Raw genomic sequence first — 72,089 nt, 5'->3', positions numbered from 1 at the left:
AAGTATAAGAGTTTGAGATAGATGTGGAGAGTTTAAAAGCCACTTATAACCATTTTGTCCCAAAACAGGCTAAAACCAAGAAAACATTGCTTAGAAGCTGTAAACAGCTATGTTAGTGTTTATTGGGTTAAAATGTGTCTTAATCCAATGCAACTAACTAATTATAAGAGTTTGAGATAGATGTGGAGAGTTTAAAAGCCACTTATACCCATTTTGTCCCAAAACAGGCTAAAACCAAGAAAACATTGCTTAGAAGTTGTAAACAGCAATGTTAGTGTTTCTGGGGTTAAAATGTGTCTTAATCCAATGAAACTAACTAATTATAAGAGTTTGAGATAGATGTGAAGGGTTTAAAAGCCACTTATACCCATTTTGTCCCAAAACAGGCTAAAACCAAGAAAACATTGCTTAGAAGTTGTAAACAGCTATGTTAGTGTTTCTGGGGTTAAAATGTGTCTTAATCCAATGCAACTAACTAATTATAAGAGTTTGAGATAGATGTGAAGAGTTTAAAAGCCACTTATACCCATTTTGTCCCAAAACAGGCTAACAGCAAGAAAACATTGCTTAGTAGCTGTAAACACCTATGTTAGTGTTTATGGGGTTAAAATGTGTCTTAATCCAATTCAACTAACTAAGTATAAGAGTTTGAGATAGATGTGGAGAGTTTAAAAGCCACTTATACCCATTTTGTCCCAAAACAGGGTAACAGCAAGAAAACATTGCTTAGTAGCTGTAAACAGCTATGTTAGTGTTTATGGGGTTAAAATGTGTCTTAATCCAATGCAACTAACTAATTATAAGACTTTGAGATAGATGTGGAGAGTTTAAAAGCCACTTATACCCATTTTGTCCCAAAACAGGCTAACAGCAATAAAACATTGCTTAGTAGCTGTAAACAGCTATGTTAGTGTTTATGGGGTTAAAATGTGTCTTAATCCAATGCAACTAACTAAGTATAAGAGTTTGAGATAGATGTGGAGAGTTTAAAAGCCACTTATAACCATTTTGTCCCAAAACAGGCTAAAACCAAGAAAACATTGCTTAGAAGCTGTAAACAGCTATGTTAGTGTTTATTGGGTTAAAATGTGTCTTAATCCAATGCAACTAACTAATTATAAGAGTTTGAGATAGATGTGGAGAGTTTAAAAGCCACTTATACCCATTTTGTCCCAAAACAGGCTAAAACCAAGAAAACATTGCTTAGAAGTTGTAAACAGCAATGTTAGTGTTTCTGGGGTTAAAATGTGTCTTAATCCAATGAAACTAACTAATTATAAGAGTTTGAGATAGATGTGAAGGGTTTAAAAGCCACTTATACCCATTTTGTCCCAAAACAGGCTAAAACCAAGAAAACATTGCTTAGAAGTTGTAAACAGCTATGTTAGTGTTTATGGGGTTAAAATGTGTCTTAATCCAATGCAACTAACTAATTATAAGAGTTTGAGATAGATGTGGAGAGTTTAAAAGCCACTTTTGTAAGACTTTGTAGAATAAAGAAGAGAATCAAGAGATTGATGAGAGATATCGGTAGACAAAGAGAATGAGGAAGAAGAAAAGATTAGGTTATTGTTCCATAAGAATACATATTACAATGTAGGCTAAAGTCTATATATATCAAGGGAAAATTAGGGCTACACCCTCTACCAACCGATCGTATAAGTGATAGGGACAAGGAGAGAGATAGAACTAATCCCAACGGTGATAGTGACCCGTCCTAGTCTCCTTAAACACAACATAACCCGTGACTCCACTTGTTCCTCCTCTCTAACGGCTACAAGCGACATTCTAGATCCTTCTCATGGGCCTAAGGAGAGCAGGCCTCCTCATTGTCTTTACACACTTACATGACTCGGCCTTATTGCTTGGTTGTACGGACGGCCCCATAATTGTACGGACGGCCATGGCTGCCTTAGGCTTATTCTCTTGATCAATACTCCCCCTCAAGCTTAGCCGAGTGAAATGGCTAAGCTTGGAACCCGTGAAGCAGCACCTCATTAAAAACCTTGACTTAGAAAACCTCATGGGACAAAACCAAGTCAAGGGAAAAAGAGTGTGCTGTCCACGGATTAGGGAAGCTTGATCATGGCCGTGTAATGTCTACAAGTCCAAGTTTGCTGTAGATGTGATCACAAACCTTGGAGCTTGCAGACTTGGTGAAGATGTCAGCTAGCTGATCTTGACTCCTTGTGTGGCATGGTAACACCACTCCTTCTTCAATCTTCTCTCTCACCTTGTGGCAATCGCTTTCTATGTGCTTGGTCCTCTCATGAAAGACTGAGTTTGTGGCAATGTGGATAGCCGCTTCATTGTCGCAGTGCATGGTCATGGGCTGCTTTGTCTCGATGCCTAAGTCCTTGAGTAGGCCCTTCAGCCATGTCATCTCGTTAGTGAGCTTCCTCATAGCTCTATACTCGGCCTCGGCGCTAGAGCATGAAACCACCTTTTGTTTCTTAGACCTCCATGTAACCAAGTTGCCTCCAACAAACGTGCAGTACCCAGTGGTGGATCTCCTATCCAGCGTGTCGCCATTGTAATCCGCATCACAATAGCCAACGATTTCGGTGTTGTCATTCTTGCCCATCCAAATACCTTGACCCGGACTGCCCTTGAGATAGCTTAGGATCCTTTCGACTTGACTCCATTGGTACTTGCTTGGTGCCTTCATATGTTGGCTAACCTGATTCACAGCATAGGATATGTCAGGTCGTGTGATAGTAAGGTATATCAGCTTACCTACAAGCCGGCGGTAGCGTGTGACGTCTAAGAATGGCTCGTCCATTGGTTCCTTAGGTCGGCCTTCTTTTGCCCGTAAGCTCTCCCCCTTTCGCTTGAGCTGGTAATCTTCATCAAGGGGCGTAGCAACCGGAGACACACCAAGCTTGCCAGTCTCCTCTAACAAGTCAAGAGTAAACTTGCGTTGTGAGAGGAAGAGTCCTTCCGGTGAGCGACAAATCTCAATACCAAGAAAGTATTTGAGTTCCCCAAGGTCCTTGATGTCAAATACCGACTTGAGAGAGTCCTTGGTGTCCTGAATGGCCGCCTTATCATCACCAGTCACGATGATGTCGTCGACGTATATGAGCACCACCACCCAACCAATAGAGGTGCGACGCGTGAAGAGAGTATGATCAGCCTCCGATCGCGTAAAACCATCAGTCTTGAGAGTGGAGCTTAGTTTGTGGTACCACGCTCGTGGGGACTGCTTAAGGCCATAGATGGCCTTACGTAGCCTCAAGACTTTTCCGGGTGTAACCATGTCTTCAAGGCCGGGAGGAGGCGTCATGTACACTTCTTCATCAAGTTCACCTTGAAGGAAGGCGTTCTTCACATCCATCTGCCATAAGTCCCATGAGAGGTTGACAGCAAGAGACAGCACAACCCGAACCGTATGGAGCTTGGCCACGGGTGCAAAGGTGTCCGTGTAGTCCGCGCCATAGGTTTGGGTGAAGCCACGGGCCACTAACCTGGCTTTATGCCGTTCAATGTCACCATTGCTCAAATACTTTATGGTAAACACCCATTTGGAGCTAACTGCCCGCTTGCCTTGAGGAAGATCCGATTCGTCCCACGTATGATTCCGGATCATGGCGCCAGTTTCATTCTTGACCGCATCTAACCAAACTTGATGTTCCTTAGCTTCATCATATGTCTGCGGGATCCAATTGGCGTCCACTTGGCCGAAGAAAGCTTGGTGATCAGCAGGTAACAGCTCAAGGGAACAAACGGACTGAATGGGATGAGCGACAGCTTGGCTGTTGTAATAGACACGCTTGTTCTTCCAAGTGGAGGGATCTGATCGAGGTCTGGTGCTCCGACGCAGGACTGGTGCCGGAAGTGGATCCACGCTAGGCAACACGGTGGACGTACCGTCCGTAGGAGCCGTCTCCGTGTTTTCCTCGGTAGAGGCCGCCGCCGGAGCATGCGTGTCCGTTGTAGGGCCAGGGACGGGAACACCGGTTATGGGTAGGCCAGACCCGAGAGATTCACCATCTTGGGCTGAACCATTGTCATTTGCATCTCCTTGGTCAGACCCACCATCGGTAGAAATTTGACTTAGTGTTGGCCGCACGGCACCCGTTGGTGGAGATGGGTTGCCAAGGTGATCAAGAAGGAACCGTAGACTCGAAGCTCGGTCATTAGGTGAGTGAGAGAGATCTTTAAGGCTGTTCCAATCCCTCTTGTCATGGTAGCCCACATGTTCTAGAAACCGGACGTCTCGAGAGACATATAGTCGACTTGTGGCCGGATCATAACATTTGTACCCCTTTTGTGTGGTGGAGTAGCCAATGAACATACACTTTGTACTTTTGGCATCCAGCTTACTCCTTTGTTCTCCTGGTACTAACACAAAACAAACACAGCCGAAAACTCGTAAGTGATCAAGAGATGGTTTAAATTTGTTTAGTACTTCAAATGGAGATAAGTCATGAAGAACTCTAGTTGGTGTTCGGTTGATTAGGTAGCATGCAGTCATCACGGCATCACCCCAATATCGTTTAGGAACACTCGAATGGAACATGATTGCCCGCGCCACTTCCATGAGGTGCCGGTTCTTCCTCTCGGCCACACCATTTTGTTGTGGCGTGTAGGGACAACTAGTTTGATGGAGAATGCCATGCTTGGAGAGATGTTCTTTGAACTTGCAACTTGTGTATTCCCCCCCATTATCAGACCTAAGTACCTTAAGTTTAGCATTGAAGTGATTAGTCACATAATTTTGAAAATTGATAAAGGCATCAAATACTCTATCTTTAGATGGCAACAAGGTAATCCAAGTGTATTTTGATTTTTCATCAATAAAAGTCACAAAATACTTGTTATTATCTCTAGATAGGCATGGTGATGTCCAAACATCTGAGTGAACCAAATCAAAACAATTCTCATAAATAGTAGTTGACTTAGGAAAGATAGACTTGCAATGTTTTCCAAGAATACAAGGTTCACAAGTAGAATTATCAAAAGAAATATTAGGAAACATCAACCCTAAAGCACGTGAATGTGGGTGGCCTAGCCTAGCATGCCACACCATATTCGAATCAACAACAAAACAAGACTTAGTAGAGGATAAATTTGGATCGGTTTTCTCTAGGACATAGAGATCTCCACTCCCTTGCCCTTCTCCAAGAACCTTTCCAGTCTCAATATCCTGAAAATAAACATTGTTAGGACCAAAGATTGCATAACAATTCAAATCATTTGTGGCCCTCTTAACCGATAGTAAATTGGAGGTAAAGGTAGGCATAAAGAAAGCTTTTGAGGTTTTATCAAATAGTTTCAAGTCCCCTATTCCCTTTACTGGTATTTGTTCTCCATTTGCAATAACAACATTTCCTAAGGCCGGTTTTATGTTGTCAATTAAACTAGGGTTACTAATCATATGATGTGAGGCTCCCGAGTCAATAACAAGCGATTTGCTAGGCCTAGAAGTAAAGAAAGAGATACCAGACTCCTTGAGTGAAGCAATGGAGCGGATGAGAGCCTCAAGGTCTGACTTCCTCACCACATCTCCGTAGGCTGCGGTCATGGCCACCTCATCTCCCTGCTTTGATGATCCGGCTCCTTTATCGCTAACCGCTTCCTTTGAGAGGTTGGCTTTGAACTTGGCCGGCTTGAGATGAGGATGGAGAACCCAGCACTTGTCTTTCAGATGACCCCGCTTCTTGCAGTGGTCGCACACCAACAACTTCCTCTCCTCTTGCTTGTACATTCCTTTGTTGGCCGAAGCAAGCTCCCCCTTACCGCTAAACAAGTCAAGGGATCCTTGCTCTTTCTGAATTTGGGAGCAAATATCCTCAAAGGAGGGGAGCTTCTCTGCCCTTAGGATGTGCTTCAAGAGGTCGTTGAAGGACGGGTTCAAGGTAAGTAGGAGTCCGAAGACTTTGTCTTGCTCCTTTCTTTCGTTTAGCACACTTGCCTCAAGTGTACTTGGCCGCAACATGTCAAGCTCGGACCATAGTGCACGGAACTTACCAAGATGCTTAGTGAACTCCACATCATCTTGGTTAAGATCATTTATGGCCTTCTTGACCTCAAAGACTCTAGTCATGTTAGAGACATTACCATACACGCCTTTAAGTGTTTCCCACAGTTCCTTGGCCGTCTCGCAATATGAGTAGGCCTCAAGGATAGGCGTGTCCAGAGAGTTTTGGAGAACAGATAGGACAACTTGGTCTTCTTGGAACCATTTGGCCTTCCTCTCGCTCTCTTCCTCCGCTTCCGCCTCGGAAGCGTCCTCTCCTTTGGGGTTTTTCTTTGGGACATAGTCGGACTCGACATGACTCCAAAGGCCACGACCTCCAAGGGCGGTTCTTGTGGTTCTTGTCCACAGCAAGTAGTTTGTCCCCTTTAGGACAACCGGTGAAACAATGGGCTTGGCGTTTTCCATGGTCGGATTTCTATGGACCGATGGGTAAAGCTTTTACCCGGAGAATAAATGGGATGCGAGTAAGAAGAAACGAAGATAAGGAGACTAGAGTGTAGAAATGAGTAGGAGAATGAGATTAGACTGTAGAGAATCGAAGAACTTGCTCTGATACCATGTAAGACTTTGTAGAATAAAGAAGAGAATCAAGAGATTGATGAGAGATATCGGTAGACAAAGAGAATGAGGAAGAAGAAAAGATTAGGTTATTGTTCCATAAGAATACATATTACAATGTAGGCTAAAGTCTATATATATCAAGGGAAAATTAGGGCTACACCCTCTACCAACCGATCGTATAAGTGATAGGGACAAGGAGAGAGATAGAACTAATCCCAACGGTGATAGTGACCCGTCCTAGTCTCCTTAAACACAACATAACCCGTGACTCCACTTGTTCCTCCTCTCTAACGGCTACAAGCGACATTCTAGATCCTTCTCATGGGCCTAAGGAGAGCAGGCCTCCTCATTGTCTTTACACACTTACATGACTCGGCCTTATTGCTTGGTTGTACGGACGGCCCCATAATTGTACGGACGGCCATGGCTGCCTTAGGCTTATTCTCTTGATCAATAACTTTTACCCATTTTGTCCCAAAACAGGTTAAAACCAAGAAAATATTGCTTAGAAGTTGTAAACAGCTATGTTAGTGTTTCTGGGGTTAAAATGTGTCTTAATCCAATGCAACTAACTAATTATAAGAGTTTGAGATAGATGTGAAGAGTTTAAAAGCCACTTATACCCATTTTGTCCCAAAACAGGCTAACAGCAAGAAAACATTGCTTAGTAGCTGTAAACAGCTATGTTAGTGTTTATGGGGTTAAAATGTGTCTTAATCCAATGCAACTAACTAAGTATAAGAGTTTGAGATAGATGTGGAGAGTTTAAAAGCCACTTATAACCATTTTGTCCCAAAACAGGTTAAAACCAAGAAAACATTGCTTAGAAGATGTAAACAGCTATGTTACTGTTTATGGGGTTAAAATGTGTCTTAATCCAATGCAACTAACTAATTATAAGAGTTTGAGATAGATGTGGAGAGTTTAAAAGCCTCTTATACCCATTTTGTCCCAAAACAGGTTAAAACCAAGAAAATATTGCTTAGAAGTTGTAAACAGCTATGTTAGTGTTTCTGGGGTTAAAATGTGTCTTAATCCAATGAAACTAACTAATTTTAAGAGTTTGAGATAGATGTGAAGGGTTTAAAAGCCACTTATACCCATTTTGTCCCAAAACAGGCTAAAACCAAGAAAACATTGCTTAGAAGCTGTAAACAGCTATGTTAGTGTTTATGGGGTTAAAATGTGTCTTAATCCAATTCAACTAACTAAGTATAAGAGTTTGAGATAGATGTGGAGAGTTTAAAAGCCACTTATACCCATTTTGTCCCAAAACAGGGTAACAGCAAGAAAACATTGCTTAGTAGCTGTAAACAGCTATGTTAGTGTTTATGGGGTTAAAATGTGTCTTAATCCAATGCAACTAACTAATTATAAGACTTTGAGATAGATGTGGAGAGTTTAAAAGCCACTTATACCCATTTTGTCCCAAAACAGGCTAACAGCAATAAAACATTGCTTAGTAGCTGTAAACAGCTATGTTAGTGTTTATGGGGTTAAAATGTGTCTTAATCCAATGCAACTAACTAAGTATAAGAGTTTGAGATAGATGTGGAGAGTTAAAAAGCCACTTATAACCATTTTGTCCCAAAACAGGCTAAAACCAAGAAAACATTGCTTAGAAGCTGTAAACAGCTATGTTAGTGTTTATGGGGTTAAAATGTGTCTTAATCCAATGAAACTAACTAATTATAAGAGTTTGAGATAGATGTGAAGGGTTTAAAAGCCACTTATACCCATTTTGTCCCAAAACAGGCTAAAACCAAGAAAACATTGCTTAGAAGTTGTAAACAGCTATGTTAGTGTTTCTGGGGTTAAAATGTGTCTTAATCCAATGCAACTAACTAATTATAAGAGTTTGAGATAGATGTGAAGAGTTTAAAAGCCACTTATACCCATTTTGTCCCAAAACAGGCTAACAGCAAGAAAACATTGCTTAGTAGCTGTAAACAGCTATGTTAGTGTTTATGGGGTTAAAATGTGTCTTAATCCAATGCAACTAACTAATTATAAGAGTTTGAGATAGATGTGGAGAGTTTAAAAGCCACTTATACCCATTTTGTCCCAAAACAGGGTAACAGCAAGAAAACATTGCTTAGTAGCTGTAAACAGCTATGTTAGTGTTTATGGGGTTAAAATGTGTCTTAATCCAATGCAACTAACTAATTATAAGACTTTGAGATAGATGTGGAGAGTTTAAAAGCCACTTATACCCATTTTGTCCCAAAACAGGCTAACAGCAATAAAACATTGCTTAGTAGCTGTAAACAGCTATGTTAGTGTTTATGGGGTTAAAATGTGTCTTAATCCAATGCAACTAACTAAGTATAAGAGTTTGAGATAGATGTGGAGAGTTAAAAAGCCACTTATAACCATTTTGTCCCAAAACAGGCTAAAACCAAGAAAACATTGCTTAGAAGCTGTAAACAGCTATGTTAGTGTTTATGGGGTTAAAATGTGTCTTAATCCAATGAAACTAACTAATTATAAGAGTTTGAGATAGATGTGAAGGGTTTAAAAGCCACTTATACCCATTTTGTCCCAAAACAGGCTAAAACCAAGAAAACATTGCTTAGAAGTTGTAAACAGCTATGTTAGTGTTTCTGGGGTTAAAATGTGTCTTAATCCAATGCAACTAACTAATTATAAGAGTTTGAGATAGATGTGAAGAGTTTAAAAGCCACTTATACCCATTTTGTCCCAAAACAGGCTAACAGCAAGAAAACATTGCTTAGTAGCTGTAAACAGCTATGTTAGTGTTTATGGGGTTAAAATGTGTCTTAATCCAATGCAACTAACTAATTATAAGAGTTTGAGATAGATGTGAAGAGTTTACAAGCCACTTATACCCATTTTGTCCCAAAACAGGCTAACAGCAAGAAAACATTGCTTAGTAGCTGTAAACAGCTATGTTAGTGTTTATGGGGTTAAAATGTGTCTTAAACCAATGCAACTAACTAAGTATAAGAGTTTGAGATAGATGTGGAGAGTTTAAAAGCCACTTATAACCATTTTGTCCCAAAACAGGTTAAAACTAAGAAAACATTGCTTAGAAGCTGTAAACAGCTATGTTAGTGTTTATGGGGTTAAAATGTGTCTTAATCCAATGCAACTAACTAATTATAAGAGTTTGAGATAGATGTGGAGAGTTTAAAAGCCACTTTTACCCATTTTGTCCCAAAACAGGTTAAAACCAAGAAAATATTGCTTAGAAGTTGTAAACAGCTATGTTAGTGTTTCTGGGGTTAAAATGTGTCTTAATCCAATGCAACTAACTAATTATAAGAGTTTGAGATAGATGTGAAGAGTTTAAAAGCCACTTATACCCATTTTGTCCCAAAACAGGCTAACAGCAAGAAAACATTGCTTAGTAGCTGTAAACAGCTATGTTAGTGTTTATGGGGTTAAAATGTGTCTTAATCCAATGCAACTAACTAAGTATAAGAGTTTGAGATAGATGTGGAGAGTTTAAAAGCCACTTATAACCATTTTGTCCCAAAACAGGTTAAAACCAAGAAAACATTGCTTAGAAGATGTAAACAGCTATGTTACTGTTTATGGGGTTAAAATGTGTCTTAATCCAATGCAACTAACTAATTATAAGAGTTTGAGATAGATGTGGAGAGTTTAAAAGCCTCTTATACCCATTTTGTCCCAAAACAGGTTAAAACCAAGAAAATATTGCTTAGAAGTTGTAAACAGCTATGTTAGTGTTTCTGGGGTTAAAATGTGTCTTAATCCAATGAAACTAACTAATTTTAAGAGTTTGAGATAGATGTGAAGGGTTTAAAAGCCACTTATACCCATTTTGTCCCAAAACAGGCTAAAACCAAGAAAACATTGCTTAGAAGCTGTAAACAGCTATGTTAGTGTTTATGGGGTTAAAATGTGTCTTAATCCAATTCAACTAACTAAGTATAAGAGTTTGAGATAGATGTGGAGAGTTTAAAAGCCACTTATACCCATTTTGTCCCAAAACAGGGTAACAGCAAGAAAACATTGCTTAGTAGCTGTAAACAGCTATGTTAGTGTTTATGGGGTTAAAATGTGTCTTAATCCAATGCAACTAACTAATTATAAGACTTTGAGATAGATGTGGAGAGTTTAAAAGCCACTTATACCCATTTTGTCCCAAAACAGGCTAACAGCAATAAAACATTGCTTAGTAGCTGTAAACAGCTATGTTAGTGTTTATGGGGTTAAAATGTGTCTTAATCCAATGCAACTAACTAAGTATAAGAGTTTGAGATAGATGTGGAGAGTTAAAAAGCCACTTATAACCATTTTGTCCCAAAACAGGCTAAAACCAAGAAAACATTGCTTAGAAGCTGTAAACAGCTATGTTAGTGTTTATGGGGTTAAAATGTGTCTTAATCCAATGAAACTAACTAATTATAAGAGTTTGAGATAGATGTGAAGGGTTTAAAAGCCACTTATACCCATTTTGTCCCAAAACAGGCTAAAACCAAGAAAACATTGCTTAGAAGTTGTAAACAGCTATGTTAGTGTTTCTGGGGTTAAAATGTGTCTTAATCCAATGCAACTAACTAATTATAAGAGTTTGAGATAGATGTGAAGAGTTTAAAAGCCACTTATACCCATTTTGTCCCAAAACAGGCTAACAGCAAGAAAACATTGCTTAGTAGCTGTAAACAGCTATGTTAGTGTTTATGGGGTTAAAATGTGTCTTAAACCAATGCAACTAACTAAGTATAAGAGTTTGAGATAGATGTGGAGAGTTTAAAAGCCACTTTTACCCATTTTGTCCCAAAACAGGTTAAAACCAAGAAAATATTGCTTAGAAGTTGTAAACAGCTATGTTAGTGTTTATGGGGTTAAAATGTGTCTTAATCCAATGCAACTAACTAATTATAAGAGTTTGAGATAGATGTGGAGAGTTTAAAAGCCACTTTTACCCATTTTGTCCCAAAACAGGTTAAAACCAAGAAAATATTGCTTAGAAGTTGTAAACAGCTATGTTAGTGTTTCTGGGGTTAAAATGTGTCTTAATCCAATGCAACTAACTAATTATAAGAGTTTGAGATAGATGTGAAGAGTTTAAAAGCCACTTATACCCATTTTGTCCCAAAACAGGCTAACAGCAAGAAAACATTGCTTAGTAGCTGTAAACAGCTATGTTAGTGTTTATGGGGTTAAAATGTGTCTTAATCCAATGCAACTAACTAAGTATAAGAGTTTGAGATAGATGTGGAGAGTTTAAAAGCCACTTATAACCATTTTGTCCCAAAACAGGTTAAAACCAAGAAAACATTGCTTAGAAGATGTAAACAGCTATGTTACTGTTTATGGGGTTAAAATGTGTCTTAATCCAATGCAACTAACTAATTATAAGAGTTTGAGATAGATGTGGAGAGTTTAAAAGCCTCTTATACCCATTTTGTCCCAAAACAGGTTAAAACCAAGAAAATATTGCTTAGAAGTTGTAAACAGCTATGTTAGTGTTTCTGGGGTTAAAATGTGTCTTAATCCAATGAAACTAACTAATTTTAAGAGTTTGAGATAGATGTGAAGGGTTTAAAAGCCACTTATACCCATTTTGTCCCAAAACAGGCTAAAACCAAGAAAACATTGCTTAGAAGCTGTAAACAGCTATGTTAGTGTTTATGGGGTTAAAATGTGTCTTAATCCAATTCAACTAACTAAGTATAAGAGTTTGAGATAGATGTGGAGAGTTTAAAAGCCACTTATACCCATTTTGTCCCAAAACAGGGTAACAGCAAGAAAACATTGCTTAGTAGCTGTAAACAGCTATGTTAGTGTTTATGGGGTTAAAATGTGTCTTAATCCAATGCAACTAACTAATTATAAGACTTTGAGATAGATGTGGAGAGTTTAAAAGCCACTTATACCCATTTTGTCCCAAAACAGGCTAACAGCAATAAAACATTGCTTAGTAGCTGTAAACAGCTATGTTAGTGTTTATGGGGTTAAAATGTGTCTTAATCCAATGCAACTAACTAAGTATAAGAGTTTGAGATAGATGTGGAGAGTTAAAAAGCCACTTATAACCATTTTGTCCCAAAACAGGCTAAAACCAAGAAAACATTGCTTAGAAGCTGTAAACAGCTATGTTAGTGTTTATGGGGTTAAAATGTGTCTTAATCCAATGAAACTAACTAATTATAAGAGTTTGAGATAGATGTGAAGGGTTTAAAAGCCACTTATACCCATTTTGTCCCAAAACAGGCTAAAACCAAGAAAACATTGCTTAGAAGTTGTAAACAGCTATGTTAGTGTTTCTGGGGTTAAAATGTGTCTTAATCCAATGCAACTAACTAATTATAAGAGTTTGAGATAGATGTGAAGAGTTTAAAAGCCACTTATACCCATTTTGTCCCAAAACAGGCTAACAGCAAGAAAACATTGCTTAGTAGCTGTAAACAGCTATGTTAGTGTTTATGGGGTTAAAATGTGTCTTAATCCAATGCAACTAACTAAGTATAAGAGTTTGAGATAGATGTGGAGAGTTTAAAAGCCACTTATAACCATTTTGTCCCAAAACAGGTTAAAACTAAGAAAACATTGCTTAGAAGCTGTAAACAGCTATGTTAGTGTTTATGGGGTTAAAATGTGTCTTAATCCAATGCAACTAACTAATTATAAGAGTTTGAGATAGATGTGGAGAGTTTAAAAGCCACTTATACCCATTTTGTCCCAAAACAGGTTAAAACCAAGAAAATATTGCTTAGAAGTTGTAAACAGCTATGTTAGTGTTTCTGGGGTTAAAATGTGTCTTAATCCAATGCAACTAACTAATTATAAGAGTTTGAGATAGATGTGAAGAGTTTAAAAGCCACTTATACCCATTTTGTCCCAAAACAGGCTAACAGCAAGAAAACATTGCTTAGTAGCTGTAAACAGCTATGTTAGTGTTTATGGGGTTAAAATGTGTCTTAATCCAATGCAACTAACTAAGTATAAGAGTTTGAGATAGATGTGGAGAGTTTAAAAGCCACTTATAACCATTTTGTCCCAAAACAGGTTAAAACCAAGAAAACATTGCTTAGAAGATGTAAACAGCTATGTTACTGTTTATGGGGTTAAAATGTGTCTTAATCCAATGCAACTAACTAATTATAAGAGTTTGAGATAGATGTGGAGAGTTTAAAAGCCTCTTATACCCATTTTGTCCCAAAACAGGTTAAAACCAAGAAAATATTGCTTAGAAGTTGTAAACAGCTATGTTAGTGTTTCTGGGGTTAAAATGTGTCTTAATCCAATGAAACTAACTAATTTTAAGAGTTTGAGATAGATGTGAAGGGTTTAAAAGCCACTTATACCCATTTTGTCCCAAAACAGGCTAAAACCAAGAAAACATTGCTTAGAAGCTGTAAACAGCTATGTTAGTGTTTATGGGGTTAAAATGTGTCTTAATCCAATTCAACTAACTAAGTATAAGAGTTTGAGATAGATGTGGAGAGTTTAAAAGCCACTTATACCCATTTTGTCCCAAAACAGGGTAACAGCAAGAAAACATTGCTTAGTAGCTGTAAACAGCTATGTTAGTGTTTATGGGGTTAAAATGTGTCTTAATCCAATGCAACTAACTAATTATAAGACTTTGAGATAGATGTGGAGAGTTTAAAAGCCACTTATACCCATTTTGTCCCAAAACAGGCTAACAGCAATAAAACATTGCTTAGTAGCTGTAAACAGCTATGTTAGTGTTTATGGGGTTAAAATGTGTCTTAATCCAATGCAACTAACTAAGTATAAGAGTTTGAGATAGATGTGGAGAGTTTAAAAGCCACTTATAACCATTTTGTCCCAAAACAGGTCAAAACCAAGAAAACATTGCTTAGAAGCTGTAAACAGCTATGTTAGTGTTTATGGGGTTAAAATGTGTCTTAATCCAATGCAACTAACTAATTATAAGAGTTTGAGATAGATGTGGAGAGTTTAAAAGCCACTTATACCCATTTTGTCCCAAAACAGGCTAAAACCAAGAAAACATTGCTTAGAAGTTGTAAACAGCAATGTTAGTGTTTCTGGGGTTAAAATGTGTCTTAATCCAATGAAACTAACTAATTATAAGAGTTTGAGATAGATGTGAAGGGTTTAAAAGCCACTTATACCCATTTTGTCCCAAAACAGGCTAAAACCAAGAAAACATTGCTTAGAAGTTGTAAACAGCTATGTTAGTGTTTCTGGGGTTAAAATGTGTCTTAATCCAATGCAACTAACTAATTATAAGAGTTTGAGATAGATGTGAAGAGTTTAAAAGCCACTTATACCCATTTTGTCCCAAAACAGGCTAACAGCAAGAAAACATTGCTTAGTAGCTGTAAACAGCTATGTTAGTGTTTATGGGGTTAAAATGTGTCTTAATCCAATGAACCTAACTAAGTATAAGAGTTTGAGATAGATGTGGAGAGTTTAAAAGCCACTTATAACCATTTTGTCCCAAAACAGGTCAAAACCAAGAAAACATTGCTTAGAAGCTGTAAACAGCTATGTTAGTGTTTATGGGGTTAAAATGTGTCTTAATCCAATGCAACTAACTAATTATAAGAGTTTGAGATAGATGTGGAGAGTTTAAAAGCCACTTATACCCATTTTGTCCCAAAACAGGCTAAAACCAAGAAAACATTGCTTAGAAGTTGTAAACAGCAATGTTAGTGTTTCTGGGGTTAAAATGTGTCTTAATCCAATGAAACTAACTAATTATAAGAGTTTGAGATAGATGTGAAGGGTTTAAAAGCCACTTATACCCATTTTGTCCCAAAACAGGCTAAAACCAAGAAAACATTGCTTAGAAGTTGTAAACAGCTATGTTAGTGTTTCTGGGGTTAAAATGTGTCTTAATCCAATGCAACTAACTAATTATAAGAGTTTGAGATAGATGTGAAGAGTTTAAAAGCCACTTATACCCATTTTGTCCCAAAACAGGCTAACAGCAAGAAAACATTGCTTAGTAGCTGTAAACAGCTATGTTAGTGTTTATGGGGTTAAAATGTGTCTTAATCCAATGAACCTAACTAAGTATAAGAGTTTGAGATAGATGTGGAGAGTTTAAAAGCCACTTATAACCATTTTGTCCCAAAACAGGTTAAAACTAAGAAAACATTGCTTAGAAGCTGTAAACAGCTATGTTAGTGTTTATGGGGTTAAAATGTGTCTTAATCCAATGCAACTAACTAATTATAAGAGTTTGAGATAGATGTGGAGAGTTTAAAAGCCACTTATACCCATTTTGTCCCAAAACAGGTTAAAACCAAGAAAATATTGCTTAGAAGTTGTAAACAGCTATGTTAGTGTTTCTGGGGTTAAAATGTGTCTTAATCCAATGCAACTAACTAATTATAAGAGTTTGAGATAGATGTGAAGAGTTTAAAAGCCACTTATACCCATTTTGTCCCAAAACAGGCTAACAGCAAGAAAACATTGCTTAGTAGCTGTAAACAGCTATGTTAGTGTTTATGGGGTTAAAATGTGTCTTAATCCAATGCAACTAACTAAGTATAAGAGTTTGAGATAGATGTGGAGAGTTTAAAAGCCACTTATAACCATTTTGTCCCAAAACAGGTTAAAACCAAAAAAACATTGCTTAGAAGATGTAAACAGCTATGTTAGTGTTTATGGGGTTAAAATGTGTCTTAATCCAATGCAACTAACTAATTATAAGAGTTTGAGATAGATGTGGAGAGTTTAAAAGCCTCTTATACCCATTTTGTCCCAAAACAGGTTAAAACCAAGAAAATATTGCTTAGAAGTTGTAAACAGCTATGTTAGTGTTTCTGGGGTTAAAATGTGTCTTAATCCAATGAAACTAACTAATTTTAAGAGTTTGAGATAGATGTGAAGGGTTTAAAAGCCACTTATACCCATTTTGTCCCAAAACAGGCTAAAACCAAGAAAACATTGCTTAGAAGCTGTAAACAGCTATGTTAGTGTTTATGGGGTTAAAATGTGTCTTAATCCAATTCAACTAACTAAGTATAAGAGTTTGAGATAGATGTGGAGAGTTTAAAAGCCACTTATAACCATTTTGTCCCAAAACAGGCTAAAACCAAGAAAACATTGCTTAGAAGCTGTAAACAGCTATGTTAGTGTTTATGGGGTTAAAATGTGTCTTAATCCAATGAAACTAGCTAATTATAAGAGTTTGAGATAGATGTGAAGGGTTTAAAAGCCACTTATACCCATTTTGTCCCAAAACAGGCTAAAACCAAGAAAACATTGCTTAGAAGTTGTAAACAGCTATGTTAGTGTTTCTGGGGTTAAAATGTGTCTTAATCCAATGCAACTAACTAAGTATAATAGTTTGAGATAGATGTGGAGAGTTTAAAAGCCACTTATAACCATTTTATCCCAAAACAGGCTAAAACCAAGAAAACATTGCTTAGAAGTTGTAAACAGCTATGTTAGTGTTTCTGGGGTTAAAATGTGTCTTAATCCAATGCAACTAACTAAGTATAAGAGTTTGAGATAGATGTGGAGAGTTTAAAAGCCACTTATAACCATTTTGTCCCAAAACAGGTTAAAACCAAGAAAACATTGCTTAGAAGCTGTAAACAGCTATGTTAGTGTTTATGGGGTTAAAATGTGTCTTAATCCAATGCAACTAACTAATTATAAGAGTTTGAGATAGATGTGGAGAGTTTAAAAGCCACTTATACCCATTTTGTCCCAAAACAGGCTAAAACCAAGAAAACATTGCTTAGAAGTTGTAAACAGCAATGTTAGTGTTTCTGGGGTTAAAATGTGTCTTAATCCAATGAAACTAACTAATTATAAGAGTTTGAGATAGATGAGAAGGGTTTAAAAGCCACTTATACCCATTTTGTCCCAAAACAGGCTAAAACCAAGAAAACATTGCTTAGAAGCTGTAAACAGCTATGTTAGTGTTTATGGGGTTAGAATGTGTCTTAATCCAATGCAACTAACTAAGTATAAGAGTTTGAGATAGATGTGGAGAGTTTAAAAGCCACTTATAACCATTTTGTCCCAAAACAGGTTAAAACCAAGAAAACATTGCTTAGAAGCTGTAAACAGCTATGTTAGTGTTTATGGGGTTAAAATGTGTCTTAATCCAATGCAACTAACTAATTATAAGAGTTTGAGATAGATGTGGAGAGTTTAAAAGCCACTTATACCCATTTTGTCCCAAAACAGGCTAAAACCAAGAAAACATTGCTTAGAAGTTGTAAACAGCTATGTTAGTGTTTCTGGGGTTAAAATGTGTCTTAATCCAATGCAACTAACTAATTATAAGAGTTTGAGATAGATGTGAAGAGTTTAAAAGCCACTTATACCCATTTTGTCCCAAAACAGGCTAACAGCAAGAAAACATTGCTTAGTAGCTGTAAACAGCTATGTTAGTGTTTATGGGGTTAAAATGTGTCTTAGTCCAATGCAACTAACTAATTATAAGAGTTTGAGATAGATGTGAAGAGTTTAAAAGCAACTTATACCCATTTTGTCCCAAAACAGGCTAACAGCAAGAAAACATTGCTTAGTAACTGTAAACAGCTATGTTAGTGTTTATGGGGTTAAAATGTGTCTTAATCCAATGCAACTAACTAAGTATAAGAGTTTGAGATAGATGTGGAGAGTTTAAAAGCCACTTATAACCATTTTGTCCCAAAACAGGTTAAAACCAAGAAAACATTGCTTAGAAGCTGTAAACAGCTATGTTAGTGTTTATGGGGTTAAAATGTGTCTTAATCCAATGCAACTAACTAATTATAAGAGTTTGAGATAGATGTGGAGAGTTTAAAAGCCACTTATACCCATTTTGTCCCAAAACAGGCTAAAACCAAGAAAACATTGCTTAAAAGTTGTAAACAGCAATGTTAGTGTTTCTGGGGTTAAAATGTGTCTTAATCCAATGAAACTAACTAATTATAAGAGTTTGAGATAGATGTGAAGGGTTTAAAAGCCACTTATACCCATTTTGTCCCAAAACAGGCTAAAACCAAGAAAACATTGCTTAGAAGCTGTAAACAGCTATGTTAGTGTTTATGGGGTTAGAATGTGTCTTAATCCAATGCAACTAACTAAGTATAAGAGTTTGAGATAGATGTGGAGAGTTTAAAAGCCACTTATAACCATTTTGTCCCAAAACAGGTTAACACCAAGAAAACATTGCTTAGAAGCTGTAAACAGCTATGTTAGTGTTTATGGGGTTAAAATGTGTCTTAATCCAATGCAACTAACTAATTATAAGAGTTTGAGATAGATGTGGACAGTTTAAAAGCCACTTATACCCATTTTGTCCCAAAACAGGCTAAAACCAAGAAAACATTGCTTAGAAGTTGTAAACAGCTATGTTAGTGTTTCTGGGGTTAAAATGTGTCTTAATCCAATGCAACTAACTAATTATAAGAGTTTGAGATAGATGTGAAGAGTTTAAAAGCCACTTATACCCATTTTGTCCCAAAACAGGCTAACAGCAAGAAAACATTGCTTAGTAGCTGTAAACAGCTATGTTAGTGTTTATGGGGTTAAAATGTGTCTTAGTCCAATGCAACTAACTAATTATAAGAGTTTGAGATAGATGTGAAGAGTTTAAAAGCAACTTATACCCATTTTGTCCCAAAACAGGCTAACAGCAAGAAAACATTGCTTAGTAACTGTAAACAGCTATGTTAGTGTTTATGGGGTTAAAATGTGTCTTAATCCAAAGCAACTAACTAAGTATAAGAGTTTCAGATAGATGTGGAGAGTTTAAAAGCCACTTATAACCATTTTGTCCCAAAACAGGTTAAAACCAAGAAAACATTGCTTAGAAGCTGTAAACAGCTATGTTAGTGTTTATGGGGTTAAAATGTGTCTTAATCCAATGCAACTAACTAATTATAAGAGTTTGAGATAGATGTGGAGAGTTTAAAAGCCACTTATACCCATTTTGTCCCAAAACAGGCTAAAACCAAGAAAATATTGCTTAGAAGTTGTAAACAGCTATGTTAGTGTTTCTGGGGTTAAAATGTGTCTTAATCCAATGCAACTAACTAATTATAAGAGTTTGAGATAGATGTGAAGGGTTTAAAAGCCACTTATACCCATTTTGTCCCAAAACAGGCTAAAACCAAGAAAACATTGCTTAGAAGCTGTAAACAGCTATGTTAGTGTTTATGGGGTTAAAATGTGCCTTAATCCAATGCAACTAACTAAGTATAAGAGTTTGAGATAGATGTGGAGAGTTTAAAAGCCACTTATAACCATTTTGTCCCAAAACAGGTTAAAACCAAGAAAACATTGCTTAGAAGCTGTAAACAGCTATGTTAGTGTTTATGGGGTTAAAATGTGTCTTAATCCAATGCAACTAACTAATTATAAGAGTTTGAGATAGATGTGGAGAGTTTAAAAGCCACTTATACCCATTTTGTCCCAAAACAGGCTAAAACCAAGAAAACATTGCTTAGAAGTTGTAAACAGCTATGTTAGTGTTTCTGGGGTTAAAATGTGTCTTAATCCAATGCAACTAACTAATTATAAAAGTTTGAGATAGATGTGAAGAGTTTAAAAGCCACTTATACCCATTTTGTCCCAAAACAGGCTAACAGCAAGAAAACATTGCTTAGTAGCTGTAAACACCTATGTTAGTGTTTATGGGGTTAAAATGTGTCTTAATCCAATTCAACTAACTAAGTATAAGAGTTTGAGATAGATGTGGAGAGTTTAAAAGCCACTTATACCCATTTTGTCCCAAAACAGGCTAACAGCAAGAAAACATTGCTTAGTAGCTGTAAACAGCTATGTTAGTGTTTATGGGGTTAAAATGTGTCTTAATCCAATGCAACTAACTAATTATAAGACTTTGAGATAGATGTGGAGAGTTTAAAAGCCACTTATACCCATTTTGTCCCAAAACAGGCTAACAGCAATAAAACATTGCTTAGTAGCTGTAAACAGCTATGTTAGTGTTTATGGGGTTAAAATGTGTCTTAATCCAATGCAACTAACTAAGTATAAGAGTTTGAGATAGATGTGGAGAGTTTAAAAGCCACTTATAACCATTTTGTCCCAAAACAGGTTAAAACCAAGAAAACATTGCTTAGAAGCTGTAAACAGCTATGTTAGTGTTTATGGGGTTAAAATGTGTCTTAATCCAATGCAACTAACTAATTATAAGAGTTTGAGATAGATGTGGAGAGTTTAAAAGCCACTTATACCCATTTTGTCCCAAAACAGGCTAACAACAAGAAAACATTGCTTAGTAGCTGTAAACAGCTATGTTAGTGTTTATGGGGTTAAAATGTGTCTTAATCCAATGCAACTAACTAAGTATAAGAGTTTGAGATAGATGTGGAGAGTTTAAAAGCCACTTATACCCATTTTGTCCCAAAACAGGCTAAAACCAAGAAAACATTGCTTAGAAGTTACAAACAGCTATGTTAGTGTTTCTGGGGTTAAAATGTGTCTTAATCCAATGCAACTAACTAATTATAAGAGTTTGAGATAGATGTGAAGAGTTTAAAAGCCACTTATGCCCATTTTGTCCCAAAACAGGCTAACAGCAAGAAAACATTGCTTAGTAGCTGTAAACAGCTATGTTAGTGTTTATGGGGTTAAAATGTGTCTTAATCCAATGCAACTAACTAAGTATAAGAGTTGGAGATAGATGTGGAGAGTTTAAAAGCCACTTATAACCATTTTGTCCCAAAAGAGGCTAAAACCGAGAAAACATTGCTTAGAAGCTGTAAACAGCTATGTTAGTGTTTATAGGGTTAAAATGTGTCTTAATCCAATGCAACTAACTAAATATAAGAGTTTGAGAGAGATGTGGAGAGTTTAAAAGCCACTTATACCCATTTTGTCCCAAAATAAGCTAAAATCAAGAAAACATTGCTTAGAAGCTGTAAACAGCTATGTTAGTGTTTCTGGGGTTAAAATGTATCTTAATCCAATGCAACTAACTAATTATAAGAGTTTGAGATAGATGTGGAGTGTTTAAAAACCACTTATACCCATTTTGTCCCAAAACAAGCTAAAACCAAGAAAACATTGCTTAGAAGTTGTAAACAGCTATGTTAGTGTTTCTGGGGTTAAAATGTGTCTTAATCCAATGCAACTAACTAATTATAAGAGTTTGAGATAGATGTGGAGAGTTTAAAAGCCACTTATACCCATTTTGTCCCAAAACAGGATAAAACCAAGAAAACATTGCTTAGAAGCTGTAAACAGCTATGTTAGTGTTTATGTGGTTAAAATGTATCTTAATCCAATGCAACTAACTAATTATAAGAGTTTGAGATAGATGTGGAGAGTTTAAAAGCCACTTATACCCATTTTGTCCCAAAACAGGCTAACAACAAGAAAACATTGCTTAGTAGCTGTAAACAGCTATGTTAGTGTTTATGGGGTTAAAATGTGTCTTAATCCAATGCAACTAACTAAGTATAAGAGTTTGAGATAGATGTGGAGAGTTTAAAAGCCACTTATACCCATTTTGTCCCAAAACAGGCTAAAACCAAGAAAACATTGCTTAGAAGTTACAAACAGCTATGTTAGTGTTTCTGGGGTTAAAATGTGTCTTAATCCAATGCAACTAACTAATTATAAGAGTTTGAGATAGATGTGAAGAGTTTAAAAGCCACTTATGCCCATTTTGTCCCAAAACAGGCTAACAGCAAGAAAACATTGCTTAGTAGCTGTAAACAGCTATGTTAGTGTTTATGGGGTTAAAATGTGTCTTAATCCAATGCAACTAACTAAGTATAAGAGTTGGAGATAGATGTGGAGAGTTTAAAAGCCACTTATAACCATTTTGTCCCAAAAGAGGCTAAAACCGAGAAAACATTGCTTAGAAGCTGTAAACAGCTATGTTAGTGTTTATGGGGTTAAAATGTGTCTTAATCCAATGCAACTAACTAATTATAAGAGTTTGAGAGAGATGTGGAGAGTTTAAAAGCCACTTATACCCATTTTGTCCCAAAATAGGCTAAAATCAAGAAAACATTGCTTAGAAGCTGTAAACAGCTATGTTAGTGTTTCTGGGGTTAAAATGTATCTTAATCCAATGCAACTAACTAATTATAAGAGTTTGAGATAGATGTGGAGTGTTTAAAAACCACTTATACCCATTTTGTCCCAAAACAAGCTAAAACCAAGAAAACATTGCTTAGAAGTTGTAAACAGCTATGTTAGTGTTTCTGGGGTTAAAATGTGTCTTAATCCAATGCAACTAACTAATTATAAGAGTTTGAGATAGATGTGGAGAGTTTAAATGCCACTTATACCCATTTTGTCCCAAAACAGGATAAAACCAAGAAAACATTGCTTAGAAGCTGTAAACAGCTATGTTAGTGTTTATGTGGTTAAAATGTATCTTAATCCAATGCAACTAACTAATTATAAGAGTTTGAGATAGATGTGGAGAGTTTAAAAGCCACTTATACCCATTTTGTCCCAAAACAGGCTAACAACAAGAAAACATTGCTTAGAAGCTGTAAACAGCTATGTTAGTGTTTATTATTAGAATGAAAGAGAGAGAGGCCGGTAAGGCCGAGCTATGGAAGAAGATGAGAAGCGGCCGGTAAGGCTGCCAACACAAGAAGAGTGGCCGGTAAGGTCATAGGAGGAATAAGAACAGCCGGTAAGGCCGTGAGTGCAAGGAGAGAGGCTGGTAAGGCCGTGAGCACAAGAAGAAGGTCGGTAAGGCGATGTGGGCCGAATGAAGAATGAGAGAGGCCATAATTGCAATGTGAGAAGAATTGTGAAGCAAAAGCCTTATAAGAAGAAGAGGCCCAAGAAGAAGTCTCACAAAGGGAAGGAAAGAAGGAAGAAGGAAAGGAAGGAAAGGAAATATCTCACAAGGAAAGGAAGGGAAGGAGAATCACGTGTGTAAGGAAGGAAGGAGAATCTCGTGTGCCTTTGGTAGGTGAAAGAAAGGAAGAAGTCGCTTTCACCTTCACCAACTCGAGACAAACGGCTATATGTCACTATCAGCTTCCATCTCCTCTCTAACGGATATATGGCATCTTGTATTCCTATATTAAGAAGTGTAATTCAGCTCATATGTAATCAACACATTCTATTGAATAATAAGAGAATCAATTTCCCTTTCTACACTTGTTCTTGTTCTTATTTCCAATGTAGAGTGTTTAAGGGATAAGGTTAGAGGCTGCCCTTAAGGCAGCCGATTCTCTTCTCAATTATCACCTAAACTCTTCTTTATTTACTGCTTTACTTAGCCTAGATTATGAGGAGTTCATCACAAGTTGATGACCTCTTCTTCTTCTTGAGATCGAGTTAGTTTGTTGTGGGTATAAGGAGATTCAATCATTGGGAGTTGTCTCTCCTTTATCAAGAGCTATCTCTCTTGAAATCCCAACATGGTATCAGAGCAAGTTATGTTCTTGGTGACTCAAACTCGATCTTGTTCAGTCCTTTAATTTGTCTTAGGTTCTAGGTGCTAATCCGCTTAGCTTAGGCTCTTTAGAGGTTTAATTTTGGTTTAATTGTTCAATCGATTCTCTAACAGCTCAATATTGAGTAAGCTTGGTCTCTTGTCTTGTTAGAATTTGTAGACCAAGTGTGTGAAAAGAAATCGAGTTTAAAAGCCCCATCCTTAAGCTTTACCGATTTGGTAATAGCCTTGTTTAAATGAGGAAGTGATGAACCATTGAGCAAATTGTGTTGTTCATGGTGAGGATTCACGGTTCTTGTGTGCTTGTATAAGCCACGAAATTCTTAGGATTTAGTTCTCTTAGGATTCTCTTAGGATTTAGTTCGCTAAAGCTTAGTTTCCTTTAAAGGTTTAATTTTGCTTTAGTTGCTAAATCGCTTCTCTTTCTTCTCAAGGTTGAGAAAGCTTTGTTTCTGGCCGTATGGTGTGTCCAGATTCGAGCTTGAGGAAGAAAGAGTTCTTGTTTTTCGCATATATGGCCCGCTTGGTCAAATAGATTAAAGCTGGTCCAAGATGCATTCTTTTAACCGATGGACAAAAAGGTTGTTTCAAAGGTTCTTTTAGCTTTTATTTGAATCTGACCACAAACTCATCTTCCATATGATATTTTGTGGATCTTGTTCATTTAAAACCATCGAAAATCACTTGTTCATGTGGTATTTCGTGGTTCTTAAATCTTTAAGCTCTTGGAGAACACTTTGTTTAAGTGATTCTACTATGAGAATGTCTTTAACCATTGGATAAACAAATTATCCATATGGTCCATGTGTTTCATCCATTAAAGCACCAAAAGCTTTTTGATTCTCGGATGCTCTTGGCTGTCAAAGCTTCTGCAAACTCAAGAAAACAGAGAAGAACTCTGTCCATAAGAACTCTTGAGCAAATTCTCTATTCTACTCTCCATTCACCTTATACTCTCACCATATTCTTACACTCTATACTCTTTGGTTACTAATACTCTCGGTTACTCTATACTCTCTACACTCTTGGATACTCTATACTCTATTCTCTAATCACTCACCATCTTTTGTTTAGAATCTGCCTTAATCTTAAACAGGTTCGTTATTTAAAGATGGTGAGGTTCGTGTTACAAACACTTTCGGCAACAAGCAAAATCTCTGCCGAAACGTCTTAAAGATCGACTCGTACGGATGCCTTCCACTGCGATTCAGCTTCCGCGTTCTTCACCAAAGTTCTAGAACATAGAGTCATATTGCCAGTGGAAGTAAAATCATCCCCATCCGAGTAGCCGATCAAAAGTTATGCCCGATTCTGTGGGCATATATCATTCCGGCGCATCATCAATGCTTGGAGTTAGAACCAATGGCCATCAAGTTTCATAGACGAAATCACCATGGTAATAAACTCTGGCGGTATAAGGTTTACCCGAGGGGAGCAGAAGACTCCTTTGAGCGAGGTGACCTCTTTTAAGACTGACCAAGAGAGATAAAGCTTTGGGTATTAAACTCCGGCGGTAAGATTCACTAGAGGAGAGCAGAAGACTCTTTTGAGCGAGGTGAATCTATTTTTAGGCTGACCAAGAGAGATAAAGCTATGGTGGAAGTTCTAGTGAAGAGAGCTGGTGGAAGGTGATGAATCAGCTTCAAAGCAAAATGTTGGTTAAGTGAAGTTAAGAAGTGACAAGAAGGGTGTGTACAAACCTTCAAGATTGGTCATCGACACATACGGAGATCTTCCACTCTTTTCCAGCTTCCGCGCCCTTCACAAATATTGTAGACAATTGAGTTGTCTGTCCACCGGAGGTAAGATCATTCCTTGGAGCAACCGTTAGCGAGTTATGCTCGTTTAAGTGGAGATATATCAGTCTGGCGCGACTAAGAAGAAGCACTCGACCATTGAAATCAGTTTAGGGTCGAGTGGCCATTGAATGGACACGTCCAAAGCATGTGTGGTAGCGCAAAAGATTGAAAGCTGGATACAAATGGAGGAACTAAAAGCTTACGGGGGAGCTAGTCAACATTCATGGTGTCCAACCAAGTCAAATCTCAAGGCATCACCAAGAGGAATGTCCACTTGCGTTTTGAATCAATCTCACGTTTGATGAGTGTCAAGTTATTGATCGGATGTGCACAAGTCTTTAAGGAAGTGATGCACAAGGTTTCAAGTGAAATGATGAGGTTTTAGCCCATCATCAAGTAAAGGTTGCGGGGGAGATCAACTTTCAAGTGGCTTCACCGCACCTCACAGTCTATGATTTCAAATTTTTTGCAACAAGCAAAAGCTTTACCAATGCGTTTCAAAGATCGATACGTACGAAGGTCTTCCACTGAGATTCAGCTTTCAGGTTCTGCATAAGAGTTACAGAAACGTGAGTCCTCTTTCCAGTGGAAGTGAAATCAGGTTCATACGAGCCACCGACCAAAAGTTATCCTCGATTCAGTGGGCGTATATCATTCTGATGCGGGTTTTTAAAGAAGCAGTCTCAAGAAGAGAGTTCAAACCGCAACAAACACCAAAAAGGCTGTGCTCTAAACTCTACTCTATTTAAATTTCTTAAATTCATGTTTTTAGCTCTATGTCTTTACACTTTCATATGATCTCTTAAATTGTCACTTTTGAAATTGTCTTTGATATTCTTCATATACTTGTTTAAAAGTAGACTATGAGAGCCTCAAAGAAATTTGCTTTGATATTCCTCATACCATATATACTTGTTTAAAGCAGACTATGAGAGCCTCAAAGAAATTTTCTTTGATATTCCTCATAACATATATACTTGTTCAAAGTAGACTATGAGAGCCTCAAAGAAATTTGGAAAATTGTCTTTGATATTCCTCATAACATACACTTATTCTTGCTTCTTTATCACTTGTTAAAGGGTAAAGGAGATTATGAGAGCCTCAAAGAAATTCGAAAAGTGCAAGGATGGAGATCATAAGGAGTGTGTTAAAGGCAAGATGGGCTAAGAAAGAGTAGCGGTTCAAAGTCATGAAGATAAGAGAGCTGGTTCTTTACAAACCAAGATCAAGAGACATCAAGGATAGTGAAGGCTATACTCTTTTTCCCTTAACAAAGTTTTATCCCAAGAGGTTTTCTTTGTTAAGGTTTTTAATGAGGTAGACGGACACTAGTCCACTCTTGATCTTTGGTCCTCATGGTGTCCCGACGATCAAGCGTGCGGGGGAGTATTAGAATGAAAGAGAGAGAGGCCGGTAAGGCCGAGCTATGGAAGAAGAAGAGAAGCGGCCGGTAAGGCTGCCAACACAAGAAGAGTGGCCGGTAAGGTCATAGGAGGAATAAGAACGGCCGGTAAGGCCGTGAGTGCAAGGAGAGAGGCTGGTAAGGCCGTGAGCACAAGAAGAAGGTCGGTAAGGCCATGTGGGCCGAATGAAGAATGAGAGACGCCATAAGCGCAATGTGAGAAGAATTGTGAAGCAAAAGCCTTATAAGAAGAAGAGGCCCAAGAAGAAGTCTCACAAAGGAAAGGAAAGAAGGAAGAAGGAAAGGAAGGAAAGGAAATATCTCACAAGGAAAGGAAGGGAAGGAGAATCTCGTGTGCCTTTGGTAGGTGAAAGAAAGGAAGAAGTCGCTTTCACCTTCACCAACTCGAGACAAACGGCTATATGTCACTATCAGCTTCCATCTCCTCTCTAACGGATATATGGCATCTTGTATTCCTATATTAAGAAGTGTAATTCAGCTCATATGTAATCAACACATTCTATTGAATAATAAGAGAATCAATTTCCCTTTCTACACTTGTTCTTGTTCTTATTTCCAATGTAGAGTGTTTAAGGGATAAGGTTAGAGGCTGCCGTTAAGGCAGCCGATTCTCTTCTCAATTATCACCTAAACTCTTCTTTATTTACTGCTTTACTTAGCCTAGATTATGAGGAGTTCATCACAAGTTGATGACCTCTTCTTCTTCTTGAGATCGAGTTAGATTGTTGTGGGTATAAGGAGATTCAATCATTGGGAGTTGTCTCTCCTTTATCAAGAGCTATCTCTCTTGAAATCCCAACATTTATGGGATTAAGACACATTTTAACCCCAGAAACACTAACATAGCTGTTTACAACTTCTAAGCAATGTTTTCTTGGTTTTAGCCTGTTTTGGGACAAAATGGGTATAAGTGGCTTTTAAACTCTCGACATCTATCTCAAACTCTTATAATTAGTTAGTTGCATTGGATTAAGACACATTTTAACCCCATAAACACTAACAAAGCTGTTTAGTGCTTTTAAGCAATGTCTTCTTGGATTTAGCCTGTTTTGGGACGAAATGGGAATAAGTGGCTTTTAAACTCTCCACATCTATCTCAAACTCTTATAATTAGACAGTTGCATTGGATTAAGACACATTTTAACCCCAGAAACACTAACAAAGCTGTTTACTGCTTCTAAGCAATGTTTTCTTGGTTTTAGCCTGTTTTGGGACAAAATGGGTATAAGTGGACTAACATAGCTGTTTACAGCTTCTAAACAATGTTTTCCTTGTTTTAGCCTGTTTTGGGACAAAATGGGTATAAGTGGCTTTTAAACTCTCCACATCAATCTCAAACTCTTATAATTAGTTAGTTGCATTGGATTAAGACACATTTTAACTCCAGAAACACTAACATAGCAGTTTACAGCTTCTAAGCAATGTTTTCTTAGTTTTAGTATGTTTTGGGACAAAATGGGTATAAGTGTCTTTTAAGCTCTCCACATCAATCTCAAACTCTTATAATTAGTTAGTTGCATTGGATTAAGACACATTTTAACCCCAGAAACATTAACATAGCTGTTTACAGCTTCTTATTAGAGAGTAAGGAGGAAGAGAGAGGAGAGGCCGGTAAGGCCGAGCCTTGAAGGAAGAGGAGAAACGGCCGGGAAGGTCGTGTACACCAAGAGAATGGCCGGTGAGGCCATGGGAGGCATGAGAGTTGCCAGTTAGGCCGCGAACAAGAGAAGAAAGGCCGTGAAGGCCCATGGAGGCACATGTGAGATGTGCCAATCTCGTGTCCGTACGGTCAGCCTTCCCTTATGTCCGTACGTTCGTGCCTTTAGGGCTGCTCTTGGTCCATGAGATAGAAAGGCCGAGTTTGAGAGGCTTGGGAGAAAGGAAAACGAGGCCTTACAAGAGAGAGAGGCCCATGAAGAAGAAGGAAAAGGAAGGAAGAAGGAAAAGGAAGGGAGATTCACGTGTGCTTTTGGTTAGGTGAAGGAAGAGAGAAGTCGCTCTCTTCTTCCTCTACTCGAGACAAACGGCTACAAGTCACTTTCATACCTTCCCCTTCTCTCTTTGTGTCTAACGGCCATATGACCTTGTTTCTCCTATATTAAGATGTAATCTCTCATATGTAAAAGACATCACAACATTATCTAATAGAAGAGATCCGATTCCCTCTCTACACCTTGTGTTCTTGATCTTATTTCCAATGTAGAGAGTTTAGGATTAGCGGTTAGGGGCTGCCCTTAAGGCAGCCTATTCTCTTCTCAAATCCCACCTAAACTCTTCTTATTTATTGCTTTACTAAGTCTAGTTTATGGGGAGTTCATCACAAGTTGATGTCCTCTTCTTCCCCTTGAGATCGAGTTAGTTTGTTGTGGGTAAAGGGGGATTCATTCACCAAGTGCTTGTCTACCCTCTCTTGTGAGCTTTGTCTCATAAATCCCAACATGGTATCAGAGCAGGTTCTGTTCTTGGTGACTCAAACTCGATCTAAAGTCAGTCTTTTGATTTGTCTTAGGTCCTAGGTAATCCGCTTAAGCTTAGGAGTCTTTAGAGGTTTATTTTTTGTTTAATTGTTCAATCGATTCTTTAGCAGCTCAATGTTGAGTAAGCTTGGTCTCTTGTCTTGTTAGAGTTTGTAGACCAAGTGAGTGAAGAGAAATCGAGTTTAAAAGCCCCATCCTTAAGCTTTACCGATTTGGTAATAGCTTTGTTTAATTTGGGATGGTGGGGAAGTGATGAACCATTGAGCAAATCGTGTTGTTCATGGTGAGGATTCACGGTTCTTGTGTGCTTGTATGAGCCACGAAATTCTTAGGATTTAATTCTCTTAGGATTTAGTTTGCTAAAGCTTAGTTTCCTTTTCCTTTTAGGATTCTCTTAAAATTCTCTTAGGATTGAGTTTCCTTTATAGGTCTAATTTTGCTTTAGGTTTCTAAATCGCTTCTCTTTCTTCTCAAGGTTGAGAAAGCTTTGTTTCTGGCCGTGGTATGTCCAGATTCGAGCTTGAGGAAGAGAGAGTTCTTGTTTTTAGCATGTATGGCCCGCTTGGTCAAATAGATTCAAGTTGGTCCAAGATGCATTCTTTTAACCAATGGACAAAAGGTTGTTCCAAAGGTGTTTCTTCTTTTATTTGAATTTTGAACATGGAAAGCATCTTCTATATGCTATTTCGTGGTTCTTGAAGGTTTTTAATCTTGGAGAACACTTTGTTTAAGTGATTCTACCATGAGTTATGCCTAAACCGTTGGTGAAATTAATTTTCCAAACGGTTCATTGTATTTCAGCCATTAAAGCACCAAAAGAGATTGTCTTCTTGGTTGTTCTTGGCTGTCACAGCTTCCGCAAACTCAAGAAAACGGAGTATAACTCTGTCCATTGGAACTCTTGAGCTCTATTCTACTCTCCATTCACCTTATACTATCGCCCATTCTCTCCTTTATACTCGCTTATACTTGGTTACATATACTTGGTTACTTATTCTCTATTCTCCATTTATACTCTTATTTATTCTCTAAATTCTCTATTTATTTTCAGTAATATTCTCTATACTCTAATCTCTCACAATCTCTTGTTTTAGAATCTGTTCCATTGAATTTGGTTTCAGTTTCAACCTTGAAGATTGTGTGGAGCTCGCTTACTATCTCAAGAAGAAGTGGCGAGGTTGAAGGCTACAAGAAAGCCATGAGGAGAGCGCAGCACAATGCCTGGAGTTAGAACCAAGGGCCACCAAGTCTTTGTTAAGCTGGTGGAAGGTGATGAATCAGTCCAAGAGCATGTGTGTTAGTGCCAAGTTGTTGATCGAATGTGCACAATTGTCTTTGAGAAAGGTGATGCACAAGGTTTCAACTGAGATGATGAGGAGAGGCCCATCATCAAATAAAGGTTGCGGGGGAGATCGACTATCAAGTGACTTCACACCGCACCTCACAGATTCTGCTCGGTCAGAAGCAAAAGTTTTTACTTAAAGCTCAGCCGAAGCGTCTTAAATATCGGCTCGGACGAAAGCCTTCCACTGCGATTCAGCTTCCGCGTTCTTCACAAAAGTTCTAGACCATAGAGTCATCTTGCCAGTGGAAGTGGAATCATACCAATCCGAGCAGCCGTTCGAGAGTTATGTCCGATTCAGTGGACATATATCAGTCTGACGATAAAACTGGCCTGGTTAAAAACCATGGCTAGAGAAGCGGTCTCAAGAAGAGAGTTTAAACCGCAACAATGATAAACTCTCTTCTTCCTCTCCATCAAAACACCATAAAGGCTGTGCTCTAAACTCTACTCTATTTAAATTTCTTAAATTTATTATCTTAGCTCTATTACTAGTCTTTACTCTTTAATATGTTCTTTTAAAGTTTTCTTTAGAATTTTCTTTGATATTCCTCATAGCAAACACTTATTCTTTTCTTCTTTATCACTTGTTTCAAGGGTGAAGGAGACTATGAGAGCCTCAAAAGAAAATTCAAGAAGTGCAAGCTTGGAGAGATCATATGAAGTGAGTTCAAGGCAAGAAGTGCTAAGGAGTGTAGCGGTTCAAAGGCCTGAAGAGGAGAGAGCTGGTTCTTGACAAACCAAGATCAATGGGACATCAAGGACCGTGGAAACTACACTCTTTTTACTTAACAAAGTTTTTCCCAAGTGGTTTTCTTTGTTAAGGTTTTTAATGAGGTAGTCGACACGAGTCCACCCTTGATCTTTGGTCCCCATGGTGCCCTGCAGATCAAGCGTGCGGGGGAGTATTAGAGAGTAAGGAGGAAGAGAGAGGAGAGGCCGGTAAGGCCGAGCCTTGAAGGAAGAGGAGAAACGGCCGGTAAGGTCGTGTACACCAAGAGAATGGCCGGTGAGGCCATGGGAGGCATGAGAGCGGCCAGTTAGGCCGCGAACAAGAGAAGAAAGGCCGTGAAGGCCCATGGAGGCACATGTGAGATGTGCCAATCTCGTGTCCGTACGGTCAGCCTTCCCTTATGTCCGTACGGTCGTGCCTTTAGGGCTGCTCTTGGTCCATGAGATAGAAAGGCCGAGTTTGAGAGGCTTGGGAGAAAGGAAAACGAGGCCTTACAAGAGAGAGAGGCCCATGAAGAAGAAGGAAAAGGAAGGAAGAAGGAAAAGGAAGGGAGATTCACGTGTGCTTTTGGTTAGGTGAAGGAAGAGAGAAGTCGCTCTCTTCTTCCTCTACTCGAGACAAACGGCTACAAGTCACTTTCATACCTTCCCCTTCTCTCTTTGTGTCTAACGGTCATATGACCTTGTTTCTCCTATATTAAGATGTAATCTCTCATATGTAAAAGACATCACAACATTATCTAATAGAAGAGATCCGATTCCCTCTCTACACCTTGTGTTCTTGATCTTATTTCCAATGTAGAGAGTTTAGGATTAGCGGTTAGGGGCTGCCCTTAAGGCAGCCTATTCTCTTCTCAAATCCCACTTAAACTCTTCTTATTTATTGCTTTACTAAGTCTAGTTTATGGGGAGTTCATCACAAGTTGATGTCCTCTTCTTCCCCTTGAGATCGAGTTAGTTTGTTGTGGGTAAAGGGGGATTCATTCACCAAGTGCTTGTCTACCCTCTCTTGTGAGCTTTGTCTCATAAATCCCAACACTTCTAAGCAATGTTTTCTTGGTGTTAGTCTGTTTTGGGACAAAATGGGTATAAGTGGCTTTTAAACTCTCACATCTATCTCAAACTCTTATACTAGTCAGTTGCATTGGATTAAGACACATTTTAAAACCATAAACACTAACATAACTGTTTACAGCTTCTAAGCAATGTTTTCTTGGTGTTAGCCTGTTTTGGGACAAAATGGGTATAAGTGTCTTTTAAGCTCTCCACATCAATCTCAAACTCTTATAATTAGTTGCATTGGATTAAGACACATTTTAACCCCAGAAACATTAACATAGCTGTTTACAGCTTCTAAGCAATGTTTTCTTGGTGTTAGCCTGTTTTGGGACAAAATGGGTATAAGTGGCTTTTAAACTCTCACATCTATCTCAAACTCTTATACTAGTCAGTTGCATTGGATTAAGACACATTTTAAAACCATAAACACTAACATAACTGTTTACAGCTTCTAAGCAATGTTTTCTTGGTTTTAGCCTATTTTGGGACAAAATGGGTATAAATGGCTTTTAAACTCTCCACATCTATCTCAAACTCTTATACTTAGTTAGTTGCATTGGATTAAGACATATTTTAACCCCATAAACACTAACATAGCTGTTTACAGCTACTAAGCAATGTTTTCTTGCTGTTAGCCTGTTTTGGGACAAAATGGGTATAAGTGGCTTTTAAACTCTCCACATCTATCTCAAACTCTTACAATTAGACAGTTGCATTGGATTAAGACACATTTTAATCCCAGAAACACTAACAAAGCTGTTTACTACTTCTAAGCAATGTTTTCTTGGTTTTAGCCTGTTTTGGGACAAAATGGGTATAAGTGGCTTTTAAACTCTCCACATCTATCTTAAACTCTTATAATTAGTTAGTTGCATTGGATTAAGACACATTTTAACCCTATAAACACTAACATAGCTGTTTACAGCTTCTAAGCAATGTTTTCTTGGTTTTAGCCTGTTTTGGGACAAAATGGGTATAAGTGGCTCTTAAACTCTCCACATCTATCTCAAACTCTTATACTTAGTTAGTTGCATTGGATTAAGACACATTTTAACCCCATAAACACTAACATAGCTGTTTACAGCTACTAAGCAATGTTTTCTTGCTGTTAGCCTGTTTTGGGACAAAATGGGTATAAGTGGCTTTTAAACTCTCCACATCTATCTCAAACTCTTATAATTAGTTAGTTGCATTGGATTAAGAAACATTTTAACCCCAGAAACACTAACATAGCTGTTTACAGCTTCTAAACAATGTTTTCTTGGTTTTAACCTGTTTTGGGACAAAATGGTTATAAGTGGCTTTTAAACTCTCCACATCTATCTCAAACTCTTATACTTAGTTAGTTGCATTGGATTAAGACACATTTTAACCCCATAAAAACTAACATAGCTGTTTACAGCTACTAAGCAATGTTTTCTTGGTTTTAGCCTGTTTTGGGACAAAATGGGTATAAGTGGCTTTTATACTCTCCACTCTATCTTAAACTCTTATAGTTAGTTAGTTGCATTGGGTTAAGACACATTTTAACCCCAGAAACACTAACATAGCTGTTTACGGCTTCTAAGCAATGTTTTTTTGGTTTTAGCCTGTTTTGGGACAAAATGGGTATAAGTGGCTTTTAAACTCTCCACATCTATCTCAAACTGTTATAATTAGTTAGTTGCATTGGATTAAGACACATTTTAACCCCATAAACACTAACATAGCTGTTTACAGCTTCTAATCAATGTTTTCTTGGTTTTAACCTGTTTTGGGACAAAATGGTTATAAGTGGCTTTTAAACTCTCCACATCTATCTCAAACTCTTATACTTAGTTAGTTGCATTGGATTAAGACACATTTTAACCCCATAAACACTAACATAGCTGTTTACAGCTACTAAGCAATGTTTTCTTGCTGTTAGCCTTTTTTGGGACAAAATGGGTATAAGTGGCTTTTAAACTCTCCACATCTATCTCAAACTCTTATAATTAGTTAGTTGCATTGGATTAAGACACATTTTAACCCCATAAACACTAACATAGCTGTTTACAGCTTCTAAGCAATGTTTTCTTGGTTTTAACCTGTTTTGGGACAAAATGGTTATAAGTGGCTTTTAAACTCTCCACATCTATCTCAAACTCTTATACTTAGTTAGTTGCATTGGATTAAGACACATTTTAACCCCATAAACACTAACATAGCTGTTTACAGCTACTAAGCAATGTTTTCTTGGTTTTAGCCTGTTTTGGGACAAAATGGTTATAAGTGGCTTTTAAACTCTCCACATCTATCTCAAACTCTTATAATTAGTTAGTTGCATTGGATTAAGACACATTTTAACCCCATAAACACTAACATAGCTGTTTACAGCTACTAAGCAATGTTTTCTTGCTGTTAGCCTGTTTTGGGACAAAATGGGTATAAGTGGCTTTTAAACTCTTCACATCTATCTCAAACTCTTATACTTAGTTAGTTGCATTGGATTAATACACATTTTAACCCCATAAACACTAACATAGCTGTTTACAGCTTCTAAGCAATGTTTTCTTGGTTTTAACCTGTTTTGGAACAAAATGGTTATAAGTGGCTTTTAAACTCTCCACATCTATCTCAAACCCTTATACTTAGTTAGTTGCATTGGATTAAGACACATTTTAACCCCATAAACACTAACATAGCTGTTTACAGCTTCTAAGCAATGTTTTCTTGGTTTTAGCCTGTTTTGGGACAAAATGGGTATAAGTGGCTTTTAAACTCTCCACATCTATCTTAAACTCTTATAATTAGTTAGTTGCATTGGATTAAGACACATTTTAACCCCATAAACACTAACATAGCTGTTTACAGCTTCTAAGCAATGTTTTCTTGGTTTTAGCCTGTTTTAGGACAAAATGGGTATAAGTGGCTTTTAAACTCTCCACATCTATCTCAAACTATCTCAAACTCTTATCATTAGTTAGTTGCATTGGATTAAGACACATTTTAATCCCATAAACACTAGCATAGCTGTTTACAGCTACTAAGCAATGTTTTCTTGCTGTTAACCTGTTTTGGGACAAAATGGGTATAAGTGGCTTTTAAACTCTTCACATCTATCTCAAACTCTTATACTTAGTTAGTTGAATTGGATTAAGACACATTTTAACCCCATAAACACTAACATAGCTGTTTACAGCTTCTAAGCAATGTTTTCTTGGTTTTAGCCTGTTTTGGGACAAAATGGGTATAAGTGGCTTTTATACTCTCCACTCTATCTTAAACTCTTATAGTTAGTTAGTTGCATTGGGTTAAGACACATTTTAACCCCAGAAACACTAACATAGCTGTTTACGGCTTCTAAGCAATGTTTTTTTGGTTTTAGCCTGTTTTGGGACAAAATGGGTATAAGTGGCTTTTAAACTCTCCACATCTATCTCAAACTGTTATAATTAGTTAGTTGCATTGGATTAAGACACATTTTAACCCCATAAACACTAACATAGCTGTTTACAGCTTCTAATCAATGTTTTCTTGGTTTTAACCTGTTTTGGGACAAAATGGTTATAAGTGGCTTTTAAACTCTCCACATCTATCTCAAACTCTTATACTTAGTTAGTTGCATTGGATTAAGACACATTTTAACCCCATAAACACTAACATAGCTGTTTACAGCTACTAAGCAATGTTTTCTTGCTGTTAGCCTGTTTTGGGACAAAATGGGTATAAGTGGCTTGTAAACTCTTCACATCTATCTCAAACTCTTATAATTAGTTAGTTGCATTGGATTAAGAAACATTTTAACCCCATAAACACTAACATAGCTGTTTACAGCTTCTAATCAATGTTTTCTTGGTTTTAACCTGTTTTGGGACAAAATGGTTATAAGTGGCTTTTAAACTCTCCACATCTATCTCAAACTCTTATACTTAGTTAGTTGCATTGGATTAAGACACATTTTAACCCCATAAACACTAACATAGCTGTTTACAGCTACTAAGCAATGTTTTCTTGCTGTTAGCATTTTTTGGGACAAAATGGGTATAAGTGGCTTTTAAACTCTCCACATCTATCTCAAACTCTTATAATTAGTTAGTTGCATTGGATTAAGACACATTTTAACCCCATAAACACTAACATAGCTGTTTACAGCTTCTAAGCAATGTTTTCTTGGTTTTAACCTGTTTTGGGACAAAATGGTTATAAGTGGCTTTTAAACTCTCCACATCTATCTCAAACTCTTATACTTAGTTAGTTGCATTGGATTAAGACACATTTTAACCCCATAAACACTAACATAGCTGTTTACAGCTACTAAGCAATGTTTTCTTGGTTTTAGCCTGTTTTGGGACAAAATGGTTATAAGTGGCTTTTATACTCTCCACATCTATCTCAAACTCTTATAATTAGTTAGTTGCATTGGATTAAGACACATTTTAACCCCATAAACACTAACATAGCTGTTTACAGCTACTAAGCAATGTTTTCTTGCTGTTAGCCTGTTTTGGGACAAAATGGGTATAAGTGGCTTTTAAACTCTTCACATCTATCTCAAACTCTTATAATTAGTTAGTTGCATTGGATTCAGAAACATTTTAACCCCATAAACACTAACATAGCTGTTTACAGCTTCTAATCAATGTTTTCTTGGTTTTAACCTGTTTTGGGACAAAATGGTTATAAGTGGCTTTTAAACTCTCCACATCTATCTCAAACTCTTATACTTAGTTAGTTGCATTGGATTAAGACACATTTTAACCCCATAAACACTAACATAGCTGTTTACAGCTACTAAGCAATGTTTTCTTGCTGTTAGCCTTTTTTGGGACAAAATGGATATAAGTGGCTTTTAAACTCTCCACATCTATCTCAAACTCTTATAATTAGTTAGTTGCATTGGATTAAGACACATTTTAACCCCATAAACACTAACATAGCTGTTTACAGCTTCTAAGCAATGTTTTCTTGGTTTTAACCTGTTTTGGGACAAAATGGTTATAAGTGGCTTTTAAACTCTCCACATCTATCTCAAACTCTTATACTTAGTTAGTTGCATTGGATTAAGACACATTTTAACCCCATAAACACTAACATAGCTGTTTACAGCTACTAAGCAATGTTTTCTTGGTTTTAGCCTGTTTTGGGACAAAATGGTTATAAGTGGCTTTTAAACTCTCCACATCTATCTCAAACTCTTATAATTAGTTAGTTGCATTGGATTAAGACACATTTTAACCCCATAAACACTAACATAGCTGCTTACAGCTACTAAGCAATGTTTTCTTGCTGTTAGCCTGTTTTGGGACAAAATGGGTATAAGTGGCTTTTAAACTCTTCACATCTATCTCAAACTCTTATACTTAGTTAGTTGCATTGGATTAATACACATTTTAACCCCATAAACACTAACATAGCTGTTTACAGCTTCTAAGCAATGTTTTCTTGGTTTTAACCTGTTTTGGAACAAAATGGTTATAAGTGGCTTTTAAACTCTCCACATCTATCTCAAACCCTTATACTTAGTTAGTTGCATTGGATTAAGACACATTTTAACCCCATAAACACTAACATAGCTGTTTACAGCTTCTAAGCAATGTTTTCTTGGTTTTAGCCGGTTTTGGGACAAAATGGGTATAAGTGGCTTTTAAACTCTCCACATCTATCTTAAACTCTTATAATTAGTTAGTTGCATTGGATTAAGACACATTTTAACCCCATAAACACTAACATAGCTGTTTACAGCTTCTAAGCAATGTTTTCTTGGTTTTAGCCTGTTTTAGGACAAAATGGGTATAAGTGGCTTTTAAACTCTCCACATCTATCTCAAACTATCTCAAACTCTTATCATTAGTTAGTTGCATTGGATTAAGACACATTTTAATCCCATAAACACTAGCATAGCTGTTTACAGCTACTAAGCAATGTTTTCTTGCTGTTAACCTGTTTTGGGACAAAATGGGTATAAGTGGCTTTTAAACTCTTCACATCTATCTCAAACTCTTATAATTAGTTTGTTGCATTTGATTAAGACACATTTTAACCCCAGAAACACTAACATAGCTGTTTACAACTTCTAAGCAATATTTTCTTGGTTTTAGCCTAACATAGCTGTTTACAGCTTCTAAGCAATGTTTTCTTGGTTTTAGCCTGTTTTGGGACAAAATGGGTATAAGTGGCTTTTAAACTCTCCACATCTATCTCAAACTCTTATAATTAGTTAGTTGCATTGGATTAAGACACATTTTAACCCCATAAACACTAACATAGCTTTTTACAGCTTCTAAGCAATATTTTCTTGGTTTTAGCCTAACATAGCTGTTTACAGCTACTAAGCAATGTTTTCTTGCTGTTAGCCTGTTTTGGGACAAAATGGGTATAAGTGGCTTTTAAACTCTTCACATCTATCTCAAACTATCTCAAACTCTTATAATTAGTTAGATGCATTGGATTAAGACACATTTTAACCCCATAAACACTAACATAGCTGTTTACAGCTTCTAAGCAATGTTTTCTTGGTTTTAACCTGTTTTGGGACGAAATGGTTATAAGTGGCTTTTAAACTATCCACATCTATCTCAAACTCTTATACTTAGTTAGTTGCATTGGATTAAGACACATTTTAACCCCATAAACACTAACATAGCTGTTTACAGCTACTAAGCAATGTTTTCTTGGTTTTAACCTGTTTTGGGACAAAATGGTTATAAGTGGCTTTTAAACTCTCCACATCTATCTCAAACTCTTATACTTAGTTAGTTGCATTGGATTAAGACACATTTTAACCCCATAAACACTAACATAGCTGTTTACAGCTTCTAAGCAATGTTTTCTTGGTTTTAGCCTGTTTTGGGACAAAATGGGTATAAGTGGCTTTTAAACTCTCCACATCTATCTCAAACTCTAATAATTAGTTAGTTGCATTGGATTAAGACACATTTTAACCCCATAAACACTAACATAGCTGTTTACAGCTACTAAGCAATGTTTTCTTGCTGTTAGCCTGTTTTGGGACAAAATTGGTATAAGTGGCTTTTAAACTCTCCACATCTATGTCAAACTCTTATAATTAGTTAGTTGCATTGGATTAAGACACATTTTAACCCCATAAACACTAACATAGCTGTTTACAGCTTCTAAGCAATGTTTTCTTGGTTTTAACCTGTTTTAGGACAAAATGGTTATAAGTGGCTTTTAAACTCTCCACATCTATCTCAAACTCTTATACTTAGTTAGTTGCATTGGATTAAGACACATTTTAACCCCATAAACACTAACATAGCTGTTTACAGCTACTAAGCAATGTTTTCTTGGTTTTAGCCTGTTTTGGGACAAAATGGTTATAAGTGGCTTTTAAACTCTCCACATCTATCTCAAACTCTTATAATTAGTTAGTGGCATTGTATTAAGACACATTTTAACCCCATAAACACTAACATAGCTGTTTACAGCTACTAAGCAATGTTTTCTTGCTGTTAGCCTGTTTTGGGACAAAATGGGTATAAGTGGCTTTTAAACTCTCCACATCTATCTCAAACTCTTATACTTAGTTAGTTGCATTGGATTAAGACACATTTTAACCCCATAAACACTAACATAGCTGTTTACAGCTTCTAAGCAATGTTTTCTTGGTTTTAGGCTGTTTTGGGACAAAATGGGTATAAGTGGCTTTTAAACTCTCCACATCTATCTCAAACTCTTATAATTAGTTAGTTGCATTGGATTAAGACACATTTTAACCCCATAAACACTAACATAGTGAAACATGATTTATTGTGTGTGGTGTGATGAAAGTGAATGAGTGTGTGCAATGGTATGATATGATGGGTGTTTCAATTCCCCTTATGCAGTTGCAGTATAAGGGGTGTCAATCCAGTCTGAGTGGTTGTGAACAATCAAGACATGCATATTAATCTAAGTTAAGACAAATATGAAAGGATGTTTGTCACTAACAATCCTATGATGATAATGATAAAATGCAGAAAATAAACTACAAGAGCTAAGAACTAGATGCAAATAAAACAGAATGATTATGAACTAAGAACAGAAACAGAAACTGTAAACACTAGATAAGAACTAATGCAAGACAAGTGATGAACTAGATGCTAAGTGAATGCAATGGAAATTAAACAGAAATGAAACAAGACAAACACAGATCATAAACAAGAGTTCTAGGGATGAACTCGAGTAGCACTCGACCGAGTGTAGGTCGAGTGAGTGGTCGAGCTAGACGAATCCGGAAAAACAGAGCAATGCAATAAAAACAGAGTAAAGATAACACAGATCAAACAGCAGGCAAATAACAAGATTAAGACTTTAAACTCAATAAACAAAGAAGGTTCCTGAGGATGGATTCATGGGATAAACTAACCATTGTGGTAATCTAACTTGATCAACAAATCTCAAGCAATGCTATGAGCTAACCTCTAGACATATTAATCTAGGACAAGTCTCTCCCACTCTCATGGTCAAGAGACAATCAAACCTATGCAATCCTAGACTTGCTCTCACAATGAAAAGAATCTACACAAGCAGGCATTAAGCAATACATCTCAAACCAAACAAGACCTCTAATCTCTTAGCAAGCCTAATGGTAAGCTCTAGATCTAGCCTTATCTATGCTTCTTAAACATTGGTGTGATGCTAAAAAGCTTGAGATCAGATCCTACCCTCTCAGATATAGAATCAGCATTAAGAACATCTAGCCTAGAAGAGATCTACAACAATCAAGCTTGATCAAATCAGATATACCACAAGATCAATCTATCCTAACCCATCCTCAAGATCCTAAGAAGACTACTCACAACAAGACATGATCAAACAAATCATAAACCCAGAAATCATTGAAACTTGCATGATCAGAAAGATAAGATTAAGATCTACAACTTTAATGAAGAAATCAAACTCAGATTCTCAATACTTAGAAAGTTATTCAACCAACAAGTATGAGGAAATTCTTCTTTTTCAAGTACAAGATCTAAAAAAGAAATAAAAAGCAAAAGGAATAAAATTCCTCAAAAGGCAAAAACTAGGTTTTAAAATATCTGAAAAGTTGACTAAAAATCTAGATTAAAACTTTGTTCAGGTGGCTGCAGTACAAGTCCTTATATAGTGGGGAAGGTGGAAGCCCTAAAAATGGGAAAAGTCAAAGTGGTCCACGCATCGGTCAACTCGACCAGTGCTCGGTCGAGCTGGGGGTCGAGCTGGCTTCTCTTGTGCAACTCCACACGGTCGAGTCCATCTCCCACTCGGTCGAGTGCTTGGTCGAGCTGGACTCCGGATTCCTTGTTCTTCAGCCTTAACTCCCTTGTTTCCTCTTCATGATTGCTTCACATCTCTTCTCCATTTCTTCCATGCTCCTTAAGCTCCAAAATCACCTGTTTATGCATGAAAAGATGCAAATGCAATGCAACTACACTATAATGCATGATTAGTCCTAAAGCTACACAATAGTGGTGAGAATGGATAGAAAAAGATGCAAAAGATGTGAATAAACTAAGGGAAAACATGGTAAAATATATGAACATCAACACCCCCAAACTTAGTCTTTGCTTGCCCTCAAGCAAATAAACAAGACATAAGAAGGTAAGTGAGGTTTAAAAGTGGGATCTCAGTTCCTAAAGCTTGCAAATAGACCATCTAGAATCAATGTCCAAGTTACTAGTACTAGGATGCAAGGTGAAGAGCTATACTTAAAAACTTTAGACAAGCACATCACAACCTTTACTGATTTGAGCCTTAGATATTCACATGCATTCAAATCAACCATTTCCTTTAACATTCATTAATCAAGAACATGAATCAATTCTATGCAATGCTTAAACTCATTTGGCTTGGTAATAAAGGGTTTTAGAGACAATGATGGTCTCTTTTCAGAGTGGGGCTTGTCAATATCAAGGTTCTCTCATGAAAAATGGATTGAGCTTTAGAAGAATGCTAAAGGTAAGAACACCTAAACTCATACAAGAATAAAACCTTGTCTACCCAAAGGCACCCAAAGTGTTTATCCTAACAATCTAAACCCAAATGATCCTAGTGCTACCCTTTGACTTCTTCTTTTCTCTTTAACCCTTTTCTCTTTTGGTTTTCAAGTCTTAGGAGAGGTTTCTTACTTGATCTTTCTAGTGGGATGGGGGATTCTTATTGATTGCTATGGTTCTCTTTTCTTCTTATTCTTAAGACATTTAAGCTTTTTGCTAAACTGCTCTTTGCTTTCTTTTCTTTTTCTTTTGACTAGAACCATCTTAGATAACATTTTCTTACTTCCCATCCTTTCACTAGACATTAGCTTTCACTTAAACACAATCCTCTCCTAAAAACTCTACCCTTTTTCTTTCTCTTTTCTTTCTTTTCTTTTTACTACAGCCAAGTCCCAAACCCAACAAGTGAACCACCTAGTCCTATCTAGTTTGAAAAATGCAAACTAGAACTACACAAGGTCTTACTCTTGTCAGTTGAAACCTAACACTTTCTAGCAAGCTCAATCCCAAAAAGGCCTCACACACACAAGAATAAACATGGCTTGAAAGAAGGTTTTGGTTTAGGGGTAGGGAAACTGATTTAAAAGTGAAATCAGATACTTGGATCAACAAGAGTGGTAAAAAGGAGAAAGATGATCCAAATATGTATGTAGTATCCATGAGTTTAAAGCAATGCATACAATGATAATTGAAAGTCAATATTAGGTTCTTATAGATAGGAAATGGAATCAAATCACAACATGCTTCAACTTAGACCAAATGCAATGCAGGAATTCAAGGCCTGGTTCAGTCTCATGCTTCTAACCACTCAACTAGCATCAAAGTACTAATAACTTGGGCATTGATCCTAGTCTAGTGAATAAAGCAAGCTGACAAAGAAATACTCATCATAGATCCCTAATGCAAATATTATACAATTCTACATGAAACATGCTAAACAAGATCCTAATATGCAATGCAAACTACATGAACACTCTTTTTTTTTATGAAGATTTTTTCAAATTTTTTCAAATTTTTATGGTTTTTCTATGCCTTAGATGCTAATGCAAGTGCTAACATGATGATGATAAAAATTTGAAATGAGAACACAAAACACAACATCAAATGCTATCTAGAACCCTCCCCCAAACTTAAATCACACAGTCCCTTGTGTGAAAAAGTTGTGAGAAGATTCAAGATTAAAACACAACACAAAACACAACATGAAATGCAATGGTATAAACAATGATAAGGTGATGATGGTACCTTAGGGATTATGGAAGAAGTTGTCCACATCCATCTGCATGCTGTCATAGGAGTAGTTGGGATCAGGCTGGTGGCTTGGAGAAGGACTTTGGGGCAGCTCGACTATGTCAATCGAGCCTGACTCGATCGAGTACGTGGTCGAGTGGGGGGGTCGAGCTGGGTTGCGTGTCTCCAGTACTTGTCCCTAACTCTTCTATTCAGACTCCTCTACTTCCCTGATTATGAAAATACTAAAGCAAAAATCAAAATACCAAAATTCTAGGCAATATATACAGAGATACCTTAGGGACTTCCTCCCTAGTGAGCTTGTTTAAAGTCACTAAGCTTGACTTTGATGCCTTTTCAGGCTTGAGTTGGAGACCAAGGAGGTGATGAAATCCCCCCTGGTTCTACTTGATAACACTTGTGTTCCTTCTTGATCTCTACTGCCTTAGCACTTGAACCATGTTGCTTCTTAAGCTTGAGTCTTGGTCTTGCCTTCTTCAAAGATTTCTGTTTGAGCTGAGCTTGAAGATCCTTGACTAAACCAGCTAGCACTTGAACTGAACCCTTTAGCTCCTCCACTGAATCTTCTTGAAAGGTTGGCTTACCCCTTGAAGCAGTTTCCTCACCTGAGACCTCATGATCCTCCTTTCTTTTTATAGTGTAAGGTGGATCATATTTGGAAGGCAGATTAGTGGGATTGTTGATGTCAAACTTCATAGTGAAGTCTTCAGTCAGGTGGAGCTTGATAGTCCCCATTTTCACATCAATAACAGCCCCAGCTGTAGCTAAGAATGGCCTTCCCAAGATAAGAGGGTCTTTAGGCTCTTGTTCCATACTCATGATTGCAAAATCAGTTGGGATCCTTGCTTCTCCTATTTTGATAGGGAGATTTTTAATCACTCCAACCACATCCCTCTTGGATCCATCTGCTAGACTGACATAGTAGTTGCTGTCCTTAAAGTCCTCATACCCCAACTTCTCAGCCACTGAGTATGGCATCAAGCTCACTGAAGCTCCTAAATCACAAAGGCACTTATTGAAGTGCATGTAGCTGATGGAACAGGGTAAGTTGAATGAGCCTGGATCTTCAAGCTTTGTTGGGACAATAGCTTGCCCAATCTCTTTCAAATCCTTCATATCTTGGTCATGAGCCCTCTTCTTTGACATCTCAAGTAAAAAATTCTGATAGAGAGGGTATGGAGCATGCTGTTCCAAAGCAGGTCCTCTCTCTTCTTCTTGGTAAGCAGTGATAGTCTCTTGTATAGCCATTACTTCCTTCAAGACTTTCACTTCCTCTTGTTGCAAAGCCATCACTTCCTCCTTCTTCTCAATGACAACCTCCTGTTGTATGTATTGATCAAGAATAAGCCTATGGCGTCCGTACAGTCCGTACCGTCCGTACGTGCAAGCAATAAGGCCGAGTGAAGCACTAAGGCCGAGTCATCTATGTGTGAGGATAGTGAGGAGGCCTGCTCACCTCCGGCCCATGAGAAGGATCGAGAATCCCTTGTGTAGCCGTTAGGGAGAAAGCGCAAGTGGACAAGAGTGGAAGACTAGGACAAGTCGCTATCACCGATCACCTACCCCCTCTCTCTCCTAATTGTCGATTTCTCTTGTTTCTACTTTAGGTCATGTGGTCGCCCTAGCTGCCTCCCTATTTAAACCCTTGTCATGTGTTGTATTTGAGATATACTACCTAATTCTAACCTATTATCACTCTCTTTCATACTATTCGCCACCAACTCTTCTTCTTCATTCTAAACCTCTCAAATCTCTCTAAGTCTTCCGCTTATTTCAACATGGTATCAGAGCTAGGTTGTCGTTCTTGATAACCTATCTCTTCTATTCTTCCATTCTTCATTCTTGTTCACTCGATTCTCAGTCCTATTTCTCTTTATTCTCCGGGTAAAAGCTTTGTCCATCGGTCCATAGCGGTTAAACCATGGAAAACGCCAAACCCATTGTCATGCCGGTTGTTCTCAAAGGAACAAACTACTTGCTGTGGACTAGAACCACAAGAACTGCCCTTGGAGGTCGTGGTCTTTGGAGTCATGTCGAGAGTGACTATGCTCCAAAACAAAACCTAAAAGGAGAAGATGAAGGCGCTTCCGAGGAGGAAGTAGAAGAAGAGAGCGAGAGGAAGGCCAAGTGGTTCCAAGAAGACCAAGTTGTCCTATCTGTTCTCCAAAACTCTCTTGACACACCAATCCTTGAGGCCTACTCATATTGCGAGACGGCCAAGGAGTTGTGGGAGACACTTAAAGGTGTCTATGGCAATATCTCCAACTTGACTCGGGTCTTTGAAGTCAAGAAGGCCATAAATGAGCTTAACCAAGATGATGTGGAGTTCACTAAACATCTTGGCAAGTTTCGAGCTTTATGGTCCGAGCTTGACATGTTGCGGCCGAGTACACTCGATCCGAGTGTGTTGACTGAAAGAAAGGAGCAAGACAAGATCTTTGGTCTCCTTCTTACTTTAAACCCATCCTTCAACGATCTCTTGAAGCACATCCTCAGGGCAGAGAAACTTCCCTCTTTTGAAGACATTTGTTCACAAATCCAAAGAGAGCAAGGTTCTCTTGACTTGTTTAGCGGTAAGGGGGAGCTTGCTACGGCTAATAAAGGAGTGTACAAGCAAGAGGAGAGGAAGGTGTGGATATGCGACCACTGCAAGAGGCGGGGTCACCTGAAAGACAAGTGCTGGGTCCTCCACCCTCATCTCAAACCGGCCAAGTTCAAAGCAAACCTCTCAAAGGAAGCGGTTAGCGACAAGGGAGCCGGGCCGTCAAAGCAAGGAGATGAGGCAGCCATGACCGCAGCCTATGGAGAAGTGGTTAGGAAATCAGACCTTGAGGCGCTCATCCGTTCCATTGCCTCACTCAAGGAGTCTGGTATCTCTTTCTTTACCTCTAAGCCTAGTAAATCTCTTGTCATAGACTCGGGTGCTTCTCACCACATGATTAGTAATCCTAGTCTAATTGACAATATAAAACCGGCTTTAGGAAATGTTATAATTGCAAATGGAGAACAAATACCAGTGAAAGGAATAGGGGACTTGAAACTATTTGATAAAACCACAAAAGCTTTCTTTATGCCTACCTTCACATCTAATCTTCTATCGGTTAAGAGAACCACTAATGATTTGAATTGTTATGCAATCTTTGGTCCTAATAGTGTTCATTTTCAGGATATTGAGACTGGAAAAGTTCTTGGAGAGGGACAAGGGAGTGGAGATCTCTATGTCCTAGAGAAAACCTCGCCAAGTTTATCTACTAAATCTTGTTTTGTTGTTAATTTGGATAGTGTGTGGCATGCTAGATTAGGCCATCCTCATTCTCGTGCCCTTGCTTTAATGTTACCAAGTGTTTCTTTTGATAGTTCAATGTGTGAGTCTTGTATTCTTGGTAAACATTGCAAATCTATTTTTCCCAAGTCTAAAACTATTTATGAGCATTGTTTTGATTTAGTGCACTCGGATGTGTGGACTTCACCATGCCTTTCTAGAGATAATAACAAATATTTTGTGACTTTTATTGATGAAAAATCTAAGTACACATGGATTACTTTGTTGCCTTCAAAGGATAGAGTGTTTGATGCTTTTATAAACTTTCAAAATTATGTTACTAATCATTTCAATGCTAAAATTAAGGTACTTAGATCAGACAATGGTGGAGAGTATACAAGTCACAAATTCAGAGAACACCTAGCAAAACACGGCATACTACACCAAACAAGTTGTCCCTATACGCCCCAACAAAATGGTGTGGCCGAGAGGAAGAACCGACATCTAATGGAGGTGGCACGGTCGATGATGTTCCATTCACACGTTACAAGGCGATATTGGGGTGATGCTGTGATGACAGCATGCTACCTGATCAATCGGACACCAACCAAAGTCCTTAATGACCTATCGCCATTTGAGGTATTGAATGGATTTAAACCATCTCTAGAGCACTTACGGGTCTTTGGGTGTGTTTCTTTTGTACTTGTGCCAGGAGAACAGCGGAGTAAGCTCGATCCCAAAAGCATAAGGTGTATGTTCATCGGCTACTCCACTACTCAAAAGGGATACAAGTGTTTTGACCCAAAGACAAGCCGGCTGTATGTATCAAGAGATGTTCGGTTCTTGGAAAATGTGGGTTATTTTGATAACAAAGACTGGAACAGCTTGAAGGATCTTTCATCATCACCAAATGATAGAGCCTCCAGCCTTAAGTTTCTCCTTGACCATCTCGGAAATCCGCCTACGGCCACAGCCCTTCCTCAGCCAGAACCCAACCCGAGCTCCATTGACCATACGCTCGAGCCGGAAGGTGCTATGCCCGAGATGATATCCCCGGACCATGAGATGCCCGAGTCAAACCAGAGCATGACCGAGGCACATGAGATGCCCGAGCCAAACTCAAGCCTGACCGAGACACGACCTGATGCTGAACCGGTCATCGAAGATGTCACTCAGTCCAGCCAATCAGTGCCGCCAGCTCAACCAGCTCCACGACGAAGCACGCGTGTCCGGTCTCACCCCTCTACATGGAAAGATAAGAGGGTCTACTACAACAGTCAAGCCGTCGCACATCCTATCCAAGCCGTATGTTCGCTCGAGCTGCTTCCGACCGAGCACCAAGCCTTCTTCGGCCAAGTTGATGAACACTGGGTTCCCCAAACGTACGAGGAGGCCAAAGAACATAAGGTATGGGTAGATGCTGTGGAGGATGAAGCTGGTGCAATGATCAGAAATCACACATGGGATGAGGCTGACCTCCCCAAAGGGAAGAAGGCCGTAAGTTCAAAGTGGGTATTCACCATCAAGTTCTTGAGCACGGGAGAGATTGAAAGGCATAAGGCACGGCTGGTGGCCCGAGGGTTCACTCAAACCTATGGAGATGACTACATGGCAACGTTTGCTCCCGTGGCCAAATTGCATACCGTGCGCGTAGTGCTATCGTTGGCCGTGAACCTTTCTTGGGACTTATGGCAAATGGATGTGAAGAACGCGTTCCTCCAAGGCGAGCTAGATGAAGAAGTGTACATGACTCCTCCGCCTGGTCTTGAGGACATTGTTGCTCCCGGGAAAGTCTTACGGTTACGCAAGGCCATCTATGGCCTCAAACAGTCACCACGCGCCTGGTACCATAAGCTCAGCTCCACTCTTAAGGCGAATGGCTTTAGACGATCGGAGGCTGATCACACTCTTTTCACTCTCAAGACATCACTTGGCCTGGTTGTGGTGCTGGTTTATGTCGATGACATCATCGTGACTGGCGATGACAAGGCCGGTATTGTTGCCATTAAAGACTCTCTCAAGTCTGCCTTTGACATTAAGGACCTCGGAGAGCTCAAATACTTCCTCGGCATCGAAATCTGCCGTTCCCCGGAGGGTATCTTCCTCTCACAACGCAAGTATGCTCTGGACTTGCTTGCTGAGACAGGCAAACTTGGTACGGTTCCAGCTACTACACCACTGGATGAAGATTACCAGCTCAAGCGAAAGGGGGAGAGCATTCGGGCGAAGGAAGGCAAACCACGCGAACCATTGGACGAGCCGTTCCCGGACGTCACACGCTACCGACGGCTTGTAGGTAAGTTGATCTATTTAACTATCACACGACCTGATATCTCTTATGCTGTGAATCAGGTGAGTCAGCACATGCAAGCTCCAAGCAAGTATCAATGGAGTCAAGTGGAGAGGATTTTGAGCTATCTCAAGGGCAGCCCTGGTCAAGGCATTTGGATGGGTAAAAACGGCAACACTGAGATCGTGGGTTATTGTGATGCGGACTATAATGGAGACACATTGGATAGGCGGTCAACTACTGGATATTGCACCTTTGTTGGAGGAAACCTAGTTACATGGAGGTCTAAGAAGCAAAAGGTGGTGTCATGTTCAAGTGCCGAGGCTGAGTACCGAGCTATGAGGAAGCTAACTAATGAGATGACATGGTTGAAAGGTCTACTTAAGGATCTCGGCATTGAAACAAGACAGCCGATGACAATGCATTGTGACAATGAGGCAGCGATCCACATAGCCACTAACTCAGTCTTCCATGAACGGACCAAGCACATTGAGAGCGACTGCCACAAGGTTAGGGAGAGGATCGAAGAGGGAGCGGTTCTACCATGCCACACAAGGAGTCAAGACCAGCTAGCCGACATCTTCACCAAATCTGCAAGTCCCAAGGTTTGTGATTATATTCATAGCAAACTTGGACTTGTAGACATCACACGGCCGTGATCAACTTTCCTAATCCGTGGACAGCACACTCTTTTTCCCTTGGCTTAGTTTTGTCCCATGAGGTTTTCTAAGTCAAGGTTTTTAATGAGGTGCTGCTTCACGGGTTCCAAGCTTAGCCATTTCATCAGGCTAAGCTTGAGGGGGAGTATTGATCAAGAATAAGCCTATGGCGTCCGTACAGTCCGTACCGTCCGTACGTGCAAGCAATAAGGCCGAGTGAAGCACTAAGGCCGAGTCATCTATGTGTGAGGATAGTGAGGAGGCCTGCTCACCTCCGGCCCATGAGAAGGATCGAGAATCCCTTGTGTAGCCGTTAGGGAGAAAGCGCAAGTGGACAAGAGTGGAAGACTAGGACAAGTCGCTATCACCGATCACCTACCCCCTCTCTCTCCTAATTGTCGATTTCTCTTGTTTCTACTTTAGGTCATGTGGTCGCCCTAGCTGCCTCCCTATTTAAACCCTTGTCATGTGTTGTATTTGAGATATACTACCTAATTCTAACCTATTATCACTCTCTTTCATACTATTCGCCACCAACTCTTCTTCTTCATTCTAAACCTCTCAAATCTCTCTAAGTCTTCCGCTTATTTCAACAGTATGGCTATTACATCCTTCTTTTCAATGGCTACTTCATCCTTCAAAGCCATCACTCCCTTAATAACAACCTCTTCTTTCAAGGCTTTCTCCTTCTCTTGTTGCAAAGCTATCTTCTCCTTTTTCTCAATGATCTCCCTGAGTTCTCTTATCTTTTGTGCCTTGAAACGTCCTGGGAATGGTAAAGGCGGTTTGTAAGCAGGAGGAATGTATCTAGCAGGCTTAAGAGCTTCTGTGTCTGCAACTCGATCAGTCACTCGATCATGTACTCGATCGTGTGTGTGGTCGAGCACCTGGTCGAGTTGTTTCTCTACATCAGTCTGCTTAGTAAAACCGTCACTCTGGGCTTCAATTAGTGATGAATCCTCCCCACCTTGAACCTCACTGTCCTCAGTGACATATTCCTCATGGAGATGGATAGCTTTAGCAGTGATCTCCCTTTGGTGTGGAATAGCGTGTTCAGGAAGTTGGTGTGGATTAGGAGCTGAAGTAGAAGAAATGGACCTCTCCATGCACTGAAATGAAGAGGTCAGACTCTCAAGCTGGTTACGCAGGTCATGAGAATAAGAATCCAATGTTTGGTTCAGCTCTCCAAACTGCCTTGCTGCCTCAATCTGCTTATTGGCTTGCCCAAGCAATAATTGTTGCATCATAGCTCTTAAGTCAGGTTCTTGGGCTTGGTATGTCTGAAATGCTGGAGGGTGACACCATTAAGGCTGGAAACTTTGTTGTTGGTGCATAGGTGCATAATGGAACTGACCGCCTTGAAACATGGTCACTGACTCAAACAGAAAACACAAACGATTTTTGCCAGGCAAACGACTGAGCACAGGCTCAAGTGGGAGGTGAGGTCGACTGGAAAATGAGGGTAAAAGAGATCCGGCGTCTAGCTCGAGCAAGTGCTCGACCACGACTCGGTCGAGCTGGGGTCGAGCTGATGGTCGAGCTGGTACCTGAAATGGAACTTCAACCCCAAACACAAGATTCAAGTGCAGAAACTTAACAAATGCACAAAAGAACTTAATCTTAGACTAATATGGATCCTAAATGTCACAAAAACAAACGATCCCCGGCAACGGCGCCAAATTGAAACATGATTTTTTATTGTGTGTGGTGTGATGAAAGTGAATGAGTGTGTGCAATGGTATGATATGATGGGTGTTTCAATTCCCCTTATGCAGTTGCAGTATAAGGGGTGTCAATCCAGTCTGAGTGCTTGTGAACAATCAAGACATGCATATGAATCTAAGTTAAGACAAATATGAAAGGATGTTTGTCACTAACAATCCTATGATGATAATGATAAAATGCAGAAAATAAACTACAAGAGCTAAGAACTAGATGCAAATAAAACAGAATGATTATGAACTAAGAACAGAAACAGAAACTGTAAACACTAGATAAGAACTAATGCAAGACAAGTGATGAACTAGATGCTAAGTGAATGCAATGGAAATTAAACAGAAATGAAACAAGACAAACACAGATCATAAACAAGAGTTCTGGGGATGAACTCGAGCAGCACTCGACCGAGTGTAGGTCGAGTGAGTGGTCGAGCTAGACGAATCCGGAAAAACAGAGCAATGCAATAAAAACAGAGTAAAGATAACACAGATCAAACAGCAGGCAAATAACAAGATTAAGACTTTAAACTCAATAAACAAAGAAGGTTCCTGAGGATGGATTCATGGGATAAACTAACCATTGTGGTAATCTAACTTGATCAACAAATCTCAAGCAATGCTATGAGCTAACCTCTAGACATATTAATCTAGGACAAGTCTCTCCCACTCTCATGGTCAAGAGACAATCAAACCTATGCAATCCTAGACTTGCTCTCACAATGAAAAGAATCTACACAAGCAGGCATTAAGCAATACATCTCAAACCAAACAAGACCTCTAATCTCTTAGCAAGCCTAATGGTAAGCTCTAGATCTAGCCTTATCTATGCTTCTTAAACATTGGTGTGATGCTAAAAAGCTTGAGATCAGATCCTACCCTCTCAGATATAGAATCAGCATTAAGAACATCTAGCCTAGAAGAGATCTACAACAATCAAGCTTGATCAAATCAGATATACCACAAGATCAATCTATCCTAACCCATCCTCAAGATCCTAAGAAGACTACTCACAACAAGACATGATCAAACAAATCATAAACCCAGAAATCATTGAAACTTGCATGATTAGAAAGATAAGATTAAGATCTACAACTTTCATGAAGAAATCAAACTCAGATTCTCAATACTTAGAAAGTTATTCAACCAACAAGTATGAGGAAATTCTTCTTTTTCAAGTACAAGATCTAAAAAAGAAATAAAAAGCAAAAGGAATAAAATTCCTCAAAAGGCAAAAACTAGGTTTTAAAATATCTGAAAAGCTGACTAAAAATCTAGATTAAAACTTTGTTCAGGTGGCTGCAGTACAAGTCCTTATATAGTGGGGAAGGTGGAAGCCCTAAAAATGGGAAAAGTCAAAGTGGTCCACGCATCGGTCAACTCGACCAGTGCTCGGTCGAGCTGGGGGTCGAGCTGGCTTCTCTTGTGCAACTCCACACGGTCGAGTCCATCTCCCACTCGGTCGAGTGCTTGGTCGAGCTGGACTCCGGATTCCTTGTTCTTCAGCCTTAACTCCCTTGTTTCCTCTTCATGATTGCTTCACATCTCTTCTCCATTGCTTCCATGCTCCTTAAGCTCCAAAATCACCTGTTTATGCATGAAAAGATGCAAATGCAATGCAACTACACTATAATGCATGATTAGTCCTAAAGCTACACAATAGTGGTGAGAATGGATAGAAAAAGATGCAAAAGATGTGAATAAACTAAGGGAAAACATGGTAAAATATATGAACATCACATAGCTGTTTACAGCTTCTAAGCAATGTTTTCTTGGTTTTAACCTGTTTTGGGACAAAATGGTTATAAGTGGCTTTTAAACTCTCCACATCTATCTCAAACTCTTATACTTAGTTAGTTACATTGGATTAAGACACATTTTAACCCCATAAACATTAACATAGCTGTTTACATCTTCTAAGCAATGTTTTCTTGGTTTTAGCCTGTTTTAGGACAAAATGGTTATAAGTGGCTTTTAAACTCTCCACATCTATCTCAAACTCTTATACTTAGTTAGTTGCATTGGATTAAGACACATTTTAACCCCATAACCACTAACATAGCTGTTTACAGCTACTAAGCAATGTTTTCTTGTGTTAGCCTGTTTTGGGACAAAATGTGTATAAGTGGCTTTTAAACTCTTCACATCTATCTCAAACTCTTATAATTAGTTAGTTGCATTGGATTAAGACACATTTTAACCCCAGAAACACTAACATAGCTGTTTACAACTTCTAAGCAATGTTTTCTTGGTTTAGCCTGTTTTGGGACAAAATGGGTATAAGTGGCTTTTAAACTCTCCACATCTATCTCAAACTCTTATAATTAGTTAGTTGCATTGGATTAAGACACATTTTAACCCCATAAACACTAACATATCTGTTTACAGCTTCTAAGAAATGTTTTCTTGGTTTTAACCTGTTTTGGGACAAAATGGTTATAAGTGGCTTTCAAACTCTCCACATCTATCTCAAACTCTTATACTTAGTTAGTTGCATTGGATTAAGACACATTTTAACCCCATAAACACTAACATAGCTGTTTACAGCTACTAAGCAATGTTTTCTTGCTGTTAGCCTGTTTTGGGACAAAATGGGTATAAGTGGCTTTTAAACTCTCCACATCTATCTCAAACTCTTATAATTAGTTAGTTGCATTGGATTAAGATACATTTTAACCCCATAAACACTAACATAGCTGTTTACAGCTTCTAAGCAATGTTTTCTTGGTTTTAACCTGTTGTGGGACAAAATGGTTATAAGTGGCTTTTAAACTCTGCACATCTATCTCAAACTCTTATACTTAGTTAGTTGCATTGGATTAAGACACATTTTAACCCCATAAACACTAACATAGCTGTTTACAGCTACTAAGCAATGTTTTCTTGCTGTTAGCCTGTTTTGGGACAAAATGGGTATAAGTGGCTTTTAAACTCTCCACATCTATCTCAAACTCTTATAATTAGTTAGTTGCATTGGATTAAGACACATTTTAACCCCATAAACACTAACATAGCTGTTTACAGCTTCTAAGCAATGTTTTCTTGGTTATAGCCTGTTTTGGGACAAAATGGGTATAAGTGGCTTTTAAACTCTCCACATCTATCTCAAACTCTTATAATTAGTTAGTTGCATTGGATTAAGACACATTTTAACCCCATAAACACTAACATAGCAGTTTACAGCTACTAAGCAATGTTTTCTTGCTGTTAGCCTGTTTTGGGACAAAATGGGTATAAGTGGCTTTTAAACTCTCCACATCTATCTTAAACTCTTCTAATTAGTTAGTTGCATTGGATTAAGACACATTTTAACCCCATAAACACTAACATAGCTGTTTACAACTTCTAAGCAATGTTTTCTTGCTTTTAGCCTGTTTTGGGACAAAATGGGTATAAGTGGCTTTTAAACTCTCCACATCTATCTCAAACTCTTATAATTAGTTAGTTGCATTGGATTAAGACACATTTTAACCCCATAAACACTAACATAGCTGTTTAAAGCTTCTAAGCAATGTTTTCTTGGTTTTAACCTGTTTTGGGACAAAATGGTTATAAGTGGCTTTTAAACTCTCCACATCTATCTCAAACTCTTATACTTAGTTAGTTGCATTGGATTAAGACACATTTTAACCCCATAAACACTAACATAGCTGTTTACAGCTACTAAGCAATGTTTTCTTGCTGTTAGCCTGTTTTGGGACAAAATGGGTATAAGTGGCTTTTAAACTCTTCACATCTATCTCAAACTCTTATAATTAGTTAGTTGCATTGGATTAAGACACATTTTAACCCCAGAAACACTAACATAGCTGTTTACAACATCTAAGCAATGTTTTCTTGGTTTTAGCCTGTTTTGGGACAAAATGGGTATAAGTGGCTTTTAAACTCTCCACATCTATCTCAAACTCTTATAATTAGTTAGTTGCATTGGATTAAGACACATTTTAACCCCATAAACACTAACATAGCTGTTTACAGCTTCTAAGCAATGTTTTCTTGGTTTTCACCTGTTTTGGGACAAAATGGTTATAAGTGGCTTTTAAACTCTCCACATCTATCTCAAACTCTTATACTTAGTTAGTTGCATTGGATTAAGACACATTTTAACCCCATAAACACTAACATAGCTGTTTACAGCTACTAAGCAATGTTTTCTTGGTTTTAGCCTGTTTTGGGACAAAATGGGTATAAGTGGCTTTTAAACTCTCCACATCTATCTTAAACTCTTATACTTAGTTAGTTGCTTTGGATTAAGTCACATTTTTGTTGGGATTTATGAGACAAATCTCATAAGAGAGGGAAGATAAAGACTTGGTGAATGAATCCCCCTTTACCCACAACAAACTAACTCTATCTCAAGGGGGAGGAGTGAACATCAACTTGTGATGAACTCCCCATAAACAAGCTAGATAGAACCCAAATACTAGAGAGTAAGCGGATCCTATCAAGGAGAAGCACTAGTTTGAGACTTATCCTTGTTCTAGTATCACAACACTTAGAGTTTGTGTACTTAGGAGAAGAGGATTAAGAATCAGTAATCTAGGCTATATAAAGCAGTAAATAAGAAGAGTTTAGGTGAGATTTAGGAAGAGAATAGGCTGCCTTAAGGGCAGCCTCTAACCGAAATCCCTAAGCTCTCTACATTGCAAATAAGAACATAAACACTTGTGTAGAGAGGAGAAGATGGGAAACGGATTCTCTTTGTATTGAATAGATTGTGATACATTACATTGAAGCTAAATTACAACATAATATAGTGATTCAAGGTGCCATATGACCGTTAGAGAGGAAGGGAGTGTTGAAAGGGACATTCTCGGTTTGGTGTTGGTGAAAGCGACTTCCTTCCCTTTCACCAACCACTTGATCTCTTCCCTTCCTTCTTGACCGTTAGATCCTTCTTCCTTCCTTTACTTGTGGCCATTAGATCCTTCTTCCCTTCCTTCTTTCCTTTGTGAGACTTCCTCATGGGCTTCTTCTTCTTATAAGGCCTTGCTAACCTCTTTCCTTGCTCACACAGCCCACACGACCCTTCCTCATTGTGCTCACGGCCTTACCGGCCGTTCTCCTTGTGTTGGCAGCCTCACCGGCCGCTTCTCTTCTTCTTCCATGGCTCGGCCTCACCGGCCTCCCTCTCTCTTCTCCTTCTTATATACTAATACTCCCCCGCACGTTTGATCGGCGGGACACCATGAGGACCAAAGATCAAGCGTGGACTCGTGTCGACTACCTCATTAAAAACCTTAACAAAGAAAACCACTTGGGAGAAAACTTTGTTAAGTAAAAAGAGTGTAGCCTTCACGGTCCCTTATGTCGCAATGATCTTGGTTTGTAAGGACCGACTCTATTCCCTTCATGTCTTTGAACTGCTTCACTTCCTTAGCCCTTCTTGCCTTTAGCACATTCCTTATGATCTCCATCCTTGTACCTTTAGAATTCCATTGAGGCTCTCATAGTCTCCTTCACCCTTGAAACAAGTGATAAAGAAGAAAAGAATAAGTGTTTGCTATGAGGAATATCAAAGAAAATTCTAAAAAAAGTGTGACAATTTAAGAAAAATCATATGGAAGTGTAAAGACTAGCAATGGAACTAAAATAATGAATTTAAGAAATTTAAATAGAGTAGAGTTTAGAGCACAGCCTTTTGGTGTCTTTGATGGAGAAGAAGAAGAGAGTTTATCATTGTTGCGGTTTGAACTCTCTTCTTGAGACCGCTTCTTCTAAGTCGCGTCAGAATGATATATGTCCACTGAATCGGACATAATTTTCGAACGGCTGCTCGGATTGGTATGATTTCACTTCCACTGGCAAGATGACTCTATGGTCTAGAATCTTTGTGAAGAACGCGGAAGCTGAATCGCAGTGGAAGGCTTTCGTCCGAGTCGATCTTTGAGACGTCTCGGCACAGCTTATAACAAAGCTTTTGCTTGTGGCCGAGTAGATTCTGTGAGGTGCGGTGTGAAGTCACTTGATAGTCGATCTCCCCCGCAACCTTTACTTGATGATGAGCTGAAATCTCATCATCTCAGTTGAAACCTTGTGCATCACCTTTCCCAAAGACTTGTGCACATCCGATCAACAACTTGGCACTAACACACATGCTCTTGGGCTGATTCATCACATTCCACCAGCTTAACAAAGACTTGGTGGCCCTTGGTTCTAACTCCAGGCATTGTGCTGCGCTCTCCTCATGGCTTTCTTGTAGCCTTCAACCTCGCCACTTCTTCTTGAGATAGTAAGCGAGCTCCTCACAATCTTCAAGGTTGAAACTGAAACCAAACTCAATGGGACAGATTCTAAACAAGAGATTGTGAGAGATTAGAGTATAGAGTATAAAACTGAAAATAAATGAGAATTTAGAGAATAAGTAAGAGTATCAATGGAGAATAGAGAATGAGTAACCAAGTATAAGTAACCAAAGAGTAAAAGAGTATAAGCGAGTATATGAAAGAGTATTGGCGGTAGTATAAGATGAATGGAGAGTAGAATAGAGCTCAAGAGTTCCAATGGACCGAGTTATACTCTGTTTTCTTGAGTTTGCGGAAGCTGTGACAGCCAAGAACAACCAAGAAGACAATCTCTTTTGGTGCTTTAATGGCTGAAATACAATGGACTGTTTGGAAAATTAATTTCACCAACGGTTTAAGACACTTCTCATGGTAGAATCACTTAAACAAGTGTTCTCCAAGAGTCTAATGCCTTCAAGGATCACGAAATAGCATATAGAAGATGCTTTCCATGTTCAAAATTCAAATAAAAGAAGAAACACCTTTGGAACAACCTTTTGTCCATTGGTTAAAAGAATGCATCTTGGACCAACTTGAATCTATTTGACCAAGCGGGCCATACATGCTAAAAACAAGAACTCTCTCTTCCTCAAGCTCGAATTTGGACACACCACGGCCAGAAACAAAGCTTTCTCAATCTTGAGAAGGAAGAGAAGCGATTTAGAAACCTAAAGCAAAATTAGACCTTTAAAGGAAACTCAATCCTAAGAGAATTTTAAGAGAATCCTAAAAGGAAAAGGAAACTAAGCTTTAGCAAACTAAATCCTAAGAGAATTAAATCCTAAGAATTTCGTGGCTCATACAAGCACACAAGAACCGTGAATCCTCACCATGAACAACACGATTTGCTCCTTGGTTCATCACTTCCCCACCATCCCAAATTAAACAAAGCTATTACCAAATCGGTAAAGCTTAAGGATGGGGCTTTTAAACTCGATTTCTCTTCACTCACTTGGTCTACAAATTCTAACAAGACAAGAGACCAAGCTTACTCAACATTGAGCTGTTTAGAGAATCGATTTAACAACAAAAGCAAAATTAAAGCTTTAAAGAACTAAGCTAAGCGAATTAACACTTAAGCGAAATTTAAAAACTTTAACTAAGCGAATACTAAGATGAATTGAATTGAGAACGAGTTTGAATCACCAAGAGCAGAACCTGCTCTGATACCATGTTGGGATTTATGAGACAAAGCTCATAAGAGAGGGAAGACAAACACTTGGTGAATGAATCCCCCTTTACCCACAACAAACTAACTCGATCTCAAGGGGGAGGAGAGAACATCAACTTGTGATGAACTCCCCATAAACAAGCTAGATAGAACCCAAATACTAGAGAGTAAGCGGATCCTATCAAGGAGAAGCACTAGTTTGAGACTTATCCTTGTTCTAGTATCACAACACTTAGAGTTTGTGTACTTAGGAGAAGAGGATTAAGAATCAGTAATCTAGGCTATATAAAGCAGTAAATAAGAAGAGTTTAGGTGAGATTTAGGAAGAGAATAGGCTGCCTTAAGGGCAGCCTCTAACCGAAATCCCTAAGCTCTCTACATTGCAAATAAGAACATAAACACTTGTGTAGAGAGGAGAAGATGGGAAACAGATTCTCTTTGTATTGAATAGATTGTGATACATTACATTGAAGCTAAATTACAACATAATATAGTGATTCAAGGTTCCATATGACCGTTAGAGAGGAAGGGAGTGTTGAAAGGGACATTCTCGGTTTGGTGTTGGTGAAAGCGACTTCCTTCCCTTTCACCAACCACTTGATCTCTTCCCTTCCTTCTTGACCGTTAGATCCTTCTTCCTTCCTTTACTTGTGGCCATTAGATCCTTCTTCCCTTCCTTCTTTCCTTTGTGAGACTTCCTCATGGGCTTCTTCTTCTTATAAGGCCTTGCTAACCTCTTTCCTTGCTCACACAGCCCACACGGCCCTTCCTCATTGTGCTCACGGCCTTACCGGCCGTTCTCCTTGTGTTGGCAGCCTCACCGGCCGCTTCTCTTCTTCTTCCATGGCTCGGCCTCACCGGCCTCCCTCTCTCTTCTCCTTCTTATATACTAATAATTTTAACCCCATAAACACTTACATAGCTGTTTACAGCTACTAAGCAAGGTTTTCTTGGTTTTAGCCTGTTTTGGGACAAAATGGTTATAAGTGGCATTTAAACTCTCCACATCTATCTCAAACTCTTATAATTAGTTAGTTGCATTGGATTAAGACACATTTTAACCCCATAAACACTAACATAGCTGTTTACAGCTACTAAGCAATGTTTTCTTGGTTTTAGCCTGTTTTGGGACAAAATGGGTATAAGTGGCTTTTAAACTCTCCACATCTATCTCAAACTCTTATACTTAGTTAGTTGCATTGGATTAAGACACATTTTAGCCCCATAAACACTAACATAGCTGTTTACAGCTACTAAGCAATGTTTTCTTGCTGTTAGCCTGTTTTGGGACAAAATGGTTATAAGTGGCTTTTAAACTCTCCACATCTATCTCAAACTCTTATAATTAGTTAGTTGCATTGGATTAAGACACATTTTAACCCCATAAACACTAACATAGCTGTTTACAGCTTCTAAGCAATGTTTTCTTGGTTTTAACCTGTTTTTGGACAAAATGGTTATAAGTGGCTTTTAAACTCTCCACATCTATCTCAAACTCTTATCCTTAGTTAGTTGCATTGGATTAAGACACATTTTAACCCCATAAACACTAACATAGCTGTTTACAGCTACTAAGCAATGTTTTCTTGGTTTTAGCCTATTTTGGGACAAAATGGTTATAAGTGGCTTTTAAACACTCCACATCTATCTCAAACTCTTATAATTAGTTAGTTGCATTGGATTAAGACACATTTTAACCCCATAAACACTAACATAGCTGTTTACAGCTACTAAGCAAGGTTTTCTTGGTTTTAGCCTGTTTTGGGACAAAATGGTTATAAGTGGCTTTTAAACTCTCCACATCTATCTCAAACTCTTATAATTAGTTAGTTGCATTGGATTAAGACACATTTTAACCCCATAAACACTAACATAGCTGTTTACAACTACTAAGCAATGTTTTCTTGGTTTTAGCCTGTTTTGGGACAAAATGGTTATAAATGGCTTTTAAACTCTCCACATCTATCTCAAACTCTTATACTTAGTTAGTTGCATTGGATTAAGACACATTTTAACCCCATAAACACTAACATAGCTGTTTACAGCTTCTAAGCAATGTTTTCTTGGTTTTAGCCTGTTTTGGGACAAAATGTCTATAAGTGGCTTTTAAACTCTCCACATCTATCTCAAACTCTTATAATTAGTTAGTTGCATTGGATTAAGACACATTTTAACCCCATAAACACTAACATAGCTGTTTACAGCTACTAAGCAATGTTTTCTTGCTGTTAGCCTGTTTTGGGACAAAATGGGTATAAGTGGCTTTTAAACTCTCCACATCTATCTCAAACTCTTATAATTAGTTAGTTGCATTGGATTAAGACACATTTTAACCCCATAAACATTAACATAGCTGTTTACAGCTTCTAAGCAATGTTTTCTTGGTTTTAACCTGTTTTGGGACAAAATGGTTATAAGTGGCTTTTAAGCTCTCCACATCTATCTCAAACTCTTATACTTAGTTAGTTGCATTGGATTAAGACACATTTTAACCCCATAAACACTAACATAGCTGTTTACAGCTACTAAGCAATGTTTTCTTGCTGTTAGCCTGTTTTGGGACAAAATGGGTATAAGTGGTTTTTAAACACTCCACATCTATCTCAAACTCTTATAATTAGTTAGTTGCATTGGATTAAGATACATTTTAACCCCAGAAACACTAACATAGCTGTTTACAGCTTCTAAGCAATGTTTTCTTGGTTTTAGCCTATTTTGGGACAAAATGGGTATAAGTGGCTTTTAAACTCTCCACATCTATCTCAAACTCTTATAATTAGTTAGTTGCATTGGATTAAGACACATTTTAACCCCATAAACACTAACATAGCTGTTTACAGCTTCTAAGCAATGTTTTCTTGGTTTTAGCCTGTTTTGGGACAAAATGGTTATAAGTGGCTTTTAAACTCTCCACATCTATCTCAAACTCTTATACTTAGTTAGTTGCATTGGATTAAGACACATTTTAACCCCATAAACACTAACATAGCTGTTTACAACTACTAAGCAATGTTTTCTTGGTTTTAGCCTGTTTTGGGACAAAATGGTTATAAGTGGCTTTTAAACTCTCCACATCTATCTCAAACTCTTATACTTAGTTAGTTGCATTGGATTAAGACACATTTTAACCCCATAAACACTAACATAGCTGTTTACAGCTTCTAAGCAATGTTTTCTTGGTTTTAGCCTGTTTTGGGACAAAATGTCTATAAGTGGCTTTTAAACTCTCCACATCTATCTCAAACTCTTATAATTAGTTAGTTGCATTGGATTAAGACACATTTTAACCCCATAAACACTAACATAGCTGTTTACAGCTACTAAGCAATGTTTTCTTGCTGTTAGCCTGTTTTGGGACAAAATGGGTATAAGTGGCTTTTAAACTCTCCACATCTATCTCAAACTCTTATAATTAGTTAGTTGCATTGGATTAAGACACATTTTAACCCCATAAACACTAACATAGCTGTTTACAGCTTCTAAGCAATGTTTTCTTGATTTTAGCCTGTTTTGGGACAAAATGTCTATAAGTGGCTTTTAAACTCTCCACATCTATCTCAAACTCTTATAATTAGTTAGTTGCATTGGATTAAGACACATTTTAACCCCATAAACACTAACATAGCTGTTTACAGCTACTAAGCAATGTTTTCTTGATGTTAGCCTGTTTTGGGACAAAATGGGTAAGTGGCTTTTAAACTCTCCACATCTATCTCAAACTCTTATAATTAGTCTGCTGCATTGGATTAAGACACATTTTAACCCCATAAACACTAACATAGCTGTTTACAGCTACTAAGCAATGTTTTCTTGGTTTTAACCTGTTTTGGGACAAAATGGTTATAAGTGGCTTTTAAGCTCTCCACATCTATCTCAAACTCTTATACTTAGTTAGTTGCATTGGATTAAGACACATTTTAACCCCATAAACACTAACATAGCTGTTTACAGCTACTAAGCAATGTTTTCTTGCTGTTAGCATGTTTTGGGACAAAATGGGTATAAGTGGTTTTTAAACACTCCACATCTATCTAAAACTCTTATAATTAGTTAGTTGCATTGGATTAAGACACATTTTAACCCCATAAAAACTAACATAGCTGTTTACAACTACTAAGCAATGTTTTCTTGGTTTTAGCCTGTTTTGGGACAAAATGGGTATAAGTGGCTTTTAAACTCTCCACATCTATCTCAAACTCTTATAATTAGTTAGTTGCATTGGATTAAGACACATTTTAACCCCATAAACACTAACATAGCTGTTTACAGCTTCTAAGCAATGTTTTCTTGGTTTTAGCCTATTTTGGGACAAAATGGTTATAAGTGGCTTTTAAACTCTCCACATCTATCTCAAACTCTTATAATTAGTTAGTTGCATTGGATTAAGACACATTTTAACCCCATAAACACTAACATAGCTGTTTACAGCTTCTAAGCAATGTTTTCTTGGTTTTAGCCTATTTTGGGACAAAATGGTTATAAGTGGCTTTTAAACTCTCCACATCTATCTCAAACTCTTATAATTAGTTAGTTGCATTGGATTAAGACACATTTTAACCCCATAAACACTAACATAGCTGTTTACAGCTACTAAGCAATGTTTTCTTGATGTTAGCCTGTTTTGGGACAAAATGGGTAAGTGGCTTTTAAACTCTCCACATCTATCTCAAACTCTTATAATTAGTTTGTTGCATTGGATTAAGACACATTTTAACCCCATAAACACTAACATAGCTGTTTACAGCTACTAAGCAATGTTTTCTTGATGTTAGCCTGTTTTGGGACAAAATGGGTAAGTGGCTTTTAAACTCTCCACATCTATCTCAAACTCTTATAATTAGTTAGTTGCTTTGGATTAAGACACATTTTAACCCCATAAACACTAACATAGCTGTTTACAGCTACTAAGCAAGGTTTTCTTGGTTTTAGCCTGTTTTGGGACAAAATGGTTATAAGTGGCTTTTAAACTCTTCACATCTATCTCAAACTCTGATAATTAGTTAGTTGCATTGGATTAAGACACATTTTAACCCCATAAACACTAACATAGCTGTTTACAGCTACTAAGCAATGTTTTCTTGGTTTTAGCCTGTTTTGGGACAAAATGGTTATAAGTGGCTTTTAAACTCTCCACATCTATCTCAAACTCTTATACTTAGTTAGTTGCATTGGATTAAGACACATTTTAACCCCATAAACACTAACATAGCTGTTTACAGCTTCTAAGCAATGTTTTCTTGATTTTAGCCTGTTTTGGGACAAAATGTCTATAAGTGGCATTTAAACTCTCCACATCTATCTCAAACTCTTATAATTAGTTAGTTGCATTGGATTAAGACACATTTTAACCCCATAAACACTAACATAGCTGTTTACAGCTACTAAGCAATGTTTTCTTGGTTTTAGCCTGTTTTGGGACAAAATGGGTATAAGTGGCTTTTAAACTCTCCACATCTATCTCAAACTCTTATACTTAGTTAGTTGCATTGGATTAAGACACATTTTAACCCCATAAACACTAACATAGCTGTTTACAGCTTCTAAGCAATGTTTTCTTGATTTTAGCCTGTTTTGGGACAAAATGTCTATAAGTGGCTTTTAAACTCTCCACATCTATCTCAAACTCTTATAATTAGTTAGTTGCATTGGATTAAGACACATTTTAACCCCATAAACACTAACATAGCTGTTTACAGCTACTAAGCAATGTTTTCTTGATGTTAGCCTGTTTTGGGACAAAATGGGTAAGTGGCTTTTAAACTCTCCACATCTATCTCAAACTCTTATAATTAGTCTGCTGCATTGGATTAAGACACATTTTAACCCCATAAACACTAACATAGCTGTTTACAGCTACTAAGCAATGTTTTCTTGGTTTTAACCTGTTTTGGGACAAAATGGTTATAAGTGGCTTTTAAGCTCTCCACATCTATCTCAAACTCTTATACTTAGTTAGTTGCATTGGATTAAGACACATTTTAACCCCATAAACACTAACATAGCTGTTTACAGCTACTAAGCAATGTTTTCTTGCTGTTAGCATGTTTTGGGACAAAATGGGTATAAGTGGTTTTTAAACACTCCACATCTATCTAAAACTCTTATAATTAGTTAGTTGCATTGGATTAAGACACATTTTAACCCCATAAAAACTAACATAGCTGTTTACAGCTACTAAGCAATGTTTTCTTGGTTTTAGCCTGTTTTGGGACAAAATGGGTATAAGTGGCTTTTAAACTCTCCACATCTATCTCAAACTCTTATAATTAGTTAGTTGCATTGGATTAAGACACATTTTAACCCCATAAACACTAACATAGCTGTTTACAGCTTCTAAGCAATGTTTTCTTGGTTTTAGCCTATTTTGGGACAAAATGGTTATAAGTGGCTTTTAAACTCTCCACATCTATCTCAAACTCTTATAATTAGTTAGTTGCATTGGATTAAGACACATTTTAACCCCATAAACACTAACATAGCTGTTTACAGCTTCTAAGCAATGTTTTCTTGGTTTTAGCCTATTTTGGGACAAAATGGTTATAAGTGGCTTTTAAACTCTCCACATCTATCTCAAACTCTTATAATTAGTTAGTTGCATTGGATTAAGACACATTTTAACCCCATAAACACTAACATAGCTGTTTACAGCTACTAAGCAATGTTTTCTTGATGTTAGCCTGTTTTGGGACAAAATGGGTAAGTGGCTTTTAAACTCTCCACATCTATCTCAAACTCTTATAATTAGTTTGTTGCATTGGATTAAGACACATTTTAACCCCATAAACACTAACATAGCTGTTTACAGCTACTAAGCAATGTTTTCTTGATGTTAGCCTGTTTTGGGACAAAATGGGTAAGTGGCTTTTAAACTCTCCACATCTATCTCAAACTCTTATAATTAGTTAGTTGCTTTGGATTAAGACACATTTTAACCCCATAAACACTAACATAACTGTTTACAGCTACTAAGCAAGGTTTTCTTGGTTTTAGCCTGTTTTGGGACAAAATGGTTATAAGTGGCTTTTAAACTCTTCACATCTATCTCAAACTCTTATAATTAGTTAGTTGCATTGGATTAAGACACATTTTAACCCCATAAACACTAACATAGCTGTTTACAGCTACTAAGCAATGTTTTCTTGGTTTTAACCTGTTTTGGGACAAAATGGGTATAAGTGGCTTTTAAACTCTCCACATCTATCTCAAACTCTTATACTTAGTTAGTTGCATTGGATTAAGACACATTTTAACCCCATAAACACTAACATAGCTGTTTACAGCTTCTAAGCAATGTTTTCTTGATTTTAGCCTGTTTTGGGACAAAATGTCTATAAGTGGCTTTTAAACTCTCCACATCTATCTCAAACTCTTATAATTAGTTAGTTGCATTGGATTAAGACACATTTTAACCCCATAAACACTAACATAGCTGTTTACAGCTACTAAGCAATGTTTTCTTGATGTTAGCCTGTTTTGGGACAAAATGGGTAAGTGGCTTTTAAACTCTCCACATCTATCTCAAACTCTTATAATTAGTCTGTTGCATTGGATTAAGACACATTTTAACCCCATAAACACTAACATAGCTGTTTACAGCTACTAAGCAATGTTTTCTTGGTTTTAACCTGTTTTGGGACAAAATGGTTATAAGTGGCTTTTAAGCTCTCCACATCTATCTCAAACTCTTATACTTAGTTAGTTGCATTGGATTAAGACACATTTTAACCCCATAAACACTAACATAGCTGTTTACAGCTACTAAGCAATGTTTTCTTGCTGTTAGCATGTTTTGGGACAAAATGGGTATAAGTGGTTTTTAAACACTCCACATCTATCTAAAACTCTTATAGTTGCATTGGATTAAGACACATTTTAACCCCATAAAAACTAACATAGCTGTTTACAGCTACTAAGCAATGTTTTCTTGGTTTTAGCCTGTTTTGGGACAAAATGGGTATAAGTGGCTTTTAAACTCTCCACATCTATCTCAAACTCTTATAATTAGTTAGTTGCATTGGATTAAGACACATTTTAACCCCATAAACACTAACATAGCTGTTTACAGCTTCTAAGCAATGTTTTCTTGGTTTTAGCCTATTTTGGGACAAAATGGTTATAAGTGGCTTTTAAACTCTCCACATCTATCTCAAACTCTTATAATTAGTTAGTTGCATTGGATTAAGACACATTTTAACCCCATAAACACTAACATAGCTGTTTACAGCTTCTAAGCAATGTTTTCTTGGTTTTAGCCTATTTTGGGACAAAATGGTTATAAGTGGCTTTTAAACTCTCCACATCTATCTCAAACTCTTATAATTAGTTAGTTGCATTGGATTAAGACACATTTTAACCCCATAAACACTAACATAGCTGTTTACAGCTACTAAGCAATGTTTTCTTGATGTTAGCCTGTTTTGGGACAAAATGGGTAAGTGGCTTTTAAACTCTCCACATCTATCTCAAACTCTTATAATTAGTTTGTTGCATTGGATTAAGACACATTTTAACCCCATAAACACTAACATAGCTGTTTACAGCTACTAAGCAATGTTTTCTTGATGTTAGCCTGTTTTGGGACAAAATGGGTAAGTGGCTTTTAAACTCTCCACATCTATCTCAAACTCTTATAATTAGTTAGTTGCTTTGGATTAAGACACATTTTAACCCCATAAACACTAACATAGCTGTTTACAGCTACTAAGCAAGGTTTTCTTGGTTTTAGCCTGTTTTGGGACAAAATGGTTATAAGTGGCTTTTAAACTCTTCACATCTATCTCAAACTCTTATAATTAGTTAGTTGCATTGGATTAAGACACATTTTAACCCCATAAACACTAACATAGCTGTTTACAGCTACTAAGCAATGTTTTCTTGGTTTTAGCCTGTTTTGGGACAAAATGGTTATAAGTGGCTTTTAAACTCTCCACATCTATCTCAAACTCTTATACTTAGTTAGTTGCATTGGATTAAGACACATTTTAACCCCATAAACACTAACATAGCTGTTTACAGCTTCTAAGCAATGTTTTCTTGATTTTAGCCTGTTTTGGGACAAAATGTCTATAAGTGGCTTTTAAACTCTCCACATCTATCTCAAACTCTTATAATTAGTTAGTTGCATTGGATTAAGACACATTTTAACCCCATAAACACTAACATAGCTGTTTACAGCTACTAAGCAATGTTTTCTTGATGTTAGCCTGTTTTGGGACAAAATGGGTAAGTGGCTTTTAAACTCTCCACATCTATCTCAAACTCTTATAATTAGTCTGTTGCATTGGATTAAGACACATTTTAACCCCATAAACACTAACATAGCTGTTTACAGCTACTAAGCAATGTTTTCTTGGTTTTAACCTGTTTTGGGACAAAATGGTTATAAGTGGCTTTTAAGCTCTCCACATCTATCTCAAACTCTTATACTTAGTTAGTTGCATTGGATTAAGACACATTTTAACCCCATAAACACTAACATAGCTGTTTACAGCTACTAAGCAATGTTTTCTTGCTGTTAGCATGTTTTGGGACAAAATGGGTATAAGTGGTTTTTAAACACTCCACATCTATCTAAAACTCTTATAATTAGTTAGTTGCATTGGATTAAGACACATTTTAACCCCATAAAAACTAACATAGCTGTTTACAGCTACTAAGCAATGTTTTCTTGGTTTTAGCCTGTTTTGGGACAAAATGGGTATAAGTGGCTTTTAAACTCTCCACATCTATCTCAAACTCTTATAATTAGTTAGTTGCATTGGATTAAGACACATTTTAACCCCATAAACACTAACATAGCTGTTTACAGCTTCTAAGCAATGTTTTCTTGGTTTTAGCCTATTTTGGGACAAAATGGTTATAAGTGGCTTTTAAACTCTCCACATCTATCTCAAACTCTTATAATTAGTTAGTTGCATTGGATTAAGACACATTTTAACCCCATAAACACTAACATAGCTGTTTACAGCTTCTAAGCAATGTTTTCTTGGTTTTAGCCTATTTTGGGACAAAATGGTTATAAGTGGCTTTTAAACTCTCCACATCTATCTCAAACTCTTATAATTAGTTAGTTGCATTGGATTAAGACACATTTTAACCCCATAAACACTAACATAGCTGTTTACAGCTACTAAGCAATGTTTTCTTGATGTTAGCCTGTTTTGGGACAAAATGGGTAAGTGGCTTTTAAACTCTCCACATCTATCTCAAACTCTTATAATTAGTTTGTTGCATTGGATTAAGACACATTTTAACCCCATAAACACTAACATAGCTGTTTACAGCTACTAAGCAATGTTTTCTTGGTTTTAACCTGTTTTGGGACAAAATGGTTATAAGTGGCTTTTAAGCTTTCCACATCTATCTCAAACTCTTATACTTAGTTAGTTGCATTGGATTAAGACACATTTTAACCGCATAAACACTAACATAGCTGTTTACAGCTACTAAGCAATGTTTTCTTGCTGTTAGCATGTTTTGGGACAAAATGGGTATAAGTGGTTTTTAAACACTCCACATCTATCTAAAACTCTTATAATTAGTTAGTTGCATTGGATTAAGACACATTTTAAACCCATAAAAACTAACATAGCTGTTTACAGCTACTAAGCAATGTTTTCTTGGTTTTAGTCTGTTTTGGGACAAAATGGGTATAAGTGGCTTTTAAACTCTCCACATCTATCTCAAACTCTTATAATAGTTCGTTGCATTGGATTAAGACACATTTTAACCCCATAAACACTAACATAGCTGTTTACAGCTTCTAAGCAATGTTTTCTTGGTTTTAGCCTATTTTGGGACAAAATGGTTATAAGTGGCTTTTAAACTCTCCACATCTATCTCAAACTCTTATAATTAGTTAGTTGCATTGCATTAAGACACATTTTAACCCCATAAACACTAACATAGCTGTTTACAGCTACTAAGCAATGTTTTCTTGGTTTTAGCCTGTTTTGGGACAAAATGGGTATAAGTGGCTTTTAAACTCTCCACATCTATCTCAAACTCTTATACTTAGTTAGTTGCATTGGATTAAGACACATTTTAACCCCATAAACACTAACATAGCTGTTTACAGCTACTAAGCAATGTTTTCTTGCTGTTAGCCTTTTTTGGGACAAAATGGTTATAAGTGGCTTTTAAACTCTCCATATCTATCTCAAACTCTTATACTTAGTTAGTTGCTTTGGATTAAGACACATTTTAACCCCATAAACACTAACATAGCTGTTTACAGCTACTAAGCAAGGTTTTCTTGGTTTTAGCCTGTTTTGGGACAAAATGGTTATAAGTGGCTTTTAAACTCTCCACATCTATCTCAAACTCTTATACTTAGTTAGTTGCATTGGATTAAGACACATTTTAACCCCATAAACACTAACATAGCTGTTTACAGCTACTAAGCAAGGTTTTCTTGGTTTTAGCCTGTTTTGGGACAAAATGGTTATAAGTGGCTTTTAAACTCTCCACATCTATCTCAAACTCTTATAATTAGTTAGTTGCATTGGATTAAGACACATTTTAACCCCATAAACACTAACATAGCTGTTTACAGCTACTAAGCAATGTTTTCTTGGTTTTAGCCTGTTTTGGGACAAAATGGTTATAAGTGGCTTTTAAACTCTCCACATCTATCTCAAACTCTTATACTTAGTTAGTTGCATTGGATTAAGACACATTTTAACCCCATAAACACTAACATAGCTGTTTACAGCTACTAAGCAATGTTTTCTTGGTTTTAGCCTGTTTTGGGACAAAATGGGTATAAGTGGCTTTTAAACTCTCCACATCTATCTCAAACTCTTATAATAGTTAGTTGCATTGGATTAAGACACATTTTAACCCCATAAACACTAACATAGCTGTTTACAGCTTCTAAGCAATGTTTTCTTGGTTTTAGCCTATTTTGGGACAAAATGGTTATAAGTGGCTTTTAAACTCTCCACATCTATCTCAAACTCTTATAATTAGTTAGTTGCATTGGATTAAGACACATTTTAACCCCATAAACACTAACATAGCTGTTTACAGCTACTAAGCAATGTTTTCTTGGTTTTAGCCTGTTTTGGGACAAAATGGGTATAAGTGGCTTTTAAACTCTCCACATCTATCTCAAACTCTTATACTTAGTTAGTTGCATTGGATTAAGACACATTTTAACCCCATAAACACTAACGTAGCTGTTTACAGCTACTAAGCAATGTTTTCTTGCTGTTAGCCTTTTTTGGGACAAAATGGTTATAAGTGGCTTTTAAACTCTCCATATCTATCTCAAACTCTTATACTTAGTTAGTTGCTTTGGATTAAGACACATTTTAACCCCATAAACACTAACATAGCTGTTTACAGCTACTAAGCAAGGTTTTCTTGGTTTTAGCCTGTTTTGGGACAAAATGGTTATAAGTGGCTTTTAAACTCTCCACATCTATCTCAAACTCTTATACTTAGTTAGTTGCATTGGATTAAGACACATTTTAACCCCATAAACACTAACATAGCTGTTTACAGCTACTAAGCAAGGTTTTCTTGGTTTTAGCCTGTTTTGGGACAAAATGGTTATAAGTGGCTTTTAAACTCTCCACATCTATCTCAAACTCTTATAATTAGTTAGTTGCATTGGATTAAGACACATTTTAACCCCATAAACACTAACATAGCTGTTTACAGCTACTAAGCAATGTTTTCTTGGTTTTAGCCTGTTTTGGGACAAAATGGTTATAAGTGGCTTTTAAACTCTCCACATCTATCTCAAACTCTTATACTTAGTTAGTTGCATTGGATTAAGACACATTTTAACCCCATAAACACT

The sequence above is a fragment of the Camelina sativa genome, chromosome 12 (assembly GCF_030686135.1).
Source record: "Camelina sativa cultivar CO46 ecotype springtype chromosome 12, ASM3068613v1".
NCBI lineage: Eukaryota > Viridiplantae > Streptophyta > Magnoliopsida > Brassicales > Brassicaceae > Camelina > Camelina sativa.
The sequence above is the reverse complement of the archived record's forward strand: the minus strand, read 5'-3'. Positions refer to the sequence as shown.